Genomic DNA, 72,089 nt, shown 5'->3' with positions numbered 1-72,089 from the left:
CGGATTCCTAGTCCGTGATGTAAAATTGTATGTCTTCTAACAGGATGAAAAATGCCATATTCTACGCTACGTAGGAAAGAAATGAAAGAAGCCTATAACAAAGGCAAGTAGCTCTGCCAAAGTGTACTAAGGGCAAAAGAGGCAGACAGTAAAGTGCACATTGGGGTTGGTTTCATTTCTTGGAATTTCAGCCTCCATGAAACAAATGGATCCATGTCCTGAGAGTGCGGGTGTTTCAGCAGAAATCAGGCGACGCATATGTATTCCGGGTGTACGGATATTATAGGAACATAAGTCTCCTTTAGTGGGTCTCTGTGTACTGTGAACTGTTAGAAAGTTTAAAGACGTGTGAAACCATCAACTGAAAAGGGACCCACTTCCCTCCAGTGGTTCTGTGCATACAGATCTGAACAAAAGGAAAGAGGGAAGAAGAAAGGCCCATGGGACGCTAGTGGGTAGAATCACATTTACCTTAGGAACCTCTCGTCGGATGCAGCCCCTCCCCCAACACTGACAAGATGCAGCAGCCATTGGGGATGGCAGTTACCGGTTGGATTCCAGGTGGAATGTTGGTATGTACCGCGAGGCTTGTTGTGGCTGTTGGATCCTAGGTAACCGGGCAGAGTTCTGTGGGTGGATCAGTGTGATGGAGGGGTTGCCGCCCTCTGTGGAGCTTGGCTTAGGTGTTTGGTCCGGGAAGCTGTGTTAGTTTGAGATACTGCTGCTGCCCAAAGACCTGAGTTCACAGGTCAGTTTCCAGAACCTGAAAGGGCAGACAGTGGAAGATCTGCCTGTCATCAGCTTACTGGTGAGGCTCCGAGGTACTTTCAGAATTGCCCAGCCCTGGTGAAGTCGACTTTATGGGAGACACGAAGAAAAGCTGGCCGAAAAGCTGGCTGCACGGATTGAGGAGAGATGCGAACACATGGATGAGAGATGTTCTGCTACAATGGAGAATACTGGCGTGGACACAGCTGTAGAGGATACCAGGCTCAAAAGACATTCATGAGACATATTGAACCTCGCTGATACTGGCAGAAACATACGGAGTGCCAACGTGGACTTGAGGAAGTTCCTCAATTCTCTTCTCCAAGAACGGGTCCAAGGTCCCTGACGTCTGCAAGAGAAGAGATGGCAGAGATGATCAAAACGCTCCTGTTCTTGGAAGAGGTCGTGAGAATCCACACGTCCCAAGGGGCCTTCCCAAGCCATTGAGACCAAAATTCACCAAGCCCAGGTAAGCCTTTTCCCAGGTTTGGGCCTAGCTAGCAAGCACTTGCCCTTGCCTCCCCTCCACTCAGGCATCCATTTGGAAGGATCAGTACCTGAGCTGCAAAGAAGCCAGTACGAGAAGAGCAAGCCCCTCCTAGAATCAGAGTTCCTCCAGCTTCACACTCTGTGAACAACAGTGAACTCCTTAAAGGTCAAATAGTCTCGGCTGAAATAGATAGGAATTGAATACTTAGCTCACACCTAGAAACGATGGCCTTCCCCTAGATTCAGCAAATGTGGTGTTTATGTCTTCCCTGGGGTGAAGGGAGTGTGGTAAGTGAGGGGAATCTTTGACTGAACTTGACTCTGTACTAGGCCTCAGTTTTTCAAGACAGTATAGGTAAATAGTACAAGTCAGAAAGTGAACTGTACTGTAAAAGTCGCCAATGACATTAAAGACACAGCTTATGTGGATCGTCTTTCACTTGAGTCAAGCCCCCGGGGGCACTATATCATGGAGGTGCAGACTTGGTTGCATTAAATGGCTTTACCCAACATGATCGGATGATTAAGCGTTCTCATCACTGATAGAAGAACACCTGGTTCTCAATAGACTAGCATAACTGCAGCAGGGTTCTCCTAGCTATAATGCCTCTAGGTGCTTTTGGATTCAAACCTAAATGTATATATTTGGTTTCTTTCCTCTTGTGTTTTCCTAGAGAGGGATGTGACCCCTTGAAATGCCAACATTGGCCAGTAGGTGTCATTGGGAGTAAAGGGCACCACATGCACAAGTGTATCCAAGGATGGGGGTTATTTCATGTTTCCAATAGTTATTTCATGGTTCCTGTTGGTTTCAGAGGCTTCAACCGTAAAGAGCTGACATGACCCCTTTAACAGTTTGGACTGCTAGTTTGCATTCTATCTGTCTAGGTTTTCCGTAGAGCTGACAAAATGTTACCAAAATTGACAAGTCTGGCTTCTAGGTCGATTTAGTGTGTTTCAAAAAATAACTTCATTTTCGTATAACTCCCAAAACATGTAAATGAATTCTGTTAAACTTCTTAAAGCCTGCAAATGAGATATCAACACAATGTCAAAACAGGTGTCTTCGGACAATCCCTCCCACCACGGCTGTATAGAAACAAAGAGCTAAGCAAATATCAGATTTCTGTGAAATGTATCTGGATAGTGTTGATTCATCGATGCCCAGTTGGCAGAGAAGAAGTGCAACCTGCACTCACTCGCTCCCATGTACAGAGCAATGGAAACATCCACTCACCCAGCCCTTGGCACAGGACACTTGCCGAAGAGAGGTCTGTTACTTCCAAAGACAGGATGAGGCCTCAGGACACCTGGAAGCAGGAGAAGGCAAAGCAGGGAATGGAAACCAGTGCAGGGTCTGACCCCTGGTGATGGAGCAACAAGGGTGAAACTCTGTTTAACTTGGACGCACACTCTCAAGCGGACAGGAGACATGGGATTGAAGGTGATGTGCTGAGATTTGCAAGAGTGCACAGCAGATGCTTGGCTGACAGAACTCAAAGAAACCAGCGCAAAATATCCCCACAGTTGATTCTGAGACCAAGATCCGAGCTGCCAAATTTGAGGTAGCAGAGGCAACGGACAGTGAGGGATAGGGCTACGGATGATGGCACACGCTGAGTCTCAGGGATCTGGAGTGTGTTGTGGGAAGTGGTGGGTCGAATCAAGAGAGCAAACCGAACTGTGTACCAATGATAAAGCAACCAAACTGGTCGCGCGGTTGAGATTACCGATATGTCCCATGGCCACACCCAGTGCATCTGCAGGACCAGGGACCAATTGGGCATTTTGCCAATAGAGCACGTGTGGGGCTGAATCAGAGCTATTGTGCATCTGGTCTGAGGGATCCAGGGGGCCTTGGGTTTGAAATCAGAATGAAAAGCCTTAGGATCTGCTACATTCATAACCTGGGCTGGGATTATGGTTTGGTTTGAGGCACAGGATGCGCAACAGCTCTGTGGTTGCCTTCGTGCACCCGTGCCACAGGGATGAGAGGACAAGGAAGTGTGGTCCAAGTCCACAGCGTGAGAAGAGGAAGCATTTCCTTCAGCACTATCTCCCAAAAGCGGATGCTACGTTTTGGATGGCACCGGCACGGTACGGCACCGAGGACACCAAGGTAGGTCTGCGGGATCATTCCAGCAGGCCCTGATGTGTGACATCCATGGATGTGCTTCCACTGGTGTTTCAGTAGACAGAGAAGCTCTGGGAAGAACTGCTTTCATTGGGACATTCCCGTGGCAGTACAAAGCACAAGCGCACTCTCAGTTTGCTGTTTTGGAAACACTCCAAAATGACATAGAGCAGAATGCGGAGCTGAGAACCTTTAGAAGCCTCATTTCCACAAGAGGAAGTGTCCTGCGCACTTTCAGAACTGTGAGATAAGCGTAATCAAAATGAAGTTATGCTAATCGAAATAGTATGGGTTGTTCATCACAACAAATGCAACACCAGCAATTGGAGATATACCAGACAACACACACAGGAACAGAATATGGCATCAATGTCTAGGAGAAATTGTCCTCACAGAAATCCCATGGAATTGCGTAGAGCCAAGAGTCTAAAATTTTCACTTAACAAAGCCCTAGAAGTCTACACTAGATACCTGATATTACCTGACCAGTAGAGTTGAAGAAGTAAAGTAGAAGAAACAGGAAGTACCATTTTCAGTTCCAAAGGTATTGAAAGCCCAAAGATAAGCTTTCAAACAACTAGACTGCAAAACGCTATCCAGACCAAGTGTTGAAAATGGAGGTCAGGAAAACACTGAAGAACAACAGGGTCTCAGAATCACACAAGGCAGAATACCAGAAAAGGGGAAGAGAAAGTCTAAAGACGAGCCAAAAAATATCAGAAAACTCAGTGGATGTGATAATATCAGGGCTAAAATTCAGTCCTTAGCAGACTAGATAATGCAGAGGGACGCGTGAATGACTGTGAAGACAGGGGAACAGAAATCCCTCGGTCAGAAGCGGACATAGGAAAGCAAGTGCAAACCAATGAAAACATTGCTGTTGAATCCTGGGTTAAGACAGGGCATGAAAGACTAGAATTCATAAGAGTCCCAGATGGAAAAGCAAGAGATAAAGAAACAAAAAATGTCTGAAAATTTATCTGTAGAAAAATCAGACTGAAACTTGCTGAAAGCCAAGAAAGAATCATCTATGCGAATTCAGGAATTACCCAGCATCCAAAGGAAGTGGAACCCCAATAGACTTACCAGCAGCTGTATGATTCAAATCAACAAAGTTCACGAATATCCCAGTGATTTAAAATGCACCTGGAGGAAACAACATAGTCACAAGGGAACCTCCAGAGGGGTTTCAGCTGATAACTCGGCAGCAATATTGCAGGACAGGGAGGAGTGCCAGGACACAGACCATAACCTGAATGGCCAAATGCTGCCACTTAGGGTAGACTATGCCACATGACCACCATTTCTAATAACGGCAGAACTAGAGAATTCCACAGAACAGCAAATCTTAAAAGAATTCAGCAGTTCAAAACTTATCCTACAAGTATGGTTGAGAAATCTACCCTGAATAGAAAAGCAGCAAGATGAAATGGAAAGAAGAAACCATTATTGGAAATGCAAGAAGAGCATGAGTGGCAAAGTAGAAACAAGAAGAAGGCAAGGTGGTCATCAAAACCCTAAAGATGGGAGAGGGAAGCAGGAAATCATAGGTGATTGGAAGCACTCTCTTAAGTGAATCAGCTTATTTGACTCTCTGTTTGAAGCGAAAGGAAAGATGCATAGCCTGACGTGTTTGCAGAACTAGCGAGAAGCAGACCAACAAAGAATCAAACCAACCAACAAGCACCAAAAGGGTACGGATGGCTGAAATTTACCAAGGGAACCATGATTATTCAAAAGAAAATACCCAAGGTGGTGTCAAGGATCATTCAGCACCCATCGAATTAGTATCGCGGCTTGCATGTACTCAGCGCACTTGTATTCGGAAATCAGAGGCGTGCATTCATATTCGTAAATATTGATTCATAAGAGCATATCGTGACCTAACCCAAATGCCGATTTGGAATCAAACGGATTCCTAGTCCGTGATGTAAAATTGTATGTCTTCTAACAGGATGAAAAATGCCATATTCTACGCTACGTAGGAAAGAAATGAAAGAAGCCTATAACAAAGGCAAGTAGCTCTGCCAAAGTGTACTAAGGGCAAAAGAGGCAGACAGTAAAGTGCACATTGGGGTTGGTTTCATTTCTTGGAATTTCAGCCTCCATGAAACAAATGGATCCATGTCCTGAGAGTGCGGGTGTTTCAGCAGAAATCAGGCGACGCATATGTATTCCGGGTGTACGGATATTATAGGAACATAAGTCTCCTTTAGTGGGTCTCTGTGTACTGTGAACTGTTAGAAAGTTTAAAGACGTGTGAAACCATCAACTGAAAAGGGACCCACTTCCCTCCAGTGGTTCTGTGCATACAGATCTGAACAAAAGGAAAGAGGGAAGAAGAAAGGCCCATGGGACGCTAGTGGGTAGAATCACATTTACCTTAGGAACCTCTCGTCGGATGCAGCCCCTCCCCCAACACTGACAAGATGCAGCAGCCATTGGGGATGGCAGTTACCGGTTGGATTCCAGGTGGAATGTTGGTATGTACCGCGAGGCTTGTTGTGGCTGTTGGATCCTAGGTAACCGGGCAGAGTTCTGTGGGTGGATCAGTGTGATGGAGGGGTTGCCGCCCTCTGTGGAGCTTGGCTTAGGTGTTTGGTCCGGGAAGCTGTGTTAGTTTGAGATACTGCTGCTGCCCAAAGACCTGAGTTCACAGGTCAGTTTCCAGAACCTGAAAGGGCAGACAGTGGAAGATCTGCCTGTCATCAGCTTACTGGTGAGGCTCCGAGGTACTTTCAGAATTGCCCAGCCCTGGTGAAGTCGACTTTATGGGAGACACGAAGAAAAGCTGGCCGAAAAGCTGGCTGCACGGATTGAGGAGAGATGCGAACACATGGATGAGAGATGTTCTGCTACAATGGAGAATACTGGCGTGGACACAGCTGTAGAGGATACCAGGCTCAAAAGACATTCATGAGACATATTGAACCTCGCTGATACTGGCAGAAACATACGGAGTGCCAACGTGGACTTGAGGAAGTTCCTCAATTCTCTTCTCCAAGAACGGGTCCAAGGTCCCTGACGTCTGCAAGAGAAGAGATGGCAGAGATGATCAAAACGCTCCTGTTCTTGGAAGAGGTCGTGAGAATCCACACGTCCCAAGGGGCCTTCCCAAGCCATTGAGACCAAAATTCACCAAGCCCAGGTAAGCCTTTTCCCAGGTTTGGGCCTAGCTAGCAAGCACTTGCCCTTGCCTCCCCTCCACTCAGGCATCCATTTGGAAGGATCAGTACCTGAGCTGCAAAGAAGCCAGTACGAGAAGAGCAAGCCCCTCCTAGAATCAGAGTTCCTCCAGCTTCACACTCTGTGAACAACAGTGAACTCCTTAAAGGTCAAATAGTCTCGGCTGAAATAGATAGGAATTGAATACTTAGCTCACACCTAGAAACGATGGCCTTCCCCTAGATTCAGCAAATGTGGTGTTTATGTCTTCCCTGGGGTGAAGGGAGTGTGGTAAGTGAGGGGAATCTTTGACTGAACTTGACTCTGTACTAGGCCTCAGTTTTTCAAGACAGTATAGGTAAATAGTACAAGTCAGAAAGTGAACTGTACTGTAAAAGTCGCCAATGACATTAAAGACACAGCTTATGTGGATCGTCTTTCACTTGAGTCAAGCCCCCGGGGGCACTATATCATGGAGGTGCAGACTTGGTTGCATTAAATGGCTTTACCCAACATGATCGGATGATTAAGCGTTCTCATCACTGATAGAAGAACACCTGGTTCTCAATAGACTAGCATAACTGCAGCAGGGTTCTCCTAGCTATAATGCCTCTAGGTGCTTTTGGATTCAAACCTAAATGTATATATTTGGTTTCTTTCCTCTTGTGTTTTCCTAGAGAGGGATGTGACCCCTTGAAATGCCAACATTGGCCAGTAGGTGTCATTGGGAGTAAAGGGCACCACATGCACAAGTGTATCCAAGGATGGGGGTTATTTCATGTTTCCAATAGTTATTTCATGGTTCCTGTTGGTTTCAGAGGCTTCAACCGTAAAGAGCTGACATGACCCCTTTAACAGTTTGGACTGCTAGTTTGCATTCTATCTGTCTAGGTTTTCCGTAGAGCTGACAAAATGTTACCAAAATTGACAAGTCTGGCTTCTAGGTCGATTTAGTGTGTTTCAAAAAATAACTTCATTTTCGTATAACTCCCAAAACATGTAAATGAATTCTGTTAAACTTCTTAAAGCCTGCAAATGAGATATCAACACAATGTCAAAACAGGTGTCTTCGGACAATCCCTCCCACCACGGCTGTATAGAAACAAAGAGCTAAGCAAATATCAGATTTCTGTGAAATGTATCTGGATAGTGTTGATTCATCGATGCCCAGTTGGCAGAGAAGAAGTGCAACCTGCACTCACTCGCTCCCATGTACAGAGCAATGGAAACATCCACTCACCCAGCCCTTGGCACAGGACACTTGCCGAAGAGAGGTCTGTTACTTCCAAAGACAGGATGAGGCCTCAGGACACCTGGAAGCAGGAGAAGGCAAAGCAGGGAATGGAAACCAGTGCAGGGTCTGACCCCTGGTGATGGAGCAACAAGGGTGAAACTCTGTTTAACTTGGACGCACACTCTCAAGCGGACAGGAGACATGGGATTGAAGGTGATGTGCTGAGATTTGCAAGAGTGCACAGCAGATGCTTGGCTGACAGAACTCAAAGAAACCAGCGCAAAATATCCCCACAGTTGATTCTGAGACCAAGATCCGAGCTGCCAAATTTGAGGTAGCAGAGGCAACGGACAGTGAGGGATAGGGCTACGGATGATGGCACACGCTGAGTCTCAGGGATCTGGAGTGTGTTGTGGGAAGTGGTGGGTCGAATCAAGAGAGCAAACCGAACTGTGTACCAATGATAAAGCAACCAAACTGGTCGCGCGGTTGAGATTACCGATATGTCCCATGGCCACACCCAGTGCATCTGCAGGACCAGGGACCAATTGGGCATTTTGCCAATAGAGCACGTGTGGGGCTGAATCAGAGCTATTGTGCATCTGGTCTGAGGGATCCAGGGGGCCTTGGGTTTGAAATCAGAATGAAAAGCCTTAGGATCTGCTACATTCATAACCTGGGCTGGGATTATGGTTTGGTTTGAGGCACAGGATGCGCAACAGCTCTGTGGTTGCCTTCGTGCACCCGTGCCACAGGGATGAGAGGACAAGGAAGTGTGGTCCAAGTCCACAGCGTGAGAAGAGGAAGCATTTCCTTCAGCACTATCTCCCAAAAGCGGATGCTACGTTTTGGATGGCACCGGCACGGTACGGCACCGAGGACACCAAGGTAGGTCTGCGGGATCATTCCAGCAGGCCCTGATGTGTGACATCCATGGATGTGCTTCCACTGGTGTTTCAGTAGACAGAGAAGCTCTGGGAAGAACTGCTTTCATTGGGACATTCCCGTGGCAGTACAAAGCACAAGCGCACTCTCAGTTTGCTGTTTTGGAAACACTCCAAAATGACATAGAGCAGAATGCGGAGCTGAGAACCTTTAGAAGCCTCATTTCCACAAGAGGAAGTGTCCTGCGCACTTTCAGAACTGTGAGATAAGCGTAATCAAAATGAAGTTATGCTAATCGAAATAGTATGGGTTGTTCATCACAACAAATGCAACACCAGCAATTGGAGATATACCAGACAACACACACAGGAACAGAATATGGCATCAATGTCTAGGAGAAATTGTCCTCACAGAAATCCCATGGAATTGCGTAGAGCCAAGAGTCTAAAATTTTCACTTAACAAAGCCCTAGAAGTCTACACTAGATACCTGATATTACCTGACCAGTAGAGTTGAAGAAGTAAAGTAGAAGAAACAGGAAGTACCATTTTCAGTTCCAAAGGTATTGAAAGCCCAAAGATAAGCTTTCAAACAACTAGACTGCAAAACGCTATCCAGACCAAGTGTTGAAAATGGAGGTCAGGAAAACACTGAAGAACAACAGGGTCTCAGAATCACACAAGGCAGAATACCAGAAAAGGGGAAGAGAAAGTCTAAAGACGAGCCAAAAAATATCAGAAAACTCAGTGGATGTGATAATATCAGGGCTAAAATTCAGTCCTTAGCAGACTAGATAATGCAGAGGGACGCGTGAATGACTGTGAAGACAGGGGAACAGAAATCCCTCGGTCAGAAGCGGACATAGGAAAGCAAGTGCAAACCAATGAAAACATTGCTGTTGAATCCTGGGTTAAGACAGGGCATGAAAGACTAGAATTCATAAGAGTCCCAGATGGAAAAGCAAGAGATAAAGAAACAAAAAATGTCTGAAAATTTATCTGTAGAAAAATCAGACTGAAACTTGCTGAAAGCCAAGAAAGAATCATCTATGCGAATTCAGGAATTACCCAGCATCCAAAGGAAGTGGAACCCCAATAGACTTACCAGCAGCTGTATGATTCAAATCAACAAAGTTCACGAATATCCCAGTGATTTAAAATGCACCTGGAGGAAACAACATAGTCACAAGGGAACCTCCAGAGGGGTTTCAGCTGATAACTCGGCAGCAATATTGCAGGACAGGGAGGAGTGCCAGGACACAGACCATAACCTGAATGGCCAAATGCTGCCACTTAGGGTAGACTATGCCACATGACCACCATTTCTAATAACGGCAGAACTAGAGAATTCCACAGAACAGCAAATCTTAAAAGAATTCAGCAGTTCAAAACTTATCCTACAAGTATGGTTGAGAAATCTACCCTGAATAGAAAAGCAGCAAGATGAAATGGAAAGAAGAAACCATTATTGGAAATGCAAGAAGAGCATGAGTGGCAAAGTAGAAACAAGAAGAAGGCAAGGTGGTCATCAAAACCCTAAAGATGGGAGAGGGAAGCAGGAAATCATAGGTGATTGGAAGCACTCTCTTAAGTGAATCAGCTTATTTGACTCTCTGTTTGAAGCGAAAGGAAAGATGCATAGCCTGACGTGTTTGCAGAACTAGCGAGAAGCAGACCAACAAAGAATCAAACCAACCAACAAGCACCAAAAGGGTACGGATGGCTGAAATTTACCAAGGGAACCATGATTATTCAAAAGAAAATACCCAAGGTGGTGTCAAGGATCATTCAGCACCCATCGAATTAGTATCGCGGCTTGCATGTACTCAGCGCACTTGTATTCGGAAATCAGAGGCGTGCATTCATATTCGTAAATATTGATTCATAAGAGCATATCGTGACCTAACCCAAATGCCGATTTGGAATCAAACGGATTCCTAGTCCGTGATGTAAAATTGTATGTCTTCTAACAGGATGAAAAATGCCATATTCTACGCTACGTAGGAAAGAAATGAAAGAAGCCTATAACAAAGGCAAGTAGCTCTGCCAAAGTGTACTAAGGGCAAAAGAGGCAGACAGTAAAGTGCACATTGGGGTTGGTTTCATTTCTTGGAATTTCAGCCTCCATGAAACAAATGGATCCATGTCCTGAGAGTGCGGGTGTTTCAGCAGAAATCAGGCGACGCATATGTATTCCGGGTGTACGGATATTATAGGAACATAAGTCTCCTTTAGTGGGTCTCTGTGTACTGTGAACTGTTAGAAAGTTTAAAGACGTGTGAAACCATCAACTGAAAAGGGACCCACTTCCCTCCAGTGGTTCTGTGCATACAGATCTGAACAAAAGGAAAGAGGGAAGAAGAAAGGCCCATGGGACGCTAGTGGGTAGAATCACATTTACCTTAGGAACCTCTCGTCGGATGCAGCCCCTCCCCCAACACTGACAAGATGCAGCAGCCATTGGGGATGGCAGTTACCGGTTGGATTCCAGGTGGAATGTTGGTATGTACCGCGAGGCTTGTTGTGGCTGTTGGATCCTAGGTAACCGGGCAGAGTTCTGTGGGTGGATCAGTGTGATGGAGGGGTTGCCGCCCTCTGTGGAGCTTGGCTTAGGTGTTTGGTCCGGGAAGCTGTGTTAGTTTGAGATACTGCTGCTGCCCAAAGACCTGAGTTCACAGGTCAGTTTCCAGAACCTGAAAGGGCAGACAGTGGAAGATCTGCCTGTCATCAGCTTACTGGTGAGGCTCCGAGGTACTTTCAGAATTGCCCAGCCCTGGTGAAGTCGACTTTATGGGAGACACGAAGAAAAGCTGGCCGAAAAGCTGGCTGCACGGATTGAGGAGAGATGCGAACACATGGATGAGAGATGTTCTGCTACAATGGAGAATACTGGCGTGGACACAGCTGTAGAGGATACCAGGCTCAAAAGACATTCATGAGACATATTGAACCTCGCTGATACTGGCAGAAACATACGGAGTGCCAACGTGGACTTGAGGAAGTTCCTCAATTCTCTTCTCCAAGAACGGGTCCAAGGTCCCTGACGTCTGCAAGAGAAGAGATGGCAGAGATGATCAAAACGCTCCTGTTCTTGGAAGAGGTCGTGAGAATCCACACGTCCCAAGGGGCCTTCCCAAGCCATTGAGACCAAAATTCACCAAGCCCAGGTAAGCCTTTTCCCAGGTTTGGGCCTAGCTAGCAAGCACTTGCCCTTGCCTCCCCTCCACTCAGGCATCCATTTGGAAGGATCAGTACCTGAGCTGCAAAGAAGCCAGTACGAGAAGAGCAAGCCCCTCCTAGAATCAGAGTTCCTCCAGCTTCACACTCTGTGAACAACAGTGAACTCCTTAAAGGTCAAATAGTCTCGGCTGAAATAGATAGGAATTGAATACTTAGCTCACACCTAGAAACGATGGCCTTCCCCTAGATTCAGCAAATGTGGTGTTTATGTCTTCCCTGGGGTGAAGGGAGTGTGGTAAGTGAGGGGAATCTTTGACTGAACTTGACTCTGTACTAGGCCTCAGTTTTTCAAGACAGTATAGGTAAATAGTACAAGTCAGAAAGTGAACTGTACTGTAAAAGTCGCCAATGACATTAAAGACACAGCTTATGTGGATCGTCTTTCACTTGAGTCAAGCCCCCGGGGGCACTATATCATGGAGGTGCAGACTTGGTTGCATTAAATGGCTTTACCCAACATGATCGGATGATTAAGCGTTCTCATCACTGATAGAAGAACACCTGGTTCTCAATAGACTAGCATAACTGCAGCAGGGTTCTCCTAGCTATAATGCCTCTAGGTGCTTTTGGATTCAAACCTAAATGTATATATTTGGTTTCTTTCCTCTTGTGTTTTCCTAGAGAGGGATGTGACCCCTTGAAATGCCAACATTGGCCAGTAGGTGTCATTGGGAGTAAAGGGCACCACATGCACAAGTGTATCCAAGGATGGGGGTTATTTCATGTTTCCAATAGTTATTTCATGGTTCCTGTTGGTTTCAGAGGCTTCAACCGTAAAGAGCTGACATGACCCCTTTAACAGTTTGGACTGCTAGTTTGCATTCTATCTGTCTAGGTTTTCCGTAGAGCTGACAAAATGTTACCAAAATTGACAAGTCTGGCTTCTAGGTCGATTTAGTGTGTTTCAAAAAATAACTTCATTTTCGTATAACTCCCAAAACATGTAAATGTATTCTGTTAAACTTCTTAAAGCCTGCAAATGAGATATCAACACAATGTCAAAACAGGTGTCTTCGGACAATCCCTCCCACCACGGCTGTATAGAAACAAAGAGCTAAGCAAATATCAGATTTCTGTGAAATGTATCTGGATAGTGTTGATTCATCGATGCCCAGTTGGCAGAGAAGAAGTGCAACCTGCACTCACTCGCTCCCATGTACAGAGCAATGGAAACATCCACTCACCCAGCCCTTGGCACAGGACACTTGCCGAAGAGAGGTCTGTTACTTCCAAAGACAGGATGAGGCCTCAGGACACCTGGAAGCAGGAGAAGGCAAAGCAGGGAATGGAAACCAGTGCAGGGTCTGACCCCTGGTGATGGAGCAACAAGGGTGAAACTCTGTTTAACTTGGACGCACACTCTCAAGCGGACAGGAGACATGGGATTGAAGGTGATGTGCTGAGATTTGCAAGAGTGCACAGCAGATGCTTGGCTGACAGAACTCAAAGAAACCAGCGCAAAATATCCCCACAGTTGATTCTGAGACCAAGATCCGAGCTGCCAAATTTGAGGTAGCAGAGGCAACGGACAGTGAGGGATAGGGCTATGGATGATGGCACACGCTGAGTCTCAGGGATCTGGAGTGTGTTGTGGGAAGTGGTGGGTCGAATCAAGAGAGCAAACCGAACTGTGTACCAATGATAAAGCAACCAAACTGGTCGCGCGGTTGAGATTACCGATATGTCCCATGGCCACACCCAGTGCATCTGCAGGACCAGGGACCAATTGGGCATTTTGCCAATAGAGCACGTGTGGGGCTGAATCAGAGCTATTGTGCATCTGGTCTGAGGGATCCAGGGGGCCTTGGGTTTGAAATCAGAATGAAAAGCCTTAGGATCTGCTACATTCATAACCTGGGCTGGGATTATGGTTTGGTTTGAGGCACAGGATGCGCAACAGCTCTGTGGTTGCCTTCGTGCACCCGTGCCACAGGGATGAGAGGACAAGGAAGTGTGGTCCAAGTCCACAGCGTGAGAAGAGGAAGCATTTCCTTCAGCACTATCTCCCAAAAGGGAATGCTACGTTTTGGATGGCACCGGCACGGTACGGCACCGAGGACACCAAGGTAGGTCTGCGGGATCATTCCAGCAGGCCCTGATGTGTGACATCCATGGATGTGCTTCCACTGGTGTTTCAGTAGACAGAGAAGCTCTGGGAAGAACTGCTTTCATTGGGACATTCCCGTGGCAGTACAAAGCACAAGCGCACTCTCAGTTTGCTGTTTTGGAAACACTCCAAAATGACATAGAGCAGAATGCGGAGCTGAGAACCTTTAGAAGCCTCATTTCCACAAGAGGAAGTGTCCTGCGCACTTTCAGAACTGTGAGATAAGCGTAATCAAAATGAAGTTATGCTAATCGAAATAGTATGGGTTGTTCATCACAACAAATGCAACACCAGCAATTGGAGATATACCAGACAACACACACAGGAACAGAATATGGCATCAATGTCTAGGAGAAATTGTCCTCACAGAAATCCCATGGAATTGCGTAGAGCCAAGAGTCTAAAATTTTCACTTAACAAAGCCCTAGAAGTCTACACTAGATACCTGATATTACCTGACCAGTAGAGTTGAAGAAGTAAAGTAGAAGAAACAGGAAGTACCATTTTCAGTTCCAAAGGTATTGAAAGCCCAAAGATAAGCTTTCAAACAACTAGACTGCAAAACGCTATCCAGACCAAGTGTTGAAAATGGAGGTCAGGAAAACACTGAAGAACAACAGGGTCTCAGAATCACACAAGGCAGAATACCAGAAAAGGGGAAGAGAAAGTCTAAAGACGAGCCAAAAAATATCAGAAAACTCAGTGGATGTGATAATATCAGGGCTAAAATTCAGTCCTTAGCAGACTAGATAATGCAGAGGGACGCGTGAATGACTGTGAAGACAGGGGAACAGAAATCCCTCGGTCAGAAGCGGACATAGGAAAGCAAGTGCAAACCAATGAAAACATTGCTGTTGAATCCTGGGTTAAGACAGGGCATGAAAGACTAGAATTCATAAGAGTCCCAGATGGAAAAGCAAGAGATAAAGAAACAAAAAATGTCTGAAAATTTATCTGTAGAAAAATCAGACTGAAACTTGCTGAAAGCCAAGCAAGAATCATCTATGTGAATTCAGGAATTACACAGCATCCAAAGGAGGTGGAACCCCAATAGACCTACCAGCAGCTGTATGATTCAAATCAACAAAGTTCACGAATATCCCAGTGATTTAAAATGCACCTGGAGGAAACAACATAGTCACAAGGGAACCTCCAGAGGGGTTTCAGCTGATAACTCGGCAGCAATATTGCAGGACAGGGAGGAGTGCCAGGACACAGACCATAACCTGAATGGCCAAATGCTGCCACTTAGGGTAGACTATGCCACATGACCACCATTTCTAATAACGGCAGAACTAGAGAATCCCACAGAACAGCAAATCTTAAAAGAATTCAGCAGTTCAAAACTTATCCTACAAGTATGGTTGAGAAATCTACCCTGAATAGAAAAGCAGCAAGATGAAATGGAAAGAAGAAACCATCATTGGAAATGCAAGAAGAGCATGAGTGGCAAAGTAGAAACAAGAAGAAGGCAAGGTGGTCATCAAAACCCTAAAGATGGGAGAGGGAAGCAGGAAATCATAGGTGATTGGAAGCACTCTCTTAAGTGAATCAGCTTATTTGACTCTCTGTTTGAAGCGAAAGGAAAGATGCATAGCCTGACGTGTTTGCAAAACTAGCGAGAAGCAGACCAACAAAGAATCAAACCAACCAACAAGCACCAAAAGGGTACGGATGGCTGAAATTTACCAAGGGAACCATGATTATTCAAAAGAAAATACCCAAGGTGATGTCAAGGATCATTCAGCACCCATCGAATTAGTATCGCGGCTTGCATGTACTCAGCGCACTTGTATTCGGAAATCAGAGGCGTGCATTCATATTCGTAAATATTGATTCATAAGAGCATATCGTGACCTAACCCAAATGCCGATTTGGAATCAAATGGATTCCTAGTCCGTGATGTAAAATTGTATGTCTTCTAACAGGATGAAGAATGCCATATTCTACGCTACGTAGGAAAGAAATGAAAGAAGCCTATAACAAAGGCAAGTAGCTCTGCCAAAGTGTACTAAGGGCAAAAGAGGCAGACAGTAAAGTGCACATTGGGGTTGGTTTCATTTCTTGGAATTTCAGCCCCCATGAGACAGATGGATCCATGTCCTGAGAGTGCAGGTGTTTCAGCAGTAATCAGGCGACGCATATGTATTCCGGGTGTACGGATATTATAGGAACATAAGTCTCCTTTAGTGGGTCTCTGTGTACTGTGAACTGTTAGAAAGTTTAAAGACGTGTGAAACCATCAACTGAAAAGGGACCCACTTCCCTCCAGTGGTTCTGTGCATACAGATCTGAACAAAAGGAAAGAGGGAAGAAGAAAGGCCCATGGGACGCTAGTGGGTAGAATCACATTTACCTTAGGAACCTCTCGTCGGATGCAGCCCCTCCCCCAACACTGATAAGATGCAGCAGCCATTGGGGATGGCAGTTACCGGTTGGATTCCAGGTGGAATGTTGGTATGTACCGCGAGGCTTGTTGTGGCTGTTGGATCCTAGGTAACCGGGCAGAGTTCTGTGGGTGGATCAGTGTGATGGAGGGGTTGCCGCCCTCTGTGGAGCTTGGCTTAGGTGTTTGGTCCGGGAAGCTGTGTTAGTTTGAGATACTGCTGCTGCCCAAAGACCTGAGTTCACAGGTCAGTTTCCAGAACCTGAAAGGGCAGACAGTGGAAGATCTGCCTGTCATCAGCTTACTGGTGAGGCTCCGAGGTACTTTCAGAATTGCCCAGCCCTGGTGAAGTCGACTTTATGGGAGACACGAAGAAAAGCTGGCCGAAAAGCTGGCTGCACGGATTGAGGAGAGATGCGAACACATGGATGAGAGATGTTCTGCTACAATGGAGAATACTGGCGTGGACACAGCTGTAGAGGATACCAGGCTCAAAAGACATTCATGAGACATATTGAACCTCGCTGATACTGGCAGAAACATACGGAGTGCCAACATGGACTTGAGGAAGTTCCTCAATTCTCTTCTCCAAGAACGGGTCCAAGGTCCCTGACGTCTGCAAGAGAAGAGATGGCAGAGATGATCAAAACGCTCCTGTTCTTGGAAGAGGTCGTGAGAATCCACACGTCCCAAGGGGCCTTCCCAAGCCATTCAGACCAAAATTCACCAAGCCCAGGCAAGCCTTTTCCCAGGTTTGGGCCTAGCTAGCAAGCACTTGCCCTTGCCTCCCCTCCACTCAGGCATCCATTTGGAAGGATCAGTACCTGAGCTGCAAAGAAGCCAGTACGAGAAGAGCAAGCCCCTCCTAGAATCAGAGTTCCTCCAGCTTCACACTCTGTGAACAACAGTGAACTCCTTAAAGGTCAAATAGTCTCGGCTGAAATAGATAGGAATTGAATACTTAGCTCACACCTAGAAACGATGGCCTTCCGCTAGATTCAGCAAATGTGGTGTTTATGTCTTCCCTGGGGTGAAGGGAGTGTGGTAAGTGAGGGGAATCTTTGACTGAACTTGACTCTGTACTAGGCCTCAGTTTTTCAAGACAGTATAGGTAAATAGTACAAGTCAGAAAGTGAACTGTACTGTAAAAGTCGCCAATGACATTAAAGACACAGCTTATGTGGATCGTCTTTCACTTGAGTCAAGCCCCCGGGGGCACTATATCATGGGGGTGCAGACTTGGTTGCGTTAAATGGCTTTACCCAACATGATCGGATGATTAAGCATTCTCATCACTGATAGAAGAACACCTGGTTCTCAATAGACTAGCATAACTGCAGCAGGGTTCTCCTAGCTATAATGCCTCTAGGTGCTTTTGGATTCAAACCTAAATGTATATATTTGGTTTCTTTCCTCTTGTGTTTTCCTAGAGAGGGATGTGACCCCTTGAAATGCCAACATTGGCCAGTAGGTGTCATTGGGAGTAAAGGGCACCACATGCACAAGTGTTTCCAAGGTTGGGGGTTATTTCATGTTTCCAATAGTTATTTCATGGTTCCTGTTGGTTTCGGAGGCTTCAACCGTAAAGAGCTGACATGACCCCTTTAACAGTTTGGACTGCTAGTTTGCATTCTATCTGTCTAGGTTTTCCGTAGAGCTGACAAAATGTTACCAAAATTGACAAGTCTGGCTTCTAGGTCGATTTAGTGTGTTTCAAAAAATAACTTCATTTTCGTATAACTCCCAAAACATGTAAATGAATTCTGTTAAACTTCTTAAAGCCTGCAAATGAGATATCAACACAATGTCAAAACAGGTGTCTTCGGACAATCCCTCCCACCACGGCTGTATAGAAACAAAGAGCTAAGCAAATATCAGATTTCTGTGAAATGTATCTGGATAGTGTTGATTCATCGATGCCCAGTTGGCAGAGAAGAAGTGCAACCTGCACTCACTCGCTCCCATGTACAGAGCAATGGAAACATCCACTCACCCAGCCCTTGGCACAGGACACTTGCCGAAGAGAGGTCTGTTACTTCCAAAGACAGGATGAGGCCTCAGGACACCTGGAAGCAGGAGAAGGCAAAGCAGGGAATGGAAACCAGTGCAGGGTCTGACCCCTGGTGATGGAGCAACAAGGGTGAAACTCTGTTTAACTTGGATGCACACTCTCAAGCGGACAGGAGACATGGGATTGAAGGTGATGTGCTGAGATTTGCAAGAGTGCACAGCAGATGCTTGGCTGACAGAACTCAAAGAAACCAGCACAAAATATCCCCACAGTTGATTCTGAGACCAAGATCCGAGCTGCCAAATTTGAGGTAGCAGAGGCAACGGACAGTGAGGGATAGGGCTACGGATGATGGCACACGCTGAGTCTCAGGGATCTGGAGTGCGTTGTGGGATGTGGTGGGTCGAATCAAGAGAGCAAACCGAACTGTGTACCAATGATAAAGCAACCACACTGGTCGCGCGGTTGAGATTACCGATATGTCCCCTGGCCACACCCAGTGCATCTGCAGGACCAGGGACCAATTGGGCATTTTGCCAATAGAGCACGTGTGGGGCTGAATCAGAGCTATCGTGCATCTGGTCTGAGGGATCCAGGGGGCCTTGGGTTTGAAATCAGAATGAAAAGCCTTAGGATCTGCTACATTCATAACCTGGGCTGGGATTATGGTTTGGTTTGAGGCACAGGATGCGCAACAGCTCTGTGGTTGCCTTCGTGCACCCGTGCCACAGGGATGAGAGGACAAGGAAGTGTGGTCCAAGTCCACAGCGTGAGAAGAGGAAGCATTTCCTTCAGCACTATCTCCCAAAAGCGGATGCTACGTTTTGGATGGCACCGGCACGGTACGGCACCGAGGACACCAAGGTAGGTCTGCGGGATCATTCCAGCAGGCCCTGATGTGTGACATCCATGGATGTGCTTCCACTGGTGTTTCAGTAGACAGAGAAGCTCTGGGAAGAACTGCTTTCATTGGGACATTCCCGTGGCAGTACAAAGCACAAGCGCACTCTCAGTTTGCTGTTTTGGAAACACTCCAAAATGACATAGAGCAGAATGCGGAGCTGAGAACCTTTAGAAGCCTCATTTCCACAAGAGGAAGTGTCCTGCGCACTTTCAGAACTGTGAGATAAGCGTAATCAAAATGAAGTTATGCTAATCGAAATAGTATGGGTTGTTCATCACAACAAATGCAACACCAGCAATTGGAGATATACCAGACAACACACACAGGAACAGAATATGGCATCAATGTCTAGGAGAAATTGTCCTCACAGAAATCCCATGGAATTGCGTAGAGCCAAGAGTCTAAAATTTTCACTTAACAAAGCCCTAGAAGTCTACACTAGATACCTGATATTACCTGACCAGTAGAGTTGAAGAAGTAAAGTAGAAGAAACAGGAAGTACCATTTTCAGTTCCAAAGGTATTGAAAGCCCAAAGATAAGCTTTCAAACAACTAGACTGCAAAACGCTATCCAGACCAAGTGTTGAAAATGGAGGTCAGGAAAACACTGAAGAACAACAGGGTCTCAGAATCACACAAGGCAGAATACCAGAAAAGGGGAAGAGAAAGTCTAAAGACGAGCCAAAAAATATCAGAAAACTCAGTGGATGTGATAATATCAGGGCTAAAATTCAGTCCTTAGCAGACTAGATAATGCAGAGGGACGCGTGAATGACTGTGAAGACAGGGGAACAGAAATCCCTCGGTCAGAAGCGGACATAGGAAAGCAAGTGCAAACCAATGAAAACATTGCTGTTGAATCCTGGGTTAAGACAGGGCATGAAAGACTAGAATTCATAAGAGTCCCAGATGGAAAAGCAAGAGATAAAGAAACAAAAAATGTCTGAAAATTTATCTGTAGAAAAATCAGACTGAAACTTGCTGAAAGCCAAGAAAGAATCATCTATGCGAATTCAGGAATTACCCAGCATCCAAAGGAAGTGGAACCCCAATAGACTTACCAGCAGCTGTATGATTCAAATCAACAAAGTTCACGAATATCCCAGTGATTTAAAATGCACCTGGAGGAAACAACATAGTCACAAGGGAACCTCCAGAGGGGTTTCAGCTGATAACTCGGCAGCAATATTGCAGGACAGGGAGGAGTGCCAGGACACAGACCATAACCTGAATGGCCAAATGCTGCCACTTAGGGTAGACTATGCCACATGACCACCATTTCTAATAACGGCAGAACTAGAGAATTCCACAGAACAGCAAATCTTAAAAGAATTCAGCAGTTCAAAACTTATCCTACAAGTATGGTTGAGAAATCTACCCTGAATAGAAAAGCAGCAAGATGAAATGGAAAGAAGAAACCATTATTGGAAATGCAAGAAGAGCATGAGTGGCAAAGTAGAAACAAGAAGAAGGCAAGGTGGTCATCAAAACCCTAAAGATGGGAGAGGGAAGCAGGAAATCATAGGTGATTGGAAGCACTCTCTTAAGTGAATCAGCTTATTTGACTCTCTGTTTGAAGCGAAAGGAAAGATGCATAGCCTGACGTGTTTGCAGAACTAGCGAGAAGCAGACCAACAAAGAATCAAACCAACCAACAAGCACCAAAAGGGTACGGATGGCTGAAATTTACCAAGGGAACCATGATTATTCAAAAGAAAATACCCAAGGTGGTGTCAAGGATCATTCAGCACCCATCGAATTAGTATCGCGGCTTGCATGTACTCAGCGCACTTGTATTCGGAAATCAGAGGCGTGCATTCATATTCGTAAATATTGATTCATAAGAGCATATCGTGACCTAACCCAAATGCCGATTTGGAATCAAACGGATTCCTAGTCCGTGATGTAAAATTGTATGTCTTCTAACAGGATGAAAAATGCCATATTCTACGCTACGTAGGAAAGAAATGAAAGAAGCCTATAACAAAGGCAAGTAGCTCTGCCAAAGTGTACTAAGGGCAAAAGAGGCAGACAGTAAAGTGCACATTGGGGTTGGTTTCATTTCTTGGAATTTCAGCCTCCATGAAACAAATGGATCCATGTCCTGAGAGTGCGGGTGTTTCAGCAGAAATCAGGCGACGCATATGTATTCCGGGTGTACGGATATTATAGGAACATAAGTCTCCTTTAGTGGGTCTCTGTGTACTGTGAACTGTTAGAAAGTTTAAAGACGTGTGAAACCATCAACTGAAAAGGGACCCACTTCCCTCCAGTGGTTCTGTGCATACAGATCTGAACAAAAGGAAAGAGGGAAGAAGAAAGGCCCATGGGACGCTAGTGGGTAGAATCACATTTACCTTAGGAACCTCTCGTCGGATGCAGCCCCTCCCCCAACACTGACAAGATGCAGCAGCCATTGGGGATGGCAGTTACCGGTTGGATTCCAGGTGGAATGTTGGTATGTACCGCGAGGCTTGTTGTGGCTGTTGGATCCTAGGTAACCGGGCAGAGTTCTGTGGGTGGATCAGTGTGATGGAGGGGTTGCCGCCCTCTGTGGAGCTTGGCTTAGGTGTTTGGTCCGGGAAGCTGTGTTAGTTTGAGATACTGCTGCTGCCCAAAGACCTGAGTTCACAGGTCAGTTTCCAGAACCTGAAAGGGCAGACAGTGGAAGATCTGCCTGTCATCAGCTTACTGGTGAGGCTCCGAGGTACTTTCAGAATTGCCCAGCCCTGGTGAAGTCGACTTTATGGGAGACACGAAGAAAAGCTGGCCGAAAAGCTGGCTGCACGGATTGAGGAGAGATGCGAACACATGGATGAGAGATGTTCTGCTACAATGGAGAATACTGGCGTGGACACAGCTGTAGAGGATACCAGGCTCAAAAGACATTCATGAGACATATTGAACCTCGCTGATACTGGCAGAAACATACGGAGTGCCAACGTGGACTTGAGGAAGTTCCTCAATTCTCTTCTCCAAGAACGGGTCCAAGGTCCCTGACGTCTGCAAGAGAAGAGATGGCAGAGATGATCAAAACGCTCCTGTTCTTGGAAGAGGTCGTGAGAATCCACACGTCCCAAGGGGCCTTCCCAAGCCATTGAGACCAAAATTCACCAAGCCCAGGTAAGCCTTTTCCCAGGTTTGGGCCTAGCTAGCAAGCACTTGCCCTTGCCTCCCCTCCACTCAGGCATCCATTTGGAAGGATCAGTACCTGAGCTGCAAAGAAGCCAGTACGAGAAGAGCAAGCCCCTCCTAGAATCAGAGTTCCTCCAGCTTCACACTCTGTGAACAACAGTGAACTCCTTAAAGGTCAAATAGTCTCGGCTGAAATAGATAGGAATTGAATACTTAGCTCACACCTAGAAACGATGGCCTTCCCCTAGATTCAGCAAATGTGGTGTTTATGTCTTCCCTGGGGTGAAGGGAGTGTGGTAAGTGAGGGGAATCTTTGACTGAACTTGACTCTGTACTAGGCCTCAGTTTTTCAAGACAGTATAGGTAAATAGTACAAGTCAGAAAGTGAACTGTACTGTAAAAGTCGCCAATGACATTAAAGACACAGCTTATGTGGATCGTCTTTCACTTGAGTCAAGCCCCCGGGGGCACTATATCATGGAGGTGCAGACTTGGTTGCATTAAATGGCTTTACCCAACATGATCGGATGATTAAGCGTTCTCATCACTGATAGAAGAACACCTGGTTCTCAATAGACTAGCATAACTGCAGCAGGGTTCTCCTAGCTATAATGCCTCTAGGTGCTTTTGGATTCAAACCTAAATGTATATATTTGGTTTCTTTCCTCTTGTGTTTTCCTAGAGAGGGATGTGACCCCTTGAAATGCCAACATTGGCCAGTAGGTGTCATTGGGAGTAAAGGGCACCACATGCACAAGTGTATCCAAGGATGGGGGTTATTTCATGTTTCCAATAGTTATTTCATGGTTCCTGTTGGTTTCGGAGGCTTCAACCGTAAAGAGCTGACATGACCCCTTTAACAGTTTGGACTGCTAGTTTGCATTCTATCTGTCTAGGTTTTCCGTAGAGCTGACAAAATGTTACCAAAATTGACAAGTCTGGCTTCTAGGTCGATTTAGTGTGTTTCAAAAAATAACTTCATTTTCGTATAACTCCCAAAACATGTAAATGTATTCTGTTAAACTTCTTAAAGCCTGCAAATGAGATATCAACACAATGTCAAAACAGGTGTCTTCGGACAATCCCTCCCACCACGGCTGTATAGAAACAAAGAGCTAAGCAAATATCAGATTTCTGTGAAATGTATCTGGATAGTGTTGATTCATCGATGCCCAGTTGGCAGAGAAGAAGTGCAACCTGCACTCACTCGCTCCCATGTACAGAGCAATGGAAACATCCACTCACCCAGCCCTTGGCACAGGACACTTGCCGAAGAGAGGTCTGTTACTTCCAAAGACAGGATGAGGCCTCAGGACACCTGGAAGCAGGAGAAGGCAAAGCAGGGAATGGAAACCAGTGCAGGGTCTGACCCCTGGTGATGGAGCAACAAGGGTGAAACTCTGTTTAACTTGGACGCACACTCTCAAGCGGACAGGAGACATGGGATTGAAGGTGATGTGCTGAGATTTGCAAGAGTGCACAGCAGATGCTTGGCTGACAGAACTCAAAGAAACCAGCGCAAAATATCCCCACAGTTGATTCTGAGACCAAGATCCGAGCTGCCAAATTTGAGGTAGCAGAGGCAACGGACAGTGAGGGATAGGGCTACGGATGATGGCACACGCTGAGTCTCAGGGATCTGGAGTGTGTTGTGGGAAGTGGTGGGTCGAATCAAGAGAGCAAACCGAACTGTGTACCAATGATAAAGCAACCAAACTGGTCGCGCGGTTGAGATTACCGATATGTCCCATGGCCACACCCAGTGCATCTGCAGGACCAGGGACCAATTGGGCATTTTGCCAATAGAGCACGTGTGGGGCTGAATCAGAGCTATTGTGCATCTGGTCTGAGGGATCCAGGGGGCCTTGGGTTTGAAATCAGAATGAAAAGCCTTAGGATCTGCTACATTCATAACCTGGGCTGGGATTATGGTTTGGTTTGAGGCACAGGATGCGCAACAGCTCTGTGGTTGCCTTCGTGCACCCGTGCCACAGGGATGAGAGGACAAGGAAGTGTGGTCCAAGTCCACAGCGTGAGAAGAGGAAGCATTTCCTTCAGCACTATCTCCCAAAAGGGAATGCTACGTTTTGGATGGCACCGGCACGGTACGGCACCGAGGACACCAAGGTAGGTCTGCGGGATCATTCCAGCAGGCCCTGATGTGTGACATCCATGGATGTGCTTCCACTGGTGTTTCAGTAGACAGAGAAGCTCTGGGAAGAACTGCTTTCATTGGGACATTCCCGTGGCAGTACAAAGCACAAGCGCACTCTCAGTTTGCTGTTTTGGAAACACTCCAAAATGACATAGAGCAGAATGCGGAGCTGAGAACCTTTAGAAGCCTCATTTCCACAAGAGGAAGTGTCCTGCGCACTTTCAGAACTGTGAGATAAGCGTAATCAAAATGAAGTTATGCTAATCGAAATAGTATGGGTTGTTCATCACAACAAATGCAACACCAGCAATTGGAGATATACCAGACAACACACACAGGAACAGAATATGGCATCAATGTCTAGGAGAAATTGTCCTCACAGAAATCCCATGGAATTGCGTAGAGCCAAGAGTCTAAAATTTTCACTTAACAAAGCCCTAGAAGTCTACACTAGATACCTGATATTACCTGACCAGTAGAGTTGAAGAAGTAAAGTAGAAGAAACAGGAAGTACCATTTTCAGTTCCAAAGGTATTGAAAGCCCAAAGATAAGCTTTCAAACAACTAGACTGCAAAACGCTATCCAGACCAAGTGTTGAAAATGGAGGTCAGGAAAACACTGAAGAACAACAGGGTCTCAGAATCACACAAGGCAGAATACCAGAAAAGGGGAAGAGAAAGTCTAAAGACGAGCCAAAAAATATCAGAAAACTCAGTGGATGTGATAATATCAGGGCTAAAATTCAGTCCTTAGCAGACTAGATAATGCAGAGGGACGCGTGAATGACTGTGAAGACAGGGGAACAGAAATCCCTCGGTCAGAAGCGGACATAGGAAAGCAAGTGCACACCAATGAAAACATTGCTGTTGAATCCTGGGTTAAGACAGGGCATGAAAGACTAGAATTCATAAGAGTCCCAGATGGAAAAGCAAGAGATAAAGAAACAAAAAATGTCTGAAAATTTATCTGTAGAAAAATCAGACTGAAACTTGCTGAAAGCCAAGCAAGAATCATCTATGTGAATTCAGGAATTACACAGCATCCAAAGGAGGTGGAACCCCAATAGACCTACCAGCAGCTGTATGATTCAAATCAACAAAGTTCACGAATATCCCAGTGATTTAAAATGCACCTGGAGGAAACAACATAGTCACAAGGGAACCTCCAGAGGGGTTTCAGCTGATAACTCGGCAGCAATATTGCAGGACAGGGAGGAGTGCCAGGACACAGACCATAACCTGAATGGCCAAATGCTGCCACTTAGGGTAGACTATGCCACATGACCACCATTTCTAATAACGGCAGAACTAGAGAATTCCACAGAACAGCAAATCTTAAAAGAATTCAGCAGTTCAAAACTTATCCTACAAGTATGGTTGAGAAATCTACCCTGAATAGAAAAGCAGCAAGATGAAATGGAAAGAAGAAACCATCATTGGAAATGCAAGAAGAGCATGAGTGGCAAAGTAGAAACAAGAAGAAGGCAAGGTGGTCATCAAAACCCTAAAGATGGGAGAGGGAAGCAGGAAATCATAGGTGATTGGAAGCACTCTCTTAAGTGAATCAGCTTATTTGACTCTCTGTTTGAAGCGAAAGGAAAGATGCATAGCCTGACGTGTTTGCAAAACTAGCGAGAAGCAGACCAACAAAGAATCAAACCAACCAACAAGCACCAAAAGGGTACGGATGGCTGAAATTTACCAAGGGAACCATGATTATTCAAAAGAAAATACCCAAGGTGATGTCAAGGATCATTCAGCACCCATCGAATTAGTATCGCGGCTTGCATGTACTCAGCGCACTTGTATTCGGAAATCAGAGGCGTGCATTCATATTCGTAAATATTGATTCATAAGAGCATATCGTGACCTAACCCAAATGCCGATTTGGAATCAAATGGATTCCTAGTCCGTGATGTAAAATTGTATGTCTTCTAACAGGATGAAGAATGCCATATTCTACGCTACGTAGGAAAGAAATGAAAGAAGCCTATAACAAAGGCAAGTAGCTCTGCCAAAGTGTACTAAGGGCAAAAGAGGCAGACAGTAAAGTGCACATTGGGGTTGGTTTCATTTCTTGGAATTTCAGCCCCCATGAGACAGATGGATCCATGTCCTGAGAGTGCAGGTGTTTCAGCAGTAATCAGGCGACGCATATGTATTCCGGGTGTACGGATATTATAGGAACATAAGTCTCCTTTAGTGGGTCTCTGTGTACTGTGAACTGTTAGAAAGTTTAAAGACGTGTGAAACCATCAACTGAAAAGGGACCCACTTCCCTCCAGTGGTTCTGTGCATACAGATCTGAACAAAAGGAAAGAGGGAAGAAGAAAGGCCCATGGGACGCTAGTGGGTAGAATCACATTTACCTTAGGAACCTCTCGTCGGATGCAGCCCCTCCCCCAACACTGACAAGATGCAGCAGCCATTGGGGATGGCAGTTACCGGTTGGATTCCAGGTGGAATGTTGGTATGTACCGCGAGGCTTGTTGTGGCTGTTGGATCCTAGGTAACCGGGCAGAGTTCTGTGGGTGGATCAGTGTGATGGAGGGGTTGCCGCCCTCTGTGGAGCTTGGCTTAGGTGTTTGGTCCGGGAAGCTGTGTTAGTTTGAGATACTGCTGCTGCCCAAAGACCTGAGTTCACAGGTCAGTTTCCAGAACCTGAAAGGGCAGACAGTGGAAGATCTGCCTGTCATCAGCTTACTGGTGAGGCTCCGAGGTACTTTCAGAATTGCCCAGCCCTGGTGAAGTCGACTTTATGGGAGACACGAAGAAAAGCTGGCCGAAAAGCTGGCTGCACGGATTGAGGAGAGATGCGAACACATGGATGAGAGATGTTCTGCTACAATGGAGAATACTGGCGTGGACACAGCTGTAGAGGATACCAGGCTCAAAAGACATTCATGAGACATATTGAACCTCGCTGATACTGGCAGAAACATACGGAGTGCCAACGTGGACTTGAGGAAGTTCCTCAATTCTCTTCTCCAAGAACGGGTCCAAGGTCCCTGACGTCTGCAAGAGAAGAGATGGCAGAGATGATCAAAACGCTCCTGTTCTTGGAAGAGGTCGTGAGAATCCACACGTCCCAAGGGGCCTTCCCAAGCCATTCAGACCAAAATTCACCAAGCCCAGGCAAGCCTTTTCCCAGGTTTGGGCCTAGCTAGCAAGCACTTGCCCTTGCCTCCCCTCCACTCAGGCATCCATTTGGAAGGATCAGTACCTGAGCTGCAAAGAAGCCAGTACGAGAAGAGCAAGCCCCTCCTAGAATCAGAGTTCCTCCAGCTTCACACTCTGTGAACAACAGTGAACTCCTTAAAGGTCAAATAGTCTCGGCTGAAATAGATAGGAATTGAATACTTAGCTCACACCTAGAAACGATGGCCTTCCCCTAGATTCAGCAAATGTGGTGTTTATGTCTTCCCTGGGGTGAAGGGAGTGTGGTAAGTGAGGGGAATCTTTGACTGAACTTGACTCTGTACTAGGCCTCAGTTTTTCAAGACAGTATAGGTAAATAGTACAAGTCAGAAAGTGAACTGTACTGTAAAAGTCGCCAATGACATTAAAGACACAGCTTATGTGGATCGTCTTTCACTTGAGTCAAGCCCCCGGGGGCACTATATCATGGAGGTGCAGACTTGGTTGCATTAAATGGCTTTACCCAACATGATCGGATGATTAAGCGTTCTCATCACTGATAGAAGAACACCTGGTTCTCAATAGACTAGCATAACTGCAGCAGGGTTCTCCTAGCTATAATGCCTCTAGGTGCTTTTGGATTCAAACCTAAATGTATATATTTGGTTTCTTTCCTCTTGTGTTTTCCTAGAGAGGGATGTGACCCCTTGAAATGCCAACATTGGCCAGTAGGTGTCATTGGGAGTAAAGGGCACCACATGCACAAGTGTATCCAAGGATGGGGGTTATTTCATGTTTCCAATAGTTATTTCATGGTTCCTGTTGGTTTCGGAGGCTTCAACCGTAAAGAGCTGACATGACCCCTTTAACAGTTTGGACTGCTAGTTTGCATTCTATCTGTCTAGGTTTTCCGTAGAGCTGACAAAATGTTACCAAAATTGACAAGTCTGGCTTCTAGGTCGATTTAGTGTGTTTCAAAAAATAACTTCATTTTCGTATAACTCCCAAAACATGTAAATGAATTCTGTTAAACTTCTTAAAGCCTGCAAATGAGATATCAACACAATGTCAAAACAGGTGTCTTCGGACAATCCCTCCCACCACGGCTGTATAGAAACAAAGAGCTAAGCAAATATCAGATTTCTGTGAAATGTATCTGGATAGTGTTGATTCATCGATGCCCAGTTGGCAGAGAAGAAGTGCAACCTGCACTCACTCGCTCCCATGTACAGAGCAATGGAAACATCCACTCACCCAGCCCTTGGCACAGGACACTTGCCGAAGAGAGGTCTGTTACTTCCAAAGACAGGATGAGGCCTCAGGACACCTGGAAGCAGGAGAAGGCAAAGCAGGGAATGGAAACCAGTGCAGGGTCTGACCCCTGGTGATGGAGCAACAAGGGTGAAACTCTGTTTAACTTGGACGCACACTCTCAAGCGGACAGGAGACATGGGATTGAAGGTGATGTGCTGAGATTTGCAAGAGTGCACAGCAGATGCTTGGCTGACAGAACTCAAAGAAACCAGCGCAAAATATCCCCACAGTTGATTCTGAGACCAAGATCCGAGCTGCCAAATTTGAGGTAGCAGAGGCAACGGACAGTGAGGGATAGGGCTACGGATGATGGCACACGCTGAGTCTCAGGGATCTGGAGTGTGTTGTGGGAAGTGGTGGGTCGAATCAAGAGAGCAAACCGAACTGTGTACCAATGATAAAGCAACCACACTGGTCGCGCGGTTGAGATTACCGATATGTCCCATGGCCACACCCAGTGCATCTGCAGGACCAGGGACCAATTGGGCATTTTGCCAATAGAGCACGTGTGGGGCTGAATCAGAGCTATTGTGCATCTGGTCTGAGGGATCCAGGGGGCCTTGGGTTTGAAATCAGAATGAAAAGCCTTAGGATCTGCTACATTCATAACCTGGGCTGGGATTATGGTTTGGTTTGAGGCACAGGATGCGCAACAGCTCTGTGGTTGCCTTCGTGCACCCGTGCCACAGGGATGAGAGGACAAGGAAGTGTGGTCCAAGTCCACAGCGTGAGAAGAGGAAGCATTTCCTTCAGCACTATCTCCCAAAAGGGAATGCTACGTTTTGGATGGCACCGGCACGGTACGGCACCGAGGACACCAAGGTAGGTCTGCGGGATCATTCCAGCAGGCCCTGATGTGTGACATCCATGGATGTGCTTCCACTGGTGTTTCAGTAGACAGAGAAGCTCTGGGAAGAACTGCTTTCATTGGGACATTCCCGTGGCAGTACAAAGCACAAGCGCACTCTCAGTTTGCTGTTTTGGAAACACTCCAAAATGACATAGAGCAGAATGCGGAGCTGAGAACCTTTAGAAGCCTCATTTCCACAAGAGGAAGTGTCCTGCGCACTTTCAGAACTGTGAGATAAGCGTAATCAAAATGAAGTTATGCTAATCGAAATAGTATGGGTTGTTCATCACAACAAATGCAACACCAGCAATTGGAGATATACCAGACAACACACACAGGAACAGAATATGGCATCAATGTCTAGGAGAAATTGTCCTCACAGAAATCCCATGGAATTGCGTAGAGCCAAGAGTCTAAAATTTTCACTTAACAAAGCCCTAGAAGTCTACACTAGATACCTGATATTACCTGACCAGTAGAGTTGAAGAAGTAAAGTAGAAGAAACAGGAAGTACCATTTTCAGTTCCAAAGGTATTGAAAGCCCAAAGATAAGCTTTCAAACAACTAGACTGCAAAACGCTATCCAGACCAAGTGTTGAAAATGGAGGTCAGGAAAACACTGAAGAACAACAGGGTCTCAGAATCACACAAGGCAGAATACCAGAAAAGGGGAAGAGAAAGTCTAAAGACGAGCCAAAAAATATCAGAAAACTCAGTGGATGTGATAATATCAGGGCTAAAATTCAGTCCTTAGCAGACTAGATAATGCAGAGGGACGCGTGAATGACTGTGAAGACAGGGGAACAGAAATCCCTCGGTCAGAAGCGGACATAGGAAAGCAAGTGCAAACCAATGAAAACATTGCTGTTGAATCCTGGGTTAAGACAGGGCATGAAAGACTAGAATTCATAAGAGTCCCAGATGGAAAAGCAAGAGATAAAGAAACAAAAAATGTCTGAAAATTTATCTGTAGAAAAATCAGACTGAAACTTGCTGAAAGCCAAGCAAGAATCATCTATGTGAATTCAGGAATTACACAGCATCCAAAGGAGGTGGAACCCCAATAGACCTACCAGCAGCTGTATGATTCAAATCAACAAAGTTCACGAATATCCCAGTGATTTAAAATGCACCTGGAGGAAACAACATAGTCACAAGGGAACCTCCAGAGGGGTTTCAGCTGATAACTCGGCAGCAATATTGCAGGACAGGGAGGAGTGCCAGGACACAGACCATAACCTGAATGGCCAAATGCTGCCACTTAGGGTAGACTATGCCACATGACCACCATTTCTAATAACGGCAGAACTAGAGAATCCCACAGAACAGCAAATCTTAAAAGAATTCAGCAGTTCAAAACTTATCCTACAAGTATGGTTGAGAAATCTACCCTGAATAGAAAAGCAGCAAGATGAAATGGAAAGAAGAAACCATCATTGGAAATGCAAGAAGAGCATGAGTGGCAAAGTAGAAACAAGAAGAAGGCAAGGTGGTCATCAAAACCCTAAAGATGGGAGAGGGAAGCAGGAAATCATAGGTGATTGGAAGCACTCTCTTAAGTGAATCAGCTTATTTGACTCTCTGTTTGAAGCGAAAGGAAAGATGCATAGCCTGACGTGTTTGCAAAACTAGCGAGAAGCAGACCAACAAAGAATCAAACCAACCAACAAGCACCAAAAGGGTACGGATGGCTGAAATTTACCAAGGGAACCATGATTATTCAAAAGAAAATACCCAAGGTGGTGTCAAGGATCATTCAGCACCCATCGAATTAGTATCGCGGCTTGCATGTACTCAGCGCACTTGTATTCGGAAATCAGAGGCGTGCATTCATATTCGTAAATATTGATTCATAAGAGCATATCGTGACCTAACCCAAATGCCGATTTGGAATCAAATGGATTCCTAGTCCGTGATGTAAAATTGTATGTCTTCTAACAGGATGAAGAATGCCATATTCTACGCTACGTAGGAAAGAAATGAAAGAAGCCTATAACAAAGGCAAGTAGCTCTGCCAAAGTGTACTAAGGGCAAAAGAGGCAGACAGTAAAGTGCACATTGGGGTTGGTTTCATTTCTTGGAATTTCAGCCCCCATGAGACAGATGGATCCATGTCCTGAGAGTGCAGGTGTTTCAGCAGTAATCAGGCGACGCATATGTATTCCGGGTGTACGGATATTATAGGAACATAAGTCTCCTTTAGTGGGTCTCTGTGTACTGTGAACTGTTAGAAAGTTTAAAGACGTGTGAAACCATCAACTGAAAAGGGACCCACTTCCCTCCAGTGGTTCTGTGCATACAGATCTGAACAAAAGGAAAGAGGGAAGAAGAAAGGCCCATGGGACGCTAGTGGGTAGAATCACATTTACCTTAGGAACCTCTCGTCGGATGCAGCCCCTCCCCCAACACTGATAAGATGCAGCAGCCATTGGGGATGGCAGTTACCGGTTGGATTCCAGGTGGAATGTTGGTATGTACCGCGAGGCTTGTTGTGGCTGTTGGATCCTAGGTAACCGGGCAGAGTTCTGTGGGTGGATCAGTGTGATGGAGGGGTTGCCGCCCTCTGTGGAGCTTGGCTTAGGTGTTTGGTCCGGGAAGCTGTGTTAGTTTGAGATACTGCTGCTGCCCAAAGACCTGAGTTCACAGGTCAGTTTCCAGAACCTGAAAGGGCAGACAGTGGAAGATCTGCCTGTCATCAGCTTACTGGTGAGGCTCCGAGGTACTTTCAGAATTGCCCAGCCCTGGTGAAGTCGACTTTATGGGAGACACGAAGAAAAGCTGGCCGAAAAGCTGGCTGCACGGATTGAGGAGAGATGCGAACACATGGATGAGAGATGTTCTGCTACAATGGAGAATACTGGCGTGGACACAGCTGTAGAGGATACCAGGCTCAAAAGACATTCATGAGACATATTGAACCTCGCTGATACTGGCAGAAACATACGGAATGCCAACATGGACTTGAGGAAGTTCCTCAATTCTCTTCTCCAAGAACGGGTCCAAGGTCCCTGACGTCTGCAAGAGAAGAGATGGCAGAGATGATCAAAACGCTCCTGTTCTTGGAAGAGGTCGTGAGAATCCACACGTCCCAAGGGGCCTTCCCAAGCCATTCAGACCAAAATTCACCAAGCCCAGGCAAGCCTTTTCCCAGGTTTGGGCCTAGCTAGCAAGCACTTGCCCTTGCCTCCCCTCCACTCAGGCATCCATTTGGAAGGATCAGTACCTGAGCTGCAAAGAAGCCAGTACGAGAAGAGCAAGCCCCTCCTAGAATCAGAGTTCCTCCAGCTTCACACTCTGTGAACAACAGTGAACTCCTTAAAGGTCAAATAGTCTCGGCTGAAATAGATAGGAATTGAATACTTAGCTCACACCTAGAAACGATGGCCTTCCGCTAGATTCAGCAAATGTGGTGTTTATGTCTTCCCTGGGGTGAAGGGAGTGTGGTAAGTGAGGGGAATCTTTGACTGAACTTGACTCTGTACTAGGCCTCAGTTTTTCAAGACAGTATAGGTAAATAGTACAAGTCAGAAAGTGAACTGTACTGTAAAAGTCGCCAATGACATTAAAGACACAGCTTATGTGGATCGTCTTTCACTTGAGTCAAGCCCCCGGGGGCACTATATCATGGGGGTGCAGACTTGGTTGCGTTAAATGGCTTTACCCAACATGATCGGATGATTAAGCGTTCTCATCACTGATAGAAGAACACCTGGTTCTCAATAGACTAGCATAACTGCAGCAGGGTTCTCCTAGCTATAATGCCTCTAGGTGCTTTTGGATTCAAACCTAAATGTATATATTTGGTTTCTTTCCTCTTGTGTTTTCCTAGAGAGGGATGTGACCCCTTGAAATGCCAACATTGGCCAGTAGGTGTCATTGGGAGTAAAGGGCACCACATGCACAAGTGTTTCCAAGGTTGGGGGTTATTTCATGTTTCCAATAGTTATTTCATGGTTCCTGTTGGTTTCGGAGGCTTCAACCGTAAAGAGCTGACATGACCCCTTTAACAGTTTGGACTGCTAGTTTGCATTCTATCTGTCTAGGTTTTCCGTAGAGCTGACAAAATGTTACCAAAATTGACAAGTCTGGCTTCTAGGTCGATTTAGTGTGTTTCAAAAAATAACTTCATTTTCGTATAACTCCCAAAACATGTAAATGAATTCTGTTAAACTTCTTAAAGCCTGCAAATGAGATATCAACACAATGTCAAAACAGGTGTCTTCGGACAATCCCTCCCACCACGGCTGTATAGAAACAAAGAGCTAAGCAAATATCAGATTTCTGTGAAATGTATCTGGATAGTGTTGATTCATCGATGCCCAGTTGGCAGAGAAGAAGTGCAACCTGCACTCACTCGCTCCCATGTACAGAGCAATGGAAACATCCACTCACCCAGCCCTTGGCACAGGACACTTGCCGAAGAGAGGTCTGTTACTTCCAAAGACAGGATGAGGCCTCAGGACACCTGGAAGCAGGAGAAGGCAAAGCAGGGAATGGAAACCAGTGCAGGGTCTGACCCCTGGTGATGGAGCAACAAGGGTGAAACTCTGTTTAACTTGGATGCACACTCTCAAGCGGACAGGAGACATGGGATTGAAGGTGATGTGCTGAGATTTGCAAGAGTGCACAGCAGATGCTTGGCTGACAGAACTCAAAGAAACCAGCGCAAAATATCCCCACAGTTGATTCTGAGACCAAGATCCGAGCTGCCAAATTTGAGGTAGCAGAGGCAACGGACAGTGAGGGATAGGGCTACGGATGATGGCACACGCTGAGTCTCAGGGATCTGGAGTGCGTTGTGGGATGTGGTGGGTCGAATCAAGAGAGCAAACCGAACTGTGTACCAATGATAAAGCAACCACACTGGTCGCGCGGTTGAGATTACCGATATGTCCCCTGGCCACACCCAGTGCATCTGCAGGACCAGGGACCAATTGGGCATTTTGCCAATAGAGCACGTGTGGGGCTGAATCAGAGCTATCGTGCATCTGGTCTGAGGGATCCAGGGGGCCTTGGGTTTGAAATCAGAATGAAAAGCCTTAGGATCTGCTACATTCATAACCTGGGCTGGGATTATGGTTTGGTTTGAGGCACAGGATGCGCAACAGCTCTGTGGTTGCCTTCGTGCACCCGTGCCACAGGGATGAGAGGACAAGGAAGTGTGGTCCAAGTCCACAGCGTGAGAAGAGGAAGCATTTCCTTCAGCACTATCTCCCAAAAGCGGATGCTACGTTTTGGATGGCACCGGCACGGTACGGCACCGAGGACACCAAGGTAGGTCTGCGGGATCATTCCAGCAGGCCCTGATGTGTGACATCCATGGATGTGCTTCCACTGGTGTTTCAGTAGACAGAGAAGCTCTGGGAAGAACTGCTTTCATTGGGACATTCCCGTGGCAGTACAAAGCACAAGCGCACTCTCAGTTTGCTGTTTTGGAAACACTCCAAAATGACATAGAGCAGAATGCGGAGCTGAGAACCTTTAGAAGCCTCATTTCCACAAGAGGAAGTGTCCTGCGCACTTTCAGAACTGTGAGATAAGCGTAATCAAAATGAAGTTATGCTAATCGAAATAGTATGGGTTGTTCATCACAACAAATGCAACACCAGCAATTGGAGATATACCAGACAACACACACAGGAACAGAATATGGCATCAATGTCTAGGAGAAATTGTCCTCACAGAAATCCCATGGAATTGCGTAGAGCCAAGAGTCTAAAATTTTCACTTAACAAAGCCCTAGAAGTCTACACTAGATACCTGATATTACCTGACCAGTAGAGTTGAAGAAGTAAAGTAGAAGAAACAGGAAGTACCATTTTCAGTTCCAAAGGTATTGAAAGCCCAAAGATAAGCTTTCAAACAACTAGACTGCAAAACGCTATCCAGACCAAGTGTTGAAAATGGAGGTCAGGAAAACACTGAAGAACAACAGGGTCTCAGAATCACACAAGGCAGAATACCAGAAAAGGGGAAGAGAAAGTCTAAAGACGAGCCAAAAAATATCAGAAAACTCAGTGGATGTGATAATATCAGGGCTAAAATTCAGTCCTTAGCAGACTAGATAATGCAGAGGGACGCGTGAATGACTGTGAAGACAGGGGAACAGAAATCCCTCGGTCAGAAGCGGACATAGGAAAGCAAGTGCAAACCAATGAAAACATTGCTGTTGAATCCTGGGTTAAGACAGGGCATGAAAGACTAGAATTCATAAGAGTCCCAGATGGAAAAGCAAGAGATAAAGAAACAAAAAATGTCTGAAAATTTATCTGTAGAAAAATCAGACTGAAACTTGCTGAAAGCCAAGAAAGAATCATCTATGCGAATTCAGGAATTACCCAGCATCCAAAGGAAGTGGAACCCCAATAGACTTACCAGCAGCTGTATGATTCAAATCAACAAAGTTCACGAATATCCCAGTGATTTAAAATGCACCTGGAGGAAACAACATAGTCACAAGGGAACCTCCAGAGGGGTTTCAGCTGATAACTCGGCAGCAATATTGCAGGACAGGGAGGAGTGCCAGGACACAGACCATAACCTGAATGGCCAAATGCTGCCACTTAGGGTAGACTATGCCACATGACCACCATTTCTAATAACGGCAGAACTAGAGAATTCCACAGAACAGCAAATCTTAAAAGAATTCAGCAGTTCAAAACTTATCCTACAAGTATGGTTGAGAAATCTACCCTGAATAGAAAAGCAGCAAGATGAAATGGAAAGAAGAAACCATTATTGGAAATGCAAGAAGAGCATGAGTGGCAAAGTAGAAACAAGAAGAAGGCAAGGTGGTCATCAAAACCCTAAAGATGGGAGAGGGAAGCAGGAAATCATAGGTGATTGGAAGCACTCTCTTAAGTGAATCAGCTTATTTGACTCTCTGTTTGAAGCGAAAGGAAAGATGCATAGCCTGACGTGTTTGCAGAACTAGCGAGAAGCAGACCAACAAAGAATCAAACCAACCAACAAGCACCAAAAGGGTACGGATGGCTGAAATTTACCAAGGGAACCATGATTATTCAAAAGAAAATACCCAAGGTGGTGTCAAGGATCATTCAGCATCCATCGAATTAGTATCGCGGCTTGCATGTACTCAGCGCACTTGTATTCGGAAATCAGAGGCGTGCATTCATATTCGTAAATATTGATTCATAAGAGCATATCGTGACCTAACCCAAATGCCGATTTGGAATCAAACGGATTCCTAGTCCGTGATGTAAAATTGTATGTCTTCTAACAGGATGAAAAATGCCATATTCTACGCTACGTAGGAAAGAAATGAAAGAAGCCTATAACAAAGGCAAGTAGCTCTGCCAAAGTGTACTAAGGGCAAAAGAGGCAGACAGTAAAGTGCACATTGGGGTTGGTTTCATTTCTTGGAATTTCAGCCTCCATGAAACAAATGGATCCATGTCCTGAGAGTGCGGGTGTTTCAGCAGAAATCAGGCGACGCATATGTATTCCGGGTGTACGGATATTATAGGAACATAAGTCTCCTTTAGTGGGTCTCTGTGTACTGTGAACTGTTAGAAAGTTTAAAGACGTGTGAAACCATCAACTGAAAAGGGACCCACTTCCCTCCAGTGGTTCTGTGCATACAGATCTGAACAAAAGGAAAGAGGGAAGAAGAAAGGCCCATGGGACGCTAGTGGGTAGAATCACATTTACCTTAGGAACCTCTCGTCGGATGCAGCCCCTCCCCCAACACTGACAAGATGCAGCAGCCATTGGGGATGGCAGTTACCGGTTGGATTCCAGGTGGAATGTTGGTATGTACCGCGAGGCTTGTTGTGGCTGTTGGATCCTAGGTAACCGGGCAGAGTTCTGTGGGTGGATCAGTGTGATGGAGGGGTTGCCGCCCTCTGTGGAGCTTGGCTTAGGTGTTTGGTCCGGGAAGCTGTGTTAGTTTGAGATACTGCTGCTGCCCAAAGACCTGAGTTCACAGGTCAGTTTCCAGAACCTGAAAGGGCAGACAGTGGAAGATCTGCCTGTCATCAGCTTACTGGTGAGGCTCCGAGGTACTTTCAGAATTGCCCAGCCCTGGTGAAGTCGACTTTATGGGAGACACGAAGAAAAGCTGGCCGAAAAGCTGGCTGCACGGATTGAGGAGAGATGCGAACACATGGATGAGAGATGTTCTGCTACAATGGAGAATACTGGCGTGGACACAGCTGTAGAGGATACCAGGCTCAAAAGACATTCATGAGACATATTGAACCTCGCTGATACTGGCAGAAACATACGGAGTGCCAACGTGGACTTGAGGAAGTTCCTCAATTCTCTTCTCCAAGAACGGGTCCAAGGTCCCTGACGTCTGCAAGAGAAGAGATGGCAGAGATGATCAAAACGCTCCTGTTCTTGGAAGAGGTCGTGAGAATCCACACGTCCCAAGGGGCCTTCCCAAGCCATTCAGACCAAAATTCACCAAGCCCAGGTAAGCCTTTTCCCAGGTTTGGGCCTAGCTAGCAAGCACTTGCCCTTGCCTCCCCTCCACTCAGGCATCCATTTGGAAGGATCAGTACCTGAGCTGCAAAGAAGCCAGTACGAGAAGAGCAAGCCCCTCCTAGAATCAGAGTTCCTCCAGCTTCACACTCTGTGAACAACAGTGAACTCCTTAAAGGTCAAATAGTCTCGGCTGAAATAGATAGGAATTGAATACTTAGCTCACACCTAGAAACGATGGCCTTCCCCTAGATTCAGCAAATGTGGTGTTTATGTCTTCCCTGGGGTGAAGGGAGTGTGGTAAGTGAGGGGAATCTTTGACTGAACTTGACTCTGTACTAGGCCTCAGTTTTTCAAGACAGTATAGGTAAATAGTACAAGTCAGAAAGTGAACTGTACTGTAAAAGTCGCCAATGACATTAAAGACACAGCTTATGTGGATCGTCTTTCACTTGAGTCAAGCCCCCGGGGGCACTATATCATGGAGGTGCAGACTTGGTTGCATTAAATGGCTTTACCCAACATGATCGGATGATTAAGCGTTCTCATCACTGATAGAAGAACACCTGGTTCTCAATAGACTAGCATAACTGCAGCAGGGTTCTCCTAGCTATAATGCCTCTAGGTGCTTTTGGATTCAAACCTAAATGTATATATTTGGTTTCTTTCCTCTTGTGTTTTCCTAGAGAGGGATGTGACCCCTTGAAATGCCAACATTGGCCAGTAGGTGTCATTGGGAGTAAAGGGCACCACATGCACAAGTGTATCCAAGGATGGGGGTTATTTCATGTTTCCAATAGTTATTTCATGGTTCCTGTTGGTTTCGGAGGCTTCAACCGTAAAGAGCTGACATGACCCCTTTAACAGTTTGGACTGCTAGTTTGCATTCTATCTGTCTAGGTTTTCCGTAGAGCTGACAAAATGTTACCAAAATTGACAAGTCTGGCTTCTAGGTCGATTTAGTGTGTTTCAAAAAATAACTTCATTTTCGTATAACTCCCAAAACATGTAAATGTATTCTGTTAAACTTCTTAAAGCCTGCAAATGAGATATCAACACAATGTCAAAACAGGTGTCTTCGGACAATCCCTCCCACCACGGCTGTATAGAAACAAAGAGCTAAGCAAATATCAGATTTCTGTGAAATGTATCTGGATAGTGTTGATTCATCGATGCCCAGTTGGCAGAGAAGAAGTGCAACCTGCACTCACTCGCTCCCATGTACAGAGCAATGGAAACATCCACTCACCCAGCCCTTGGCACAGGACACTTGCCGAAGAGAGGTCTGTTACTTCCAAAGACAGGATGAGGCCTCAGGACACCTGGAAGCAGGAGAAGGCAAAGCAGGGAATGGAAACCAGTGCAGGGTCTGACCCCTGGTGATGGAGCAACAAGGGTGAAACTCTGTTTAACTTGGACGCACACTCTCAAGCGGACAGGAGACATGGGATTGAAGGTGATGTGCTGAGATTTGCAAGAGTGCACAGCAGATGCTTGGCTGACAGAACTCAAAGAAACCAGCGCAAAATATCCCCACAGTTGATTCTGAGACCAAGATCCGAGCTGCCAAATTTGAGGTAGCAGAGGCAACGGACAGTGAGGGATAGGGCTACGGATGATGGCACACGCTGAGTCTCAGGGATCTGGAGTGTGTTGTGGGAAGTGGTGGGTCGAATCAAGAGAGCAAACCGAACTGTGTACCAATGATAAAGCAACCAAACTGGTCGCGCGGTTGAGATTACCGATATGTCCCATGGCCACACCCAGTGCATCTGCAGGACCAGGGACCAATTGGGCATTTTGCCAATAGAGCACGTGTGGGGCTGAATCAGAGCTATTGTGCATCTGGTCTGAGGGATCCAGGGGGCCTTGGGTTTGAAATCAGAATGAAAAGCCTTAGGATCTGCTACATTCATAACCTGGGCTGGGATTATGGTTTGGTTTGAGGCACAGGATGCGCAACAGCTCTGTGGTTGCCTTCGTGCACCCGTGCCACAGGGATGAGAGGACAAGGAAGTGTGGTCCAAGTCCACAGCGTGAGAAGAGGAAGCATTTCCTTCAGCACTATCTCCCAAAAGGGAATGCTACGTTTTGGATGGCACCGGCACGGTACGGCACCGAGGACACCAAGGTAGGTCTGCGGGATCATTCCAGCAGGCCCTGATGTGTGACATCCATGGATGTGCTTCCACTGGTGTTTCAGTAGACAGAGAAGCTCTGGGAAGAACTGCTTTCATTGGGACATTCCCGTGGCAGTACAAAGCACAAGCGCACTCTCAGTTTGCTGTTTTGGAAACACTCCAAAATGACATAGAGCAGAATGCGGAGCTGAGAACCTTTAGAAGCCTCATTTCCACAAGAGGAAGTGTCCTGCGCACTTTCAGAACTGTGAGATAAGCGTAATCAAAATGAAGTTATGCTAATCGAAATAGTATGGGTTGTTCATCACAACAAATGCAACACCAGCAATTGGAGATATACCAGACAACACACACAGGAACAGAATATGGCATCAATGTCTAGGAGAAATTGTCCTCACAGAAATCCCATGGAATTGCGTAGAGCCAAGAGTCTAAAATTTTCACTTAACAAAGCCCTAGAAGTCTACACTAGATACCTGATATTACCTGACCAGTAGAGTTGAAGAAGTAAAGTAGAAGAAACAGGAAGTACCATTTTCAGTTCCAAAGGTATTGAAAGCCCAAAGATAAGCTTTCAAACAACTAGACTGCAAAACGCTATCCAGACCAAGTGTTGAAAATGGAGGTCAGGAAAACACTGAAGAACAACAGGGTCTCAGAATCACACAAGGCAGAATACCAGAAAAGGGGAAGAGAAAGTCTAAAGACGAGCCAAAAAATATCAGAAAACTCAGTGGATGTGATAATATCAGGGCTAAAATTCAGTCCTTAGCAGACTAGATAATGCAGAGGGACGCGTGAATGACTGTGAAGACAGGGGAACAGAAATCCCTCGGTCAGAAGCGGACATAGGAAAGCAAGTGCACACCAATGAAAACATTGCTGTTGAATCCTGGGTTAAGACAGGGCATGAAAGACTAGAATTCATAAGAGTCCCAGATGGAAAAGCAAGAGATAAAGAAACAAAAAATGTCTGAAAATTTATCTGTAGAAAAATCAGACTGAAACTTGCTGAAAGCCAAGCAAGAATCATCTATGTGAATTCAGGAATTACACAGCATCCAAAGGAGGTGGAACCCCAATAGACCTACCAGCAGCTGTATGATTCAAATCAACAAAGTTCACGAATATCCCAGTGATTTAAAATGCACCTGGAGGAAACAACATAGTCACAAGGGAACCTCCAGAGGGGTTTCAGCTGATAACTCGGCAGCAATATTGCAGGACAGGGAGGAGTGCCAGGACACAGACCATAACCTGAATGGCCAAATGCTGCCACTTAGGGTAGACTATGCCACATGACCACCATTTCTAATAACGGCAGAACTAGAGAATCCCACAGAACAGCAAATCTTAAAAGAATTCAGCAGTTCAAAACTTATCCTACAAGTATGGTTGAGAAATCTACCCTGAATAGAAAAGCAGCAAGATGAAATGGAAAGAAGAAACCATCATTGGAAATGCAAGAAGAGCATGAGTGGCAAAGTAGAAACAAGAAGAAGGCAAGGTGGTCATCAAAACCCTAAAGATGGGAGAGGGAAGCAGGAAATCATAGGTGATTGGAAGCACTCTCTTAAGTGAATCAGCTTATTTGACTCTCTGTTTGAAGCGAAAGGAAAGATGCATAGCCTGACGTGTTTGCAAAACTAGCGAGAAGCAGACCAACAAAGAATCAAACCAACCAACAAGCACCAAAAGGGTACGGATGGCTGAAATTTACCAAGGGAACCATGATTATTCAAAAGAAAATACCCAAGGTGATGTCAAGGATCATTCAGCACCCATCGAATTAGTATCGCGGCTTGCATGTACTCAGCGCACTTGTATTCGGAAATCAGAGGCGTGCATTCATATTCGTAAATATTGATTCATAAGAGCATATCGTGACCTAACCCAAATGCCGATTTGGAATCAAATGGATTCCTAGTCCGTGATGTAAAATTGTATGTCTTCTAACAGGATGAAGAATGCCATATTCTACGCTACGTAGGAAAGAAATGAAAGAAGCCTATAACAAAGGCAAGTAGCTCTGCCAAAGTGTACTAAGGGCAAAAGAGGCAGACAGTAAAGTGCACATTGGGGTTGGTTTCATTTCTTGGAATTTCAGCCCCCATGAGACAGATGGATCCATGTCCTGAGAGTGCAGGTGTTTCAGCAGTAATCAGGCGACGCATATGTATTCCGGGTGTACGGATATTATAGGAACATAAGTCTCCTTTAGTGGGTCTCTGTGTACTGTGAACTGTTAGAAAGTTTAAAGACGTGTGAAACCATCAACTGAAAAGGGACCCACTTCCCTCCAGTGGTTCTGTGCATACAGATCTGAACAAAAGGAAAGAGGGAAGAAGAAAGGCCCATGGGACGCTAGTGGGTAGAATCACATTTACCTTAGGAACCTCTCGTCGGATGCAGCCCCTCCCCCAACACTGACAAGATGCAGCAGCCATTGGGGATGGCAGTTACCGGTTGGATTCCAGGTGGAATGTTGGTATGTACCGCGAGGCTTGTTGTGGCTGTTGGATCCTAGGTAACCGGGCAGAGTTCTGTGGGTGGATCAGTGTGATGGAGGGGTTGCCGCCCTCTGTGGAGCTTGGCTTAGGTGTTTGGTCCGGGAAGCTGTGTTAGTTTGAGATACTGCTGCTGCCCAAAGACCTGAGTTCACAGGTCAGTTTCCAGAACCTGAAAGGGCAGACAGTGGAAGATCTGCCTGTCATCAGCTTACTGGTGAGGCTCCGAGGTACTTTCAGAATTGCCCAGCCCTGGTGAAGTCGACTTTATGGGAGACACGAAGAAAAGCTGGCCGAAAAGCTGGCTGCACGGATTGAGGAGAGATGCGAACACATGGATGAGAGATGTTCTGCTACAATGGAGAATACTGGCGTGGACACAGCTGTAGAGGATACCAGGCTCAAAAGACATTCATGAGACATATTGAACCTCGCTGATACTGGCAGAAACATACGGAGTGCCAACGTGGACTTGAGGAAGTTCCTCAATTCTCTTCTCCAAGAACGGGTCCAAGGTCCCTGACGTCTGCAAGAGAAGAGATGGCAGAGATGATCAAAACGCTCCTGTTCTTGGAAGAGGTCGTGAGAATCCACACGTCCCAAGGGGCCTTCCCAAGCCATTCAGACCAAAATTCACCAAGCCCAGGCAAGCCTTTTCCCAGGTTTGGGCCTAGCTAGCAAGCACTTGCCCTTGCCTCCCCTCCACTCAGGCATCCATTTGGAAGGATCAGTACCTGAGCTGCAAAGAAGCCAGTACGAGAAGAGCAAGCCCCTCCTAGAATCAGAGTTCCTCCAGCTTCACACTCTGTGAACAACAGTGAACTCCTTAAAGGTCAAATAGTCTCGGCTGAAATAGATAGGAATTGAATACTTAGCTCACACCTAGAAACGATGGCCTTCCGCTAGATTCAGCAAATGTGGTGTTTATGTCTTCCCTGGGGTGAAGGGAGTGTGGTAAGTGAGGGGAATCTTTGACTGAACTTGACTCTGTACTAGGCCTCAGTTTTTCAAGACAGTATAGGTAAATAGTACAAGTCAGAAAGTGAACTGTACTGTAAAAGTCGCCAATGACATTAAAGACACAGCTTATGTGGATCATCTTTCACTTGAGTCAAGCCCCCGGGGGCACTATATCATGGGGGTGCAGACTTGGTTGCGTTAAATGGCTTTACCCAACATGATCGGATGATTAAGCATTCTCATCACTGATAGAAGAACACCTGGTTCTCAATAGACTAGCATAACTGCAGCAGGGTTCTCCTAGCTATAATGCCTCTAGGTGCTTTTGGATTCAAACCTAAATGTATATATTTGGTTTCTTTCCTCTTGTGTTTTCCTAGAGAGGGATGTGACCCCTTGAAATGCCAACATTGGCCAGTAGGTGTCATTGGGAGTAAAGGGCACCACATGCACAAGTGTTTCCAAGGTTGGGGGTTATTTCATGTTTCCAATAGTTATTTCATGGTTCCTGTTGGTTTCGGAGGCTTCAACCGTAAAGAGCTGACATGACCCCTTTAACAGTTTGGACTGCTAGTTTGCATTCTATCTGTCTAGGTTTTCCGTAGAGCTGACAAAATGTTACCAAAATTGACAAGTCTGGCTTCTAGGTCGATTTAGTGTGTTTCAAAAAATAACTTCATTTTCGTATAACTCCCAAAACATGTAAATGAATTCTGTTAAACTTCTTAAAGCCTGCAAATGAGATATCAACACAATGTCAAAACAGGTGTCTTCGGACAATCCCTCCCACCACGGCTGTATAGAAACAAAGAGCTAAGCAAATATCAGATTTCTGTGAAATGTATCTGGATAGTGTTGATTCATCGATGCCCAGTTGGCAGAGAAGAAGTGCAACCTGCACTCACTCGCTCCCATGTACAGAGCAATGGAAACATCCACTCACCCAGCCCTTGGCACAGGACACTTGCCGAAGAGAGGTCTGTTACTTCCAAAGACAGGATGAGGCCTCAGGACACCTGGAAGCAGGAGAAGGCAAAGCAGGGAATGGAAACCAGTGCAGGGTCTGACCCCTGGTGATGGAGCAACAAGGGTGAAACTCTGTTTAACTTGGATGCACACTCTCAAGCGGACAGGAGACATGGGATTGAAGGTGATGTGCTGAGATTTGCAAGAGTGCACAGCAGATGCTTGGCTGACAGAACTCAAAGAAACCAGCGCAAAATATCCCCACAGTTGATTCTGAGACCAAGATCCGAGCTGCCAAATTTGAGGTAGCAGAGGCAACGGACAGTGAGGGATAGGGCTACGGATGATGGCACACGCTGAGTCTCAGGGATCTGGAGTGCGTTGTGGGATGTGGTGGGTCGAATCAAGAGAGCAAACCGAACTGTGTACCAATGATAAAGCAACCACACTGGTCGCGCGGTTGAGATTACCGATATGTCCCCTGGCCACACCCAGTGCATCTGCAGGACCAGGGACCAATTGGGCATTTTGCCAATAGAGCACGTGTGGGGCTGAATCAGAGCTATCGTGCATCTGGTCTGAGGGATCCAGGGGGCCTTGGGTTTGAAATCAGAATGAAAAGCCTTAGGATCTGCTACATTCATAACCTGGGCTGGGATTATGGTTTGGTTTGAGGCACAGGATGCGCAACAGCTCTGTGGTTGCCTTCGTGCACCCGTGCCACAGGGATGAGAGGACAAGGAAGTGTGGTCCAAGTCCACAGCGTGAGAAGAGGAAGCATTTCCTTCAGCACTATCTCCCAAAAGCGGATGCTACGTTTTGGATGGCACCGGCACGGTACGGCACCGAGGACACCAAGGAAGGTCTGCGGGATCATTCCAGCAGGCCCTGATGTGTGACATCCATGGATGTGCTTCCACTGGTGTTTCAGTAGACAGAGAAGCTCTGGGAAGAACTGCTTTCATTGGGACATTCCCGTGGCAGTACAAAGCACAAGCGCACTCTCAGTTTGCTGTTTTGGAAACACTCCAAAATGACATAGAGCAGAATGCGGAGCTGAGAACCTTTAGAAGCCTCATTTCCACAAGAGGAAGTGTCCTGCGCACTTTCAGAACTGTGAGATAAGCGTAATCAAAATGAAGTTATGCTAATCGAAATAGTATGGGTTGTTCATCACAACAAATGCAACACCAGCAATTGGAGATATACCAGACAACACACACAGGAACAGAATATGGCATCAATGTCTAGGAGAAATTGTCCTCACAGAAATCCCATGGAATTGCGTAGAGCCAAGAGTCTAAAATTTTCACTTAACAAAGCCCTAGAAGTCTACACTAGATACCTGATATTACCTGACCAGTAGAGTTGAAGAAGTAAAGTAGAAGAAACAGGAAGTACCATTTTCAGTTCCAAAGGTATTGAAAGCCCAAAGATAAGCTTTCAAACAACTAGACTGCAAAACGCTATCCAGACCAAGTGTTGAAAATGGAGGTCAGGAAAACACTGAAGAACAACAGGGTCTCAGAATCACACAAGGCAGAATACCAGAAAAGGGGAAGAGAAAGTCTAAAGACGAGCCAAAAAATATCAGAAAACTCAGTGGATGTGATAATATCAGGGCTAAAATTCAGTCCTTAGCAGACTAGATAATGCAGAGGGACGCGTGAATGACTGTGAAGACAGGGGAACAGAAATCCCTCGGTCAGAAGCGGACATAGGAAAGCAAGTGCAAACCAATGAAAACATTGCAGTTGAATCCTGGGTTAAGACAGGGCATGAAAGACTAGAATTCATAAGAGTCCCAGATGGAAAAGCAAGAGATAAAGAAACAAAAAATGTCTGAAAATTTATCTGTAGAAAAATCAGACTGAAACTTGCTGAAAGCCAAGAAAGAATCATCTATGCGAATTCAGGAATTACCCAGCATCCAAAGGAAGTGGAACCCCAATAGACTTACCAGCAGCTGTATGATTCAAATCAACAAAGTTCACGAATATCCCAGTGATTTAAAATGCACCTGGAGGAAACAACATAGTCACAAGGGAACCTCCAGAGGGGTTTCAGCTGATAACTCGGCAGCAATATTGCAGGACAGGGAGGAGTGCCAGGACACAGACCATAACCTGAATGGCCAAATGCTGCCACTTAGGGTAGACTATGCCACATGACCACCATTTCTAATAACGGCAGAACTAGAGAATTCCACAGAACAGCAAATCTTAAAAGAATTCAGCAGTTCAAAACTTATCCTACAAGTATGGTTGAGAAATCTACCCTGAATAGAAAAGCAGCAAGATGAAATGGAAAGAAGAAACCATTATTGGAAATGCAAGAAGAGCATGAGTGGCAAAGTAGAAACAAGAAGAAGGCAAGGTGGTCATCAAAACCCTAAAGATGGGAGAGGGAAGCAGGAAATCATAGGTGATTGGAAGCACTCTCTTAAGTGAATCAGCTTATTTGACTCTCTGTTTGAAGCGAAAGGAAAGATGCATAGCCTGACGTGTTTGCAAAACTAGCGAGAAGCAGACCAACAAAGAATCAAACCAACCAACAAGCACCAAAAGGGTACGGATGGCTGAAATTTACCAAGGGAACCATGATTATTCAAAAGAAAATACCCAAGGTGATGTCAAGGATCATTCAGCACCCATCGAATTAGTATCGCGGCTTGCATGTACTCAGCGCACTTGTATTCGGAAATCAGAGGCGTGCATTCATATTCGTAAATATTGATTCATAAGAGCATATCGTGACCTAACCCAAATGCCGATTTGGAATCAAATGGATTCCTAGTCCGCGATGTAAAATTGTATGTCTTCTAACAGGATGAAGAATGCCATATTCTACGCTACGTAGGAAAGAAATGAAAGAAGCCTATAACAAAGGCAAGTAGCTCTGCCAAAGTGTACTAAGGGCAAAAGAGGCAGACAGTAAAGTGCACATTGGGGTTGGTTTCATTTCTTGGAATTTCAGCCCCCATGAGACAAATGGATCCATGTCCTGAGAGTGCGGGTGTTTCAGCAGAAATCAGGCGACGCATATGTATTCCGGGTGTACGGATATTATAGGAACATAAGTCTCCTTTAGTGGGTCTCTGTGTACTGTGAACTGTTAGAAAGTTTAAAGACGTGTGAAACCATCAACTGAAAAGGGACCCACTTCCCTCCAGTGGTTCTGTGCATACAGATCTGAACAAAAGGAAAGAGGGAAGAAGAAAGGCCCATGGGACGCTAGTGGGTAGAATCACATTTACCTTAGGAACCTCTCGTCGGATGCAGCCCCTCCCCCAACACTGACAAGATGCAGCAGCCATTGGGGATGGCAGTTACCGGTTGGATTCCAGGTGGAATGTTGGTATGTACCGCGAGGCTTGTTGTGGCTGTTGGATCCTAGGTAACCGGGCAGAGTTCTGTGGGTGGATCAGTGTGATGGAGGGGTTGCCGCCCTCTGTGGAGCTTGGCTTAGGTGTTTGGTCCGGGAAGCTGTGTTAGTTTGAGATACTGCTGCTGCCCAAAGACCTGAGTTCACAGGTCAGTTTCCAGAACCTGAAAGGGCAGACAGTGGAAGATCTGCCTGTCATCAGCTTACTGGTGAGGCTCCGAGGTACTTTCAGAATTGCCCAGCCCTGGTGAAGTCGACTTTATGGGAGACACGAAGAAAAGCTGGCCGAAAAGCTGGCTGCACGGATTGAGGAGAGATGCGAACACATGGATGAGGGATGTTCTGCTACAATGGAGAATACTGGCGTGGAGACAGCTGTAGAGGATACCAGGCTCAAAAGACATTCATGAGACATATTGAACCTCGCTGATACTGGCAGAAACATACGGAGTGCCAACATGGACTTGAGGAAGTTCCTCAATTCTCTTCTCCAAGAACGGGTCCAAGGTCCCTGACGTCTGCAAGAGAAGAGATGGCAGAGATGATCAAAACGCTCCTGTTCTTGGAAGAGGTCGTGAGAATCCACACGTCCCAAGGGGCCTTCCCAAGCCATTCAGACCAAAATTCACCAAGCCCAGGCAAGCCTTTTCCCAGGTTTGGGCCTAGCTAGCAAGCACTTGCCCTTGCCTCCCCTCCACTCAGGCATCCATTTGGAAGGATCAGTACCTGAGCTGCAAAGAAGCCAGTACGAGAAGAGCAAGCCCCTCCTAGAATCAGAGTTCCTCCAGCTTCACACTCTGTGAACAACAGTGAACTCCTTAAAGGTCAAATAGTCTCGGCTGAAATAGATAGGAATTGAATACTTAGCTCACACCTAGAAACGATGGCCTTCCTCTAGATTCAGCAAATGTGGTGTTTATGTCTTCCCTGGGGTGAAGGGAGTGTGGTAAGTGAGGGGAATCTTTGACTGAACTTGACTCTGTACTAGGCCTCAGTTTTTCAAGACAGTATAGGTAAATAGTACAAGTCAGAAAGTGAACTGTACTGTAAAAGTCGCCAATGACATTAAAGACACAGCTTATGTGGATCGTCTTTCACTTGAGTCAAGCCCCCGGGGGCACTATATCATGGGGGTGCAGACTTGGTTGCGTTAAATGGCTTTACCCAACATGATCGGATGATTAAGCATTCTCATCACTGATAGAAGAACACCTGGTTCTCAATAGACTAGCATAACTGCAGCAGGGTTCTCCTAGCTATAATGCCTCTAGGTGCTTTTGGATTCAAACCTAAATGTATATATTTGGTTTCTTTCCTCTTGTGTTTTCCTAGAGAGGGATGTGACCCCTTGAAATGCCAACATTGGCCAGTAGGTGTCATTGGGAGTAAAGGGCACCACATGCACAAGTGTTTCCAAGGTTGGGGGTTATTTCATGTTTCCAATAGTTATTTCATGGTTCCTGTTGGTTTCGGAGGCTTCAACCGTAAAGAGCTGACATGACCCCTTTAACAGTTTGGACTGCTAGTTTGCATTCTATCTGTCTAGGTTTTCCGTAGAGCTGACAAAATGTTACCAAAATTGACAAGTCTGGCTTCTAGGTCGATTTAGTGTGTTTCAAAAAATAACTTCATTTTCGTATAACTCCCAAAACATGTAAATGAATTCTGTTAAACTTCTTAAAGCCTGCAAATGAGATATCAACACAATGTCAAAACAGGTGTCTTCGGACAATCCCTCCCACCACGGCTGTATAGAAACAAAGAGCTAAGCAAATATCAGATTTCTGTGAAATGTATCTGGATAGTGTTGATTCATCGATGCCCAGTTGGCAGAGAAGAAGTGCAACCTGCACTCACTCGCTCCCATGTACAGAGCAATGGAAACATCCACTCACCCAGCCCTTGGCACAGGACACTTGCCGAAGAGAGGTCTGTTACTTCCAAAGACAGGATGAGGCCTCAGGACACCTGGAAGCAGGAGAAGGCAAAGCAGGGAATGGAAACCAGTGCAGGGTCTGACCCCTGGTGATGGAGCAACAAGGGTGAAACTCTGTTTAACTTGGATGCACACTCTCAAGCGGACAGGAGACATGGGATTGAAGGTGATGTGCTGAGATTTGCAAGAGTGCACAGCAGATGCTTGGCTGACAGAACTCAAAGAAACCAGCGCAAAATATCCCCACAGTTGATTCTGAGACCAAGATCCGAGCTGCCAAATTTGAGGTAGCAGAGGCAACGGACAGTGAGGGATAGGGCTACGGATGATGGCACACGCTGAGTCTCAGGGATCTGGAGTGCGTTGTGGGATGTGGTGGGTCGAATCAAGAGAGCAAACCGAACTGTGTACCAATGATAAAGCAACCACACTGGTCGCGCGGTTGAGATTACCGATATGTCCCCTGGCCACACCCAGTGCATCTGCAGGACCAGGGACCAATTGGGCATTTTGCCAATAGAGCACGTGTGGGGCTGAATCAGAGCTATCGTGCATCTGGTCTGAGGGATCCAGGGGGCCTTGGGTTTGAAATCAGAATGAAAAGCCTTAGGATCTGCTACATTCATAACCTGGGCTGGGATTATGGTTTGGTTTGAGGCACAGGATGCGCAACAGCTCTGTGGTTGCCTTCGTGCACCCGTGCCACAGGGATGAGAGGACAAGGAAGTGTGGTCCAAGTCCACAGCGTGAGAAGAGGAAGCATTTCCTTCAGCACTATCTCCCAAAAGCGGATGCTACGTTTTGGATGGCACCGGCACGGTACGGCACCGAGGACACCAAGGTAGGTCTGCGGGATCATTCCAGCAGGCCCTGATGTGTGACATCCATGGATGTGCTTCCACTGGTGTTTCAGTAGACAGAGAAGCTCTGGGAAGAACTGCTTTCATTGGGACATTCCCGTGGCAGTACAAAGCACAAGCGCACTCTCAGTTTGCTGTTTTGGAAACACTCCAAAATGACATAGAGCAGAATGCGGAGCTGAGAACCTTTAGAAGCCTCATTTCCACAAGAGGAAGTGTCCTGCGCACTTTCAGAACTGTGAGATAAGCGTAATCAAAATGAAGTTATGCTAATCGAAATAGTATGGGTTGTTCATCACAACAAATGCAACACCAGCAATTGGAGATATACCAGACAACACACACAGGAACAGAATATGGCATCAATGTCTAGGAGAAATTGTCCTCACAGAAATCCCATGGAATTGCGTAGAGCCAAGAGTCTAAAATTTTCACTTAACAAAGCCCTAGAAGTCTACACTAGATACCTGATATTACCTGACCAGTAGAGTTGAAGAAGTAAAGTAGAAGAAACAGGAAGTACCATTTTCAGTTCCAAAGGTATTGAAAGCCCAAAGATAAGCTTTCAAACAACTAGACTGCAAAACGCTATCCAGACCAAGTGTTGAAAATGGAGGTCAGGAAAACACTGAAGAACAACAGGGTCTCAGAATCACACAAGGCAGAATACCAGAAAAGGGGAAGAGAAAGTCTAAAGACGAGCCAAAAAATATCAGAAAACTCAGTGGATGTGATAATATCAGGGCTAAAATTCAGTCCTTAGCAGACTAGATAATGCAGAGGGACGCGTGAATGACTGTGAAGACAGGGGAACAGAAATCCCTCGGTCAGAAGCGGACATAGGAAAGCAAGTGCAAACCAATGAAAACATTGCTGTTGAATCCTGGGTTAAGACAGGGCATGAAAGACTAGAATTCATAAGAGTCCCAGATGGAAAAGCAAGAGATAAAGAAACAAAAAATGTCTGAAAATTTATCTGTAGAAAAATCAGACTGAAACTTGCTGAAAGCCAAGAAAGAATCATCTATGCGAATTCAGGAATTACCCAGCATCCAAAGGAAGTGGAACCCCAATAGACTTACTAGCAGCTGTATGATTCAAATCAACAAAGTTCACGAATATCCCAGTGATTTAAAATGCACCTGGAGGAAACAACATAGTCACAAGGGAACCTCCAGAGGGGTTTCAGCTGATAACTCGGCAGCAATATTGCAGGACAGGGAGGAGTGCCAGGACACAGACCATAACCTGAATGGCCAAATGCTGCCACTTAGGGTAGACTATGCCACATGACCACCATTTCTAATAACGGCAGAACTAGAGAATCCCACAGAACAGCAAATCTTAAAAGAATTCAGCAGTTCAAAACTTATCCTACAAGTATGGTTGAGAAATCTACCCTGAATAGAAAAGCAGCAAGATGAAATGGAAAGAAGAAACCATTATTGGAAATGCAAGAAGAGCATGAGTGGCAAAGTAGAAACAAGAAGAAGGCAAGGTGGTCATCAAAACCCTAAAGATGGGAGAGGGAAGCAGGAAATCATAGGTGATTGGAAGCACTCTCTTAAGTGAATCAGCTTATTTGACTCTCTGTTTGAAGCGAAAGGAAAGATGCATAGCCTGACGTGTTTGCAGAACTAGCGAGAAGCAGACCAACAAAGAATCAAACCAACCAACAAGCACCAAAAGGGTACGGATGGCTGAAATTTACCAAGGGAACCATGATTATTCAAAAGAAAATACCCAAGGTGATGTCAAGGATCATTCAGCACCCATCGAATTAGTATCGCGGCTTGCATGTACTCAGCGCAGTTGTATTCGGAAATCAGAGGCGTGCATTCATATTCGTAAATATTGATTCATAAGAGCATATCGTGACCTAACCCAAATGCCGATTTGGAATCAAATGGATTCCTAGTCCGCGATGTAAAATTGTATGTCTTCTAACAGGATGAAGAATGCCATATTCTACGCTACGTAGGAAAGAAATGAAAGAAGCCTATAACAAAGGCAAGTAGCTCTGCCAAAGTGTACTAAGGGCAAAAGAGGCAGACAGTAAAGTGCACATTGGGGTTGGTTTCATTTCTTGGAATTTCAGCCCCCATGAGACAAATGGATCCATGTCCTGAGAGTGCGGGTGTTTCAGCAGAAATCAGGCGACGCATATGTATTCCGGGTGTACGGATATTATAGGAACATAAGTCTCCTTTAGTGGGTCTCTGTGTACTGTGAACTGTTAGAAAGTTTAAAGACGTGTGAAACCATCAACTGAAAAGGGACCCACTTCCCTCCAGTGGTTCTGTGCATACAGATCTGAACAAAAGGAAAGAGGGAAGAAGAAAGGCCCATGGGACGCTAGTGGGTAGAATCACATTTACCTTAGGAACCTCTCGTCGGATGCAGCCCCTCCCCCAACACTGACAAGATGCAGCAGCCATTGGGGATGGCAGTTACCGGTTGGATTCCAGGTGGAATGTTGGTATGTACCGCGAGGCTTGTTGTGGCTGTTGGATCCTAGGTAACCGGGCAGAGTTCTGTGGGTGGATCAGTGTGATGGAGGGGTTGCCGCCCTCTGTGGAGCTTGGCTTAGGTGTTTGGTCCGGGAAGCTGTGTTAGTTTGAGATACTGCTGCTGCCCAAAGACCTGAGTTCACAGGTCAGTTTCCGGAACCTGAAAGGGCAGACAGTGGAAGATCTGCCTGTCATCAGCTTACTGGTGAGGCTCCGAGGTACTTTCAGAATTGCCCAGCCCTGGTGAAGTCGACTTTATGGGAGACACGAAGAAAAGCTGGCCGAAAAGCTGGCTGCACGGATTGAGGAGAGATGCGAACACATGGATGAGAGATGTTCTGCTACAATGGAGAATACTGGCGTGGAGACAGCTGTAGAGGATACCAGGCTCAAAAGACATTCATGAGACATATTGAACCTCGCTGATACTGGCAGAAACATACGGAGTGCCAACATGGACTTGAGGAAGTTCCTCAATTCTCTTCTCCAAGAACGGGTCCAAGGTCCCTGACGTCTGCAAGAGAAGAGATGGCAGAGATGATCAAAACGCTCCTGTTCTTGGAAGAGGTCGTGAGAATCCACACGTCCCAAGGGGCCTTCCCAAGCCATTCAGACCAAAATTCACCAAGCCCAGGCAAGCCTTTTCCCAGGTTTGGGCCTAGCTAGCAAGCACTTGCCCTTGCCTCCCCTCCACTCAGGCATCCATTTGGAAGGATCAGTACCTGAGCTGCAAAGAAGCCAGTACGAGAAGAGCAAGCCCCTCCTAGAATCAGAGTTCCTCCAGCTTCACACTCTGTGAACAACAGTGAACTCCTTAAAGGTCAAATAGTCTCGGCTGAAATAGATAGGAATTGAATACTTAGCTCACACCTAGAAACGATGGCCTTCCTCTAGATTCAGCAAATGTGGTGTTTATGTCTTCCCTGGGGTGAAGGGAGTGTGGTAAGTGAGGGGAATCTTTGACTGAACTTGACTCTGTACTAGGCCTCAGTTTTTCAAGACAGTATAGGTAAATAGTACAAGTCAGAAAGTGAACTGTACTGTAAAAGTCGCCAATGACATTAAAGACACAGCTTATGTGGATCGTCTTTCACTTGAGTCAAGCCCCCGGGGGCACTATATCATGGGGGTGCAGACTTGGTTGCGTTAAATGGCTTTACCCAACATGATCGGATGACTAAGCATTCTCATCACTGATAGAAGAACACCTGGTTCTCAATAGACTAGCATAACTGCAGCAGGGTTCTCCTAGCTATAATGCCTCTAGGTGCTTTTGGATTCAAACCTAAATGTATATATTTGGTTTCTTTCCTCTTGTGTTTTCCTAGAGAGGGATGTGACCCCTTGAAATGCCAACATTGGCCAGTAGGTGTCATTGGGAGTAAAGGGCACCACATGCACAAGTGTTTCCAAGGTTGGGGGTTATTTCATGTTTCCAATAGTTATTTCATGGTTCCTGTTGGTTTCGGAGGCTTCAACCGTAAAGAGCTGACATGACCCCTTTAACAGTTTGGACTGCTAGTTTGCATTCTATCTGTCTAGGTTTTCCGTAGAGCTGACAAAATGTTACCAAAATTGACAAGTCTGGCTTCTAGGTCGATTTAGTGTGTTTCAAAAAATAACTTCATTTTCGTATAACTCCCAAAACATGTAAATGAATTCTGTTAAACTTCTTAAAGCCTGCAAATGAGATATCAACACAATGTCAAAACAGGTGTCTTCGGACAATCCCTCCCACCACGGCTGTATAGAAACAAAGAGCTAAGCAAATATCAGATTTCTGTGAAATGTATCTGGATAGTGTTGATTCATCGATGCCCAGTTGGCAGAGAAGAAGTGCAACCTGCACTCACTCGCTCCCATGTACAGAGCAATGGAAACATCCACTCACCCAGCCCTTGGCACAGGACACTTGCCGAAGAGAGGTCTGTTACTTCCAAAGACAGGATGAGGCCTCAGGACACCTGGAAGCAGGAGAAGGCAAAGCAGGGAATGGAAACCAGTGCAGGGTCTGACCCCTGGTGATGGAGCAACAAGGGTGAAACTCTGTTTAACTTGGATGCACACTCTCAAGCGGACAGGAGACATGGGATTGAAGGTGATGTGCTGAGATTTGCAAGAGTGCACAGCAGATGCTTGGCTGACAGAACTCAAAGAAACCAGCGCAAAATATCCCCACAGTTGATTCTGAGACCAAGATCCGAGCTGCCAAATTTGAGGTAGCAGAGGCAACGGACAGTGAGGGATAGGGCTACGGATGATGGCACACGCTGAGTCTCAGGGATCTGGAGTGCGTTGTGGGATGTGGTGGGTCGAATCAAGAGAGCAAACCGAACTGTGTACCAATGATAAAGCAACCACACTGGTCGCGCGGTTGAGATTACCGATATGTCCCCTGGCCACACCCAGTGCATCTGCAGGACCAGGGACCAATTGGGCATTTTGCCAATAGAGCACGTGTGGGGCTGAATCAGAGCTATCGTGCATCTGGTCTGAGGGATCCAGGGGGCCTTGGGTTTGAAATCAGAATGAAAAGCCTTAGGATCTGCTACATTCATAACCTGGGCTGGGATTATGGTTTGGTTTGAGGCACAGGATGCGCAACAGCTCTGTGGTTGCCTTCGTGCACCCGTGCCACAGGGATGAGAGGACAAGGAAGTGTGGTCCAAGTCCACAGCGTGAGAAGAGGAAGCATTTCCTTCAGCACTATCTCCCAAAAGCGGATGCTACGTTTTGGATGGCACCGGCACGGTACGGCACCGAGGACACCAAGGTAGGTCTGTGGGATCATTCCAGCAGGCCCTGATGTGTGACATCCATGGATGTGCTTCCACTGGTGTTTCAGTAGACAGAGAAGCTCTGGGAAGAACTGCTTTCATTGGGACATTCCCGTGGCAGTACAAAGCACAAGCGCACTCTCAGTTTGCTGTTTTGGAAACACTCCAAAATGACATAGAGCAGAATGCGGAGCTGAGAACCTTTAGAAGCCTCATTTCCACAAGAGGAAGTGTCCTGCGCACTTTCAGAACTGTGAGATAAGCGTAATCAAAATGAAGTTATGCTAATCGAAATAGTATGGGTTGTTCATCACAACAAATGCAACACCAGCAATTGGAGATATACCAGACAACACACACAGGAACAGAATATGGCATCAATGTCTAGGAGAAATTGTCCTCACAGAAATCCCATGGAATTGCGTAGAGCCAAGAGTCTAAAATTTTCACTTAACAAAGCCCTAGAAGTCTACACTAGATACCTGATATTACCTGACCAGTAGAGTTGAAGAAGTAAAGTAGAAGAAACAGGAAGTACCATTTTCAGTTCCAAAGGTATTGAAAGCCCAAAGATAAGCTTTCAAACAACTAGACTGCAAAACGCTATCCAGACCAAGTGTTGAAAATGGAGGTCAGGAAAACACTGAAGAACAACAGGGTCTCAGAATCACACAAGGCAGAATACCAGAAAAGGGGAAGAGAAAGTCTAAAGACGAGCCAAAAAATATCAGAAAACTCAGTGGATGTGATAATATCAGGGCTAAAATTCAGTCCTTAGCAGACTAGATAATGCAGAGGGACGCGTGAATGACTGTGAAGACAGGGGAACAGAAATCCCTCGGTCAGAAGCGGACATAGGAAAGCAAGTGCAAACCAATGAAAACATTGCAGTTGAATCCTGGGTTAAGACAGGGCATGAAAGACTAGAATTCATAAGAGTCCCAGATGGAAAAGCAAGAGATAAAGAAACAAAAAATGTCTGAAAATTTATCTGTAGAAAAATCAGACTGAAACTTGCTGAAAGCCAAGAAAGAATCATCTATGCGAATTCAGGAATTACCCAGCATCCAAAGGAAGTGGAACCCCAATAGACTTACCAGCAGCTGTATGATTCAAATCAACAAAGTTCACGAATATCCCAGTGATTTAAAATGCACCTGGAGGAAACAACATAGTCACAAGGGAACCTCCAGAGGGGTTTCAGCTGATAACTCGGCAGCAATATTGCAGGACAGGGAGGAGTGCCAGGACACAGACCATAACCTGAATGGCCAAATGCTGCCACTTAGGGTAGACTATGCCACATGACCACCATTTCTAATAACGGCAGAACTAGAGAATTCCACAGAACAGCAAATCTTAAAAGAATTCAGCAGTTCAAAACTTATCCTACAAGTATGGTTGAGAAATCTACCCTGAATAGAAAAGCAGCAAGATGAAATGGAAAGAAGAAACCATTATTGGAAATGCAAGAAGAGCATGAGTGGCAAAGTAGAAACAAGAAGAAGGCAAGGTGGTCATCAAAACCCTAAAGATGGGAGAGGGAAGCAGGAAATCATAGGTGATTGGAAGCACTCTCTTAAGTGAATCAGCTTATTTGACTCTCTGTTTGAAGCGAAAGGAAAGATGCATAGCCTGACGTGTTTGCAAAACTAGCGAGAAGCAGACCAACAAAGAATCAAACCAACCAACAAGCACCAAAAGGGTACGGATGGCTGAAATTTACCAAGGGAACCATGATTATTCAAAAGAAAATACCCAAGGTGATGTCAAGGATCATTCAGCACCCATCGAATTAGTATCGCGGCTTGCATGTACTCAGCGCACTTGTATTCGGAAATCAGAGGCGTGCATTCATATTCGTAAATATTGATTCATAAGAGCATATCGTGACCTAACCCAAATGCCGATTTGGAATCAAATGGATTCCTAGTCCGCGATGTAAAATTGTATGTCTTCTAACAGGATGAAGAATGCCATATTCTACGCTACGTAGGAAAGAAATGAAAGAAGCCTATAACAAAGGCAAGTAGCTCTGCCAAAGTGTACTAAGGGCAAAAGAGGCAGACAGTAAAGTGCACATTGGGGTTGGTTTCATTTCTTGGAATTTCAGCCCCCATGAGACAAATGGATCCATGTCCTGAGAGTGCGGGTGTTTCAGCAGAAATCAGGCGACGCATATGTATTCCGGGTGTACGGATATTATAGGAACATAAGTCTCCTTTAGTGGGTCTCTGTGTACTGTGAACTGTTAGAAAGTTTAAAGACGTGTGAAACCATCAACTGAAAAGGGACCCACTTCCCTCCAGTGGTTCTGTGCATACAGATCTGAACAAAAGGAAAGAGGGAAGAAGAAAGGCCCATGGGACGCTAGTGGGTAGAATCACATTTACCTTAGGAACCTCTCGTCGGATGCAGCCCCTCCCCCAACACTGACAAGATGCAGCAGCCATTGGGGATGGCAGTTACCGGTTGGATTCCAGGTGGAATGTTGGTATGTACCGCGAGGCTTGTTGTGGCTGTTGGATCCTAGGTAACCGGGCAGAGTTCTGTGGGTGGATCAGTGTGATGGAGGGGTTGCCGCCCTCTGTGGAGCTTGGCTTAGGTGTTTGGTCCGGGAAGCTGTGTTAGTTTGAGATACTGCTGCTGCCCAAAGACCTGAGTTCACAGGTCAGTTTCCAGAACCTGAAAGGGCAGACAGTGGAAGATCTGCCTGTCATCAGCTTACTGGTGAGGCTCCGAGGTACTTTCAGAATTGCCCAGCCCTGGTGAAGTCGACTTTATGGGAGACACGAAGAAAAGCTGGCCGAAAAGCTGGCTGCACGGATTGAGGAGAGATGCGAACACATGGATGAGAGATGTTCTGCTACAATGGAGAATACTGGCGTGGAGACAGCTGTAGAGGATACCAGGCTCAAAAGACATTCATGAGACATATTGAACCTCGCTGATACTGGCAGAAACATACGGAGTGCCAACATGGACTTGAGGAAGTTCCTCAATTCTCTTCTCCAAGAACGGGTCCAAGGTCCCTGACGTCTGCAAGAGAAGAGATGGCAGAGATGATCAAAACGCTCCTGTTCTTGGAAGAGGTCGTGAGAATCCACACGTCCCAAGGGGCCTTCCCAAGCCATTCAGACCAAAATTCACCAAGCCCAGGCAAGCCTTTTCCCAGGTTTGGGCCTAGCTAGCAAGCACTTGCCCTTGCCTCCCCTCCACTGAGGCATCCATTTGGAAGGATCAGTACCTGAGCTGCAAAGAAGCCAGTACGAGAAGAGCAAGCCCCTCCTAGAATCAGAGTTCCTCCAGCTTCACACTCTGTGAACAACAGTGAACTCCTTAAAGGTCAAATAGTCTCGGCTGAAATAGATAGGAATTGAATACTTAGCTCACACCTAGAAACGATGGCCTTCCTCTAGATTCAGCAAATGTGGTGTTTATGTCTTCCCTGGGGTGAAGGGAGTGTGGTAAGTGAGGGGAATCTTTGACTGAACTTGACTCTGTACTAGGCCTCAGTTTTTCAAGACAGTATAGGTAAATAGTACAAGTCAGAAAGTGAACTGTACTGTAAAAGTCGCCAATGACATTAAAGACACAGCTTATGTGGATCGTCTTTCACTTGAGTCAAGCCCCCGGGGGCACTATATCATGGGGGTGCAGACTTGGTTGCGTTAAATGGCTTTACCCAACATGATCGGATGATTAAGCATTCTCATCACTGATAGAAGAACACCTGGTTCTCAATAGACTAGCATAACTGCAGCAGGGTTCTCCTAGCTATAATGCCTCTAGGTGCTTTTGGATTCAAACCTAAATGTATATATTTGGTTTCTTTCCTCTTGTGTTTTCCTAGAGAGGGATGTGACCCCTTGAAATGCCAACATTGGCCAGTAGGTGTCATTGGGAGTAAAGGGCACCACATGCACAAGTGTTTCCAAGGTTGGGGGTTATTTCATGTTTCCAATAGTTATTTCATGGTTCCTGTTGGTTTCGGAGGCTTCAACCGTAAAGAGCTGACATGACCCCTTTAACAGTTTGGACTGCTAGTTTGCATTCTATCTGTCTAGGTTTTCCGTAGAGCTGACAAAATGTTACCAAAATTGACAAGTCTGGCTTCTAGGTCGATTTAGTGTGTTTCAAAAAATAACTTCATTTTCGTATAACTCCCAAAACATGTAAATGAATTCTGTTAAACTTCTTAAAGCCTGCAAATGAGATATCAACACAATGTCAAAACAGGTGTCTTCGGACAATCCCTCCCACCACGGCTGTATAGAAACAAAGAGCTAAGCAAATATCAGATTTCTGTGAAATGTATCTGGATAGTGTTGATTCATCGATGCCCAGTTGGCAGAGAAGAAGTGCAACCTGCACTCACTCGCTCCCATGTACAGAGCAATGGAAACATCCACTCACCCAGCCCTTGGCACAGGACACTTGCCGAAGAGAGGTCTGTTACTTCCAAAGACAGGATGAGGCCTCAGGACACCTGGAAGCAGGAGAAGGCAAAGCAGGGAATGGAAACCAGTGCAGGGTCTGACCCCTGGTGATGGAGCAACAAGGGTGAAACTCTGTTTAACTTGGATGCACACTCTCAAGCGGACAGGAGACATGGGATTGAAGGTGATGTGCTGAGATTTGCAAGAGTGCACAGCAGATGCTTGGCTGACAGAACTCAAAGAAACCAGCGCAAAATATCCCCACAGTTGATTCTGAGACCAAGATCCGAGCTGCCAAATTTGAGGTAGCAGAGGCAACGGACAGTGAGGGATAGGGCTACGGATGATGGCACACGCTGAGTCTCAGGGATCTGGAGTGCGTTGTGGGATGTGGTGGGTCGAATCAAGAGAGCAAACCGAACTGTGTACCAATGATAAAGCAACCACACTGGTCGCGCGGTTGAGATTACCGATATGTCCCCTGGCCACACCCAGTGCATCTGCAGGACCAGGGACCAATTGGGCATTTTGCCAATAGAGCACGTGTGGGGCTGAATCAGAGCTATCGTGCATCTGGTCTGAGGGATCCAGGGGGCCTTGGGTTTGAAATCAGAATGAAAAGCCTTAGGATCTGCTACATTCATAACCTGGGCTGGGATTATGGTTTGGTTTGAGGCACAGGATGCGCAACAGCTCTGTGGTTGCCTTCGTGCACCCGTGCCACAGGGATGAGAGGACAAGGAAGTGTGGTCCAAGTCCACAGCGTGAGAAGAGGAAGCATTTCCTTCAGCACTATCTCCCAAAAGCGGATGCTACGTTTTGGATGGCACCGGCACGGTACGGCACCGAGGACACCAAGGTAGGTCTGCGGGATCATTCCAGCAGGCCCTGATGTGTGACATCCATGGATGTGCTTCCACTGGTGTTTCAGTAGACAGAGAAGCTCTGGGAAGAACTGCTTTCATTGGGACATTCCCGTGGCAGTACAAAGCACAAGCGCACTCTCAGTTTGCTGTTTTGGAAACACTCCAAAATGACATAGAGCAGAATGCGGAGCTGAGAACCTTTAGAAGCCTCATTTCCACAAGAGGAAGTGTCCTGCGCACTTTCAGAACTGTGAGATAAGCGTAATCAAAATGAAGTTATGCTAATCGAAATAGTATGGGTTGTTCATCACAACAAATGCAACACCAGCAATTGGAGATATACCAGACAACACACACAGGAACAGAATATGGCATCAATGTCTAGGAGAAATTGTCCTCACAGAAATCCCATGGAATTGCGTAGAGCCAAGAGTCTAAAATTTTCACTTAACAAAGCCCTAGAAGTCTACACTAGATACCTGATATTACCTGACCAGTAGAGTTGAAGAAGTAAAGTAGAAGAAACAGGAAGTACCATTTTCAGTTCCAAAGGTATTGAAAGCCCAAAGATAAGCTTTCAAACAACTAGACTGCAAAACGCTATCCAGACCAAGTGTTGAAAATGGAGGTCAGGAAAACACTGAAGAACAACAGGGTCTCAGAATCACACAAGGCAGAATACCAGAAAAGGGGAAGAGAAAGTCTAAAGACGAGCCAAAAAATATCAGAAAACTCAGTGGATGTGATAATATCAGGGCTAAAATTCAGTCCTTAGCAGACTAGATAATGCAGAGGGACGCGTGAATGACTGTGAAGACAGGGGAACAGAAATCCCTCGGTCAGAAGCGGACATAGGAAAGCAAGTGCAAACCAATGAAAACATTGCTGTTGAATCCTGGGTTAAGACAGGGCATGAAAGACTAGAATTCATAAGAGTCCCAGATGGAAAAGCAAGAGATAAAGAAACAAAAAATGTCTGAAAATTTATCTGTAGAAAAATCAGACTGAAACTTGCTGAAAGCCAAGAAAGAATCATCTATGCGAATTCAGGAATTACCCAGCATCCAAAGGAAGTGGAACCCCAATAGACTTACCAGCAGCTGTATGATTCAAATCAACAAAGTTCACGAATATCCCAGTGATTTAAAATGCACCTGGAGGAAACAACATAGTCACAAGGGAACCTCCAGAGGGGTTTCAGCTGATAACTCGGCAGCAATATTGCAGGACAGGGAGGAGTGCCAGGACACAGACCATAACCTGAATGGCCAAATGCTGCCACTTAGGGTAGACTATGCCACATGACCACCATTTCTAATAACGGCAGAACTAGAGAATTCCACAGAACAGCAAATCTTAAAAGAATTCAGCAGTTCAAAACTTATCCTACAAGTATGGTTGAGAAATCTACCCTGAATAGAAAAGCAGCAAGATGAAATGGAAAGAAGAAACCATTATTGGAAATGCAAGAAGAGCATGAGTGGCAAAGTAGAAACAAGAAGAAGGCAAGGTGGTCATCAAAACCCTAAAGATGGGAGAGGGAAGCAGGAAATCATAGGTGATTGGAAGCACTCTCTTAAGTGAATCAGCTTATTTGACTCTCTGTTTGAAGCGAAAGGAAAGATGCATAGCCTGACGTGTTTGCAGAACTAGCGAGAAGCAGACCAACAAAGAATCAAACCAACCAACAAGCACCAAAAGGGTACGGATGGCTGAAATTTACCAAGGGAACCATGATTATTCAAAAGAAAATACCCAAGGTGATGTCAAGGATCATTCAGCACCCATCGAATTAGTATCGCGGCTTGCATGTACTCAGCGCACTTGTATTCGGAAATCAGAGGCGTGCATTCATATTCGTAAATATTGATTCATAAGAGCATATCGTGACCTAACCCAAATGCCGATTTGGAATCAAATGGATTCCTAGTCCGCGATGTAAAATTGTATGTCTTCTAACAGGATGAAGAATGCCATATTCTACGCTACGTAGGAAAGAAATGAAAGAAGCCTATAACAAAGGCAAGTAGCTCTGCCAAAGTGTACTAAGGGCAAAAGAGGCAGACAGTAAAGTGCACATTGGGGTTGGTTTCATTTCTTGGAATTTCAGCCCCCATGAGACAAATGGATCCATGTCCTGAGAGTGCGGGTGTTTCAGCAGAAATCAGGCGACGCATATGTATTCCGGGTGTACGGATATTATAGGAACATAAGTCTCCTTTAGTGGGTCTCTGTGTACTGTGAACTGTTAGAAAGTTTAAAGACGTGTGAAACCATCAACTGAAAAGGGACCCACTTCCCTCCAGTGGTTCTGTGCATACAGATCTGAACAAAAGGAAAGAGGGAAGAAGAAAGGCCCATGGGACGCTAGTGGGTAGAATCACATTTACCTTAGGAACCTCTCGTCGGATGCAGCCCCTCCCCCAACACTGACAAGATGCAGCAGCCATTGGGGATGGCAGTTACCGGTTGGATTCCAGGTGGAATGTTGGTATGTACCGCGAGGCTTGTTGTGGCTGTTGGATCCTAGGTAACCGGGCAGAGTTCTGTGGGTGGATCAGTGTGATGGAGGGGTTGCCGCCCTCTGTGGAGCTTGGCTTAGGTGTTTGGTCCGGGAAGCTGTGTTAGTTTGAGATACTGCTGCTGCCCAAAGACCTGAGTTCACAGGTCAGTTTCCAGAACCTGAAAGGGCAGACAGTGGAAGATCTGCCTGTCATCAGCTTACTGGTGAGGCTCCGAGGTACTTTCAGAATTGCCCAGCCCTGGTGAAGTCGACTTTATGGGAGACACGAAGAAAAGCTGGCCGAAAAGCTGGCTGCACGGATTGAGGAGAGATGCGAACACATGGATGAGAGATGTTCTGCTACAATGGAGAATACTGGCGTGGAGACAGCTGTAGAGGATACCAGGCTCAAAAGACATTCATGAGACATATTGAACCTCGCTGATACTGGCAGAAACATACGGAGTGCCAACATGGACTTGAGGAAGTTCCTCAATTCTCTTCTCCAAGAACGGGTCCAAGGTCCCTGACGTCTGCAAGAGAAGAGATGGCAGAGATGATCAAAACGCTCCTGTTCTTGGAAGAGGTCGTGAGAATCCACACGTCCCAAGGGGCCTTCCCAAGCCATTCAGACCAAAATTCACCAAGCCCAGGCAAGCCTTTTCCCAGGTTTGGGCCTAGCTAGCAAGCACTTGCCCTTGCCTCCCCTCCACTCAGGCATCCATTTGGAAGGATCAGTACCTGAGCTGCAAAGAAGCCAGTACGAGAAGAGCAAGCCCCTCCTAGAATCAGAGTTCCTCCAGCTTCACACTCTGTGAACAACAGTGAACTCCTTAAAGGTCAAATAGTCTCGGCTGAAATAGATAGGAATTGAATACTTAGCTCACACCTAGAAACGATGGCCTTCCTCTAGATTCAGCAAATGTGGTGTTTATGTCTTCCCTGGGGTGAAGGGAGTGTGGTAAGTGAGGGGAATCTTTGACTGAACTTGACTCTGTACTAGGCCTCAGTTTTTCAAGACAGTATAGGTAAATAGTACAAGTCAGAAAGTGAACTGTACTGTAAAAGTCGCCAATGACATTAAAGACACAGCTTATGTGGATCGTCTTTCACTTGAGTCAAGCCCCCGGGGGCACTATATCATGGGGGTGCAGACTTGGTTGCGTTAAATGGCTTTACCCAACATGATCGGATGATTAAGCATTCTCATCACTGATAGAAGAACACCTGGTTCTCAATAGACTAGCATAACTGCAGCAGGGTTCTCCTAGCTATAATGCCTCTAGGTGCTTTTGGATTCAAACCTAAATGTATATATTTGGTTTCTTTCCTCTTGTGTTTTCCTAGAGAGGGATGTGACCCCTTGAAATGCCAACATTGGCCAGTAGGTGTCATTGGGAGTAAAGGGCACCACATGCACAAGTGTTTCCAAGGTTGGGGGTTATTTCATGTTTCCAATAGTTATTTCATGGTTCCTGTTGGTTTCGGAGGCTTCAACCGTAAAGAGCTGACATGACCCCTTTAACAGTTTGGACTGCTAGTTTGCATTCTATCTGTCTAGGTTTTCCGTAGAGCTGACAAAATGTTACCAAAATTGACAAGTCTGGCTTCTAGGTCGATTTAGTGTGTTTCAAAAAATAACTTCATTTTCGTATAACTCCCAAAACATGTAAATGAATTCTGTTAAACTTCTTAAAGCCTGCAAATGAGATATCAACACAATGTCAAAACAGGTGTCTTCGGACAATCCCTCCCACCACGGCTGTATAGAAACAAAGAGCTAAGCAAATATCAGATTTCTGTGAAATGTATCTGGATAGTGTTGATTCATCGATGCCCAGTTGGCAGAGAAGAAGTGCAACCTGCACTCACTCGCTCCCATGTACAGAGCAATGGAAACATCCACTCACCCAGCCCTTGGCACAGGACACTTGCCGAAGAGAGGTCTGTTACTTCCAAAGACAGGATGAGGCCTCAGGACACCTGGAAGCAGGAGAAGGCAAAGCAGGGAATGGAAACCAGTGCAGGGTCTGACCCCTGGTGATGGAGCAACAAGGGTGAAACTCTGTTTAACTTGGATGCACACTCTCAAGCGGACAGGAGACATGGGATTGAAGGTGATGTGCTGAGATTTGCAAGAGTGCACAGCAGATGCTTGGCTGACAGAACTCAAAGAAACCAGCGCAAAATATCCCCACAGTTGATTCTGAGACCAAGATCCGAGCTGCCAAATTTGAGGTAGCAGAGGCAACGGACAGTGAGGGATAGGGCTACGGATGATGGCACACGCTGAGTCTCAGGGATCTGGAGTGCGTTGTGGGATGTGGTGGGTCGAATCAAGAGAGCAAACCGAACTGTGTACCAATGATAAAGCAACCACACTGGTCGCGCGGTAGAGATTACCGATATGTCCCCTGGCCACACCCAGTGCATCTGCAGGACCAGGGACCAATTGGGCATTTTGCCAATAGAGCACGTGTGGGGCTGAATCAGAGCTATCGTGCATCTGGTCTGAGGGATCCAGGGGGCCTTGGGTTTGAAATCAGAATGAAAAGCCTTAGGATCTGCTACATTCATAACCTGGGCTGGGATTATGGTTTGGTTTGAGGCACAGGATGCGCAACAGCTCTGTGGTTGCCTTCGTGCACCCGTGCCACAGGGATGAGAGGACAAGGAAGTGTGGTCCAAGTCCACAGCGTGAGAAGAGGAAGCATTTCCTTCAGCACTATCTCCCAAAAGCGGATGCTACGTTTTGGATGGCACCGGCACGGTACGGCACCGAGGACACCAAGGTAGGTCTGCGGGATCATTCCAGCAGGCCCTGATGTGTGACATCCATGGATGTGCTTCCACTGGTGTTTCAGTAGACAGAGAAGCTCTGGGAAGAACTGCTTTCATTGGGACATTCCCGTGGCAGTACAAAGCACAAGCGCACTCTCAGTTTGCTGTTTTGGAAACACTCCAAAATGACATAGAGCAGAATGCGGAGCTGAGAACCTTTAGAAGCCTCATTTCCACAAGAGGAAGTGTCCTGCGCACTTTCAGAACTGTGAGATAAGCGTAATCAAAATGAAGTTATGCTAATCGAAATAGTATGGGTTGTTCATCACAACAAATGCAACACCAGCAATTGGAGATATACCAGACAACACACACAGGAACAGAATATGGCATCAATGTCTAGGAGAAATTGTCCTCACAGAAATCCCATGGAATTGCGTAGAGCCAAGAGTCTAAAATTTTCACTTAACAAAGCCCTAGAAGTCTACACTAGATACCTGATATTACCTGACCAGTAGAGTTGAAGAAGTAAAGTAGAAGAAACAGGAAGTACCATTTTCAGTTCCAAAGGTATTGAAAGCCCAAAGATAAGCTTTCAAACAACTAGACTGCAAAACGCTATCCAGACCAAGTGTTGAAAATGGAGGTCAGGAAAACACTGAAGAACAACAGGGTCTCAGAATCACACAAGGCAGAATACCAGAAAAGGGGAAGAGAAAGTCTAAAGACGAGCCAAAAAATATCAGAAAACTCAGTGGATGTGATAATATCAGGGCTAAAATTCAGTCCTTAGCAGACTAGATAATGCAGAGGGACGCGTGAATGACTGTGAAGACAGGGGAACAGAAATCCCTCGGTCAGAAGCGGACATAGGAAAGCAAGTGCAAACCAATGAAAACATTGCTGTTGAATCCTGGGTTAAGACAGGGCATGAAAGACTAGAATTCATAAGAGTCCCAGATGGAAAAGCAAGAGATAAAGAAACAAAAAATGTCTGAAAATTTATCTGTAGAAAAATCAGACTGAAACTTGCTGAAAGCCAAGAAAGAATCATCTATGCGAATTCAGGAATTACCCAGCATCCAAAGGAAGTGGAACCCCAATAGACTTACCAGCAGCTGTATGATTCAAATCAACAAAGTTCACGAATATCCCAGTGATTTAAAATGCACCTGGAGGAAACAACATAGTCACAAGGGAACCTCCAGAGGGGTTTCAGCTGATAACTCGGCAGCAATATTGCAGGACAGGGAGGAGTGCCAGGACACAGACCATAACCTGAATGGCCAAATGCTGCCACTTAGGGTAGACTATGCCACATGACCACCATTTCTAATAACGGCAGAACTAGAGAATTCCACAGAACAGCAAATCTTAAAAGAATTCAGCAGTTCAAAACTTATCCTACAAGTATGGTTGAGAAATCTACCCTGAATAGAAAAGCAGCAAGATGAAATGGAAAGAAGAAACCATTATTGGAAATGCAAGAAGAGCATGAGTGGCAAAGTAGAAACAAGAAGAAGGCAAGGTGGTCATCAAAACCCTAAAGATGGGAGAGGGAAGCAGGAAATCATAGGTGATTGGAAGCACTCTCTTAAGTGAATCAGCTTATTTGGCTCTCTGTTTGAAGCGAAAGGAAAGATGCATAGCCTGACGTGTTTGCAGAACTAGCGAGAAGCAGACCAACAAAGAATCAAACCAACCAACAAGCACCAAAAGGGTACGGATGGCTGAAATTTACCAAGGGAACCATGATTATTCAAAAGAAAATACCCAAGGTGGTGTCAAGGATCATTCAGCACCCATCGAATTAGTATCGCGGCTTGCATGTACTCAGCGCACTTGTATTCGGAAATCAGAGGCGTGCATTCATATTCGTAAATATTGATTCATAAGAGCATATCGTGACCTAACCCAAATGCCGATTTGGAATCAAATGGATTCCTAGTCCGCGATGTAAAATTGTATGTCTTCTAACAGGATGAAGAATGCCATATTCTACGCTACGTAGGAAAGAAATGAAAGAAGCCTATAACAAAGGCAATTAGCTCTGCCAAAGTGTACTAAGGGCAAAAGAGGCAGACAGTAAAGTGCACATTGGGGTTGGTTTCATTTCTTGGAATTTCAGCCCCCATGAGACAAATGGATCCATGTCCTGAGAGTGCGGGTGTTTCAGCAGAAATCAGGCGACGCATATGTATTCCGGGTGTACGGATATTATAGGAACATAAGTCTCCTTTAGTGGGTCTCTGTGTACTGTGAACTGTTAGAAAGTTTAAAGACGTGTGAAACCATCAACTGAAAAGGGACCCACTTCCCTCCAGTGGTTCTGTGCATACAGATCTGAACAAAAGGAAAGAGGGAAGAAGAAAGGCCCATGGGACGCTAGTGGGTAGAATCACATTTACCTTAGGAACCTCTCGTCGGATGCAGCCCCTCCCCCAACACTGACAAGATGCAGCAGCCATTGGGGATGGCAGTTACCGGTTGGATTCCAGGTGGAATGTTGGTATGTACCGCGAGGCTTGTTGTGGCTGTTGGATCCTAGGTAACCGGGCAGAGTTCTGTGGGTGGATCAGTGTGATGGAGGGGTTGCCGCCCTCTGTGGAGCTTGGCTTAGGTGTTTGGTCCGGGAAGCTGTGTTAGTTTGAGATACTGCTGCTGCCCAAAGACCTGAGTTCACAGGTCAGTTTCCAGAACCTGAAAGGGCAGACAGTGGAAGATCTGCCTGTCATCAGCTTACTGGTGAGGCTCCGAGGTACTTTCAGAATTGCCCAGCCCTGGTGAAGTCGACTTTATGGGAGACACGAAGAAAAGCTGGCCGAAAAGCTGGCTGCACGGATTGAGGAGAGATGCGAACACATGGATGAGAGATGTTCTGCTACAATGGAGAATACTGGCGTGGAGACAGCTGTAGAGGATACCAGGCTCAAAAGACATTCATGAGACATATTGAACCTCGCTGATACTGGCAGAAACATACGGAGTGCCAACATGGACTTGAGGAAGTTCCTCAATTCTCTTCTCCAAGAACGGGTCCAAGGTCCCTGACGTCTGCAAGAGAAGAGATGGCAGAGATGATCAAAACGCTCCTGTTCTTGGAAGAGGTCGTGAGAATCCACACGTCCCAAGGGGCCTTCCCAAGCCATTCAGACCAAAATTCACCAAGCCCAGGCAAGCCTTTTCCCAGGTTTGGGCCTAGCTAGCAAGCACTTGCCCTTGCCTCCCCTCCACTCAGGCATCCATTTGGAAGGATCAGTACCTGAGCTGCAAAGAAGCCAGTACGAGAAGAGCAAGCCCCTCCTAGAATCAGAGTTCCTCCAGCTTCACACTCTGTGAACAACAGTGAACTCCTTAAAGGTCAAATAGTCTCGGCTGAAATAGATAGGAATTGAATACTTAGCTCACACCTAGAAACGATGGCCTTCCTCTAGATTCAGCAAATGTGGTGTTTATGTCTTCCCTGGGGTGAAGGGAGTGTGGTAAGTGAGGGGAATCTTTGACTGAACTTGACTCTGTACTAGGCCTCAGTTTTTCAAGACAGTATAGGTAAATAGTACAAGTCAGAAAGTGAACTGTACTGTAAAAGTCGCCAATGACATTAAAGACACAGCTTATGTGGATCGTCTTTCACTTGAGTCAAGCCCCCGGGGGCACTATATCATGGGGGTGCAGACTTGGTTGCGTTAAATGGCTTTACCCAACATGATCGGATGATTAAGCATTCTCATCACTGATAGAAGAACACCTGGTTCTCAATAGACTAGCATAACTGCAGCAGGGTTCTCCTAGCTATAATGCCTCTAGGTGCTTTTGGATTCAAACCTAAATGTATATATTTGGTTTCTTTCCTCTTGTGTTTTCCTAGAGAGGGATGTGACCCCTTGAAATGCCAACATTGGCCAGTAGGTGTCATTGGGAGTAAAGGGCACCACATGCACAAGTGTTTCCAAGGTTGGGGGTTATTTCATGTTTCCAATAGTTATTTCATGGTTCCTGTTGGTTTCGGAGGCTTCAACCGTAAAGAGCTGACATGACCCCTTTAACAGTTTGGACTGCTAGTTTGCATTCTATCTGTCTAGGTTTTCCGTAGAGCTGACAAAATGTTACCAAAATTGACAAGTCTGGCTTCTAGGTCGATTTAGTGTGTTTCAAAAAATAACTTCATTTTCGTATAACTCCCAAAACATGTAAATGAATTCTGTTAAACTTCTTAAAGCCTGCAAATGAGATATCAACACAATGTCAAAACAGGTGTCTTCGGACAATCCCTCCCACCACGGCTGTATAGAAACAAAGAGCTAAGCAAATATCAGATTTCTGTGAAATGTATCTGGATAGTGTTGATTCATCGATGCCCAGTTGGCAGAGAAGAAGTGCAACCTGCACTCACTCGCTCCCATGTACAGAGCAATGGAAACATCCACTCACCCAGCCCTTGGCACAGGACACTTGCCGAAGAGAGGTCTGTTACTTCCAAAGACAGGATGAGGCCTCAGGACACCTGGAAGCAGGAGAAGGCAAAGCAGGGAATGGAAACCAGTGCAGGGTCTGACCCCTGGTGATGGAGCAACAAGGGTGAAACTCTGTTTAACTTGGATGCACACTCTCAAGCGGACAGGAGACATGGGATTGAAGGTGATGTGCTGAGATTTGCAAGAGTGCACAGCAGATGCTTGGCTGACAGAACTCAAAGAAACCAGCGCAAAATATCCCCACAGTTGATTCTGAGACCAAGATCCGAGCTGCCAAATTTGAGGTAGCAGAGGCAACGGACAGTGAGGGATAGGGCTACGGATGATGGCACACGCTGAGTCTCAGGGATCTGGAGTGCGTTGTGGGATGTGGTGGGTCGAATCAAGAGAGCAAACCGAACTGTGTACCAATGATAAAGCAACCACACTGGTCGCGCGGTAGAGATTACCGATATGTCCCCTGGCCACACCCAGTGCATCTGCAGGACCAGGGACCAATTGGGCATTTTGCCAATAGAGCACGTGTGGGGCTGAATCAGAGCTATCGTGCATCTGGTCTGAGGGATCCAGGGGGCCTTGGGTTTGAAATCAGAATGAAAAGCCTTAGGATCTGCTACATTCATAA

This window comes from Vicugna pacos, unplaced genomic scaffold (assembly GCF_048564905.1).
Source record: "Vicugna pacos unplaced genomic scaffold, VicPac4 scaffold_192, whole genome shotgun sequence".
NCBI classification, from domain to species: domain Eukaryota; kingdom Metazoa; phylum Chordata; class Mammalia; order Artiodactyla; family Camelidae; genus Vicugna; species Vicugna pacos.
This window is presented reverse-complemented; position numbering follows the sequence as displayed.